Below are 70668 nucleotides of genomic sequence, written 5' to 3' on the forward strand. Positions count from 1 at the left end.
CCAAGTTATCCGCTGGGGTCATTCTTCAAAGTTCTCTGGTCATCCTGGCTCTAGTCGCACAATCGCCCTTATCCGGCGGTATTACTGGTGGCCATCACTCAATAAAGATGTTTCTGAATTTGTTTCTGCCTGTCCTGTCTGTGCCAGAAATAAAGGCTCCAGCAAACCACCTACTGGTCTTCTCCAACCCTTACCCAGACCCAGCAGCCCCTGGTCTCACATTGCCTTAGATTTTATCACTGGTCTTCCTCCTTCCAACCACAAAACAGTTATCCTCTCCATCATTGACCGGTTCTCCAAGGCCTGCCACCTGGTGGCGCTGTCCGGACTCCCGTCTGCACATCAGACAGCCCGGCTTCTAATCAGCCACGTCTTCAGGCTTCATGGGCTCCCCACTGAGATTGTTTCTGACCGCGGTCCACAGTTCATCTCCAGAGTATGGCGTGACTTTTGTCAGAGTCTGGGAGCTAAGGTCTCGCTCTCTTCTGGATTTCACCCACAGTCCAATGGGCAATGCGAGCGGCTCAACCAGGAAATCGAGAACACCCTCCGCTGTCTCTGTTCCCAGAACCCCAACACCTGGAGTCAGCATCTCGCTTGGGTTGAATACGCCCATAATACCCACGTATCCGCGGCCACTGGTTTTTCCCCATTTGAAGCTTCTCTGGGTTACCAGCCATCTCTCCTCCCCACATCCTTCCCTGACTCTGTCCTCCCTTCCATCAGATCACACCTCTCCCGTTGCCGTAGAATCTGGGACCAGACCCGAGCAGCCCTGGAACGTGCCTCCATCCGTGTCAAGGCGTTTGCAGATCGCAAACGCCTTCCTGCACCTGCTTACTTGCCGGGACAGGAGGTTTGGCTCTCCTCTAAGGACTTCCCACTGAAGGCTGTTTCCAGAAAGATGGCTCCCCGGTTTCTCGGTCCATTTAAGATTGACCAGGTCATCAGCCCATCAGCAGTCCGTCTCAAACTCCCTCCACATCTTCGTGTACACCCCATCTTCCATGTTTCCCAGATTAAGCCTGTTTCCTCCAGCCGACTGTGCCCTCCTGCCGAGCCCCCTCCACCCGCCCGGGTTGTGGATGGTCACCCGGCCTTCACAGTCCGCAAGATTGTTGCCTCTAGACGCCGTGGTCGAGGCCACCAGTGTTGCTCCAGTGCTCCAGCGTTGGTACAACTGATCCAGAACCTAGCCTAGCATCTTAGCTTTGCCTGAATCTAACCCTGTCCTCTCTGCTCCCTTCTCCTAGAATCCAGGAATCCAAGCCTAGAAACCACTCCAGAGACCTCTGCGCTTTGGACCCCCGTTAGAGGCGTTTTCAGTCAGCCTCTAGGAACCAGTGAGGCTTCTGGCCTCAGAACCAAAGAAGCCCTCCTGCCTGAGCTCACCTGCCTGTCCACCCTCAGACACCACCATCTGGTCTCACCAATCGGACCTGCACCAATAGCCTGGACCACTGGACACCATCCTCCCAAACAGACGCCAAGCCTTCCTCTCTGTGAGTCTCACACATCCCTCACTCCTCTACCTGCACCGAACTGTTTCTCACCTGTCACCAAACCTCTTCCAGCAGTATCCTGACAGCCCTGCCTGCCGGACTCCTCTCTGTACACCACAAAACTTCAATAAAACCCTTAACTGATCATTGCCTCCGTGATTGCTCCTATTCAGAGTCTGAAAACCCAAACATGACACCAAGATAATGTGCAAGTTACTGACAATACGTGTCATGATCTTGGCAATGATTGCTGGCCTAATTGGTCATTTCATTCATCTGACTAACTCTACCCAGTATCCAACTACAGCTCATCTAATCCAGCTGCTGCTGCTTCTATTTATATGGCTCAGTCCAAGCATTCGGGGCCAGATAATTTGCTTTTGCTCCTCTTCAAGTACTTGTTCTCGAGGGCCAGTGGAGAGAGGGTTTTTAGCGTTTCTGATTTCCTGATACTGATCTGCCTCTTATACACTGAATGCACCTTTTCCTGTCTGATCTCAATGGAGAGGGTGTTTATTAGCATTCCGTAGTGTTCCTGATACCCTGACCTGTTCTACCTATCAATCACTGGGCCTGCTGTCTTTGTCTAAATGTTCAGCCTGAACTCTCTGTGGACTCCTGGAAGCCTGAACCAGCCTGTTCCTGTTGTGATCTGTATCCCTGACCATGCTCGGACTCCTGCTTGCTCTCCGGGGCCGCAGCATCTGGGACACTTTGGGCGGTGCCCATTGCATCTCGTTGGATCCTACCTTGTTCTATGGAGCTGGACTAACTCTCTAAACCATACCATGGATCGAGTTACAAAAACCCCACTTTGAATTATCCCACTGTGTATCACCTTGAATGAAGAGAGCACATCCAGTTAGTCACAGTCAGAGAAACAGGACTACAGGCCAAGCTCCAACATCTATAAACAAGGGTGTTGATGGCAGCAGCACAGCTGATATTTCTCTCCAGGATGGAGTCACAGCCAAACAGGAACAGACCAGATGAAGCTACTATGAGAAAAAGCAGAGAAATTAGAGAGCAGAGTTATAGATTGAACTACAAATACTTCAGAATGGGAGAGTAGAGATAGAATGAAGCAGAATGATGAAAAGGGGTCCCTATGTACTGAGTCATGACAATACCTGTTGGATGTTCATTGGTTTAAATGATTGCCAATGAACATCCAACAGGTGTTGTCATGACAATAAAATTTGGTTATTCCCAAGAAAAAAACACTTCAATTCATCAAGGACATACATTTTAGAACAGATAAACATTCACAACAGGTCCTCCTGTCCACAGCATTAAGGGGGCTGTGTGAACTCATTCTTATCTCTCATGGCATCCCCTTCACCAGGGGTGGGCAATTCCAGTTCCTGGGGGCCGGTATCCTGCAACTTTTAGATCCATCCTTGCTCCAACACACCTGAATTAAATGGCTTGGTTACCTCCTTAGTATGCAGTCACTTTCTCCAGAGTCCTCTCAAACATCTAATTATTTGATTCAGGTGTGCTGAACCAAAGAAACATCTAAAAGTTGCAGGACAGCGGCCCTCAGGAACTGGAATTGCCCACCGCTGCCCTTCACCCTTCTCTAGCGTAGGGAGGCATCTGCTTTCTGTCCCACCCTACCTTAAACATTACAGCATAGAGACTGGTACAGGATTTTATCTCAGAATTAGGCCAAGGAAAAATATGGTTCCACACTGTTCAGGCCATCTCCATCTCAAATAGGTTTTTTTCTGTGATATCTCTGTATCTAAATAACTAACTTTCCAGAAGGACTAAAAACAGCATCTTCTACTACACTTCTCTACTGAACACTTGTCACTTTCACACGGTTTTATTTCTGGTAGTAAGGGGTAGCTAGCCTAGGCTAGCGCTAGCTTAGGGTGACCAAACGTCCGTATTTCCCGGGACATATCCGTATTTCACGTCCAGTCCCGGGCGTCCCGGGTTGTTTTTAGAAAGTGAGGAAATGTCCTGATTTCACTGCGCACGATGCTCCGTGTGACGTAATCCCTGAGCCGCGTCAGTGCGGGCAGCCCTGTTCTTAATCAGAGGCTCTGTTCAAAAACCTGGGCTGCATCCTCCAAGGACGCGGTCTACCTAGACTGGATCCTTCGAAGTCCTTGAAAATAAGGAGGCCAGAAGAGTTTTGTCTGTAAATTCGAACAGGTCTACCCTTCGGCGGGTTTTACCGGCGTATGCTCTGTTGCTTAGCAACCGTGAAAGTTGACACACAAAGTAGGAAAAGAATGAATACCGAGGTTTTCAAAACTGTTTGTTTATTTATTTATTTTTTAAAAAGTTAAAGCGAACAAAGACTACACTCACAAGAATCCAGAGTGGAATAAAGGTTCCAACCACCGGGAGCAGGAACAAATCAAATCAAATGTAATGATAGAAACCTTAGTCAGTTAAATAACCTGCTGCTGTCATTCTGCACATCTCTGATGTTGCTGCTATTTTCAAATATCCATTATTGTAAAAATGTCCATAGCTGCATATTGGTTATTAATTCTCCAGTTTTATATTGTTAAAACACTTTACAGTATTTTATTGTTTATATTTTAACTCTTCCCTATTATGTTATTCTTATACATTTTTCTAAGGTCCTCATTTGTGTGACTATTTTCAATAATCTTTCTGCTGCTGTAAATCTGCCCATTGTGGGACAATAAAGAGATTTTCTATACTATAAAAGGGTTAGAAATACGTAAGTAAATCTAAACAATGTATGTATAAAAGTATATCTCCAAAATTTCTAATATTCAACAACAAAAAATACTTAGTTAAGCATATTGTGCAAAACAACAATACAAAAATTAAACTCCACATATCTGACTCAATAACCATTAAAACAACTATTTTTCATTAATGTCAGACAGAACTATTCACAGAGTTGTATTATATTAAACTGAACTTCCAATTTGCACCATTGTTCTACGCCAAGTAACATTTCCTCTGATCACGGAGCAAATCCCGATGATGAGACATTTGTCCCCCCCCCGCCCCCGGTTCCAAGGTGTCCTGGTTTTCCCAAATGAAAATATGGTCACCCTACGCTAGCTTAGCATAGCTATTGTGGTGTATCTGAATACAGTACATCAAGGGTTACTGCTTTAAGCAGGTACCTACAGGAAGTACAGTAGACCAATACGATTGTGTGTGGGGGATCACAGGGTGTGGGATGTCTTACGTCTGGGGAAGTTGGTTGTTCAATAAAGTTTGGAGTAAGGTCAAGACACAGTTGGTCCGCGCTGATTTATTCTCCTAAAAATAGGAGATACGACAGCTATGGCTTCTCTTTCTCCCTCCCCTGACTCTTTTTCAACTCTTCCTTCTTCCTCTCCTCTCTCCTGCTCTCTGTGTCAGATGTACAGTAAGTTATTCCTCTACCTCCTTTGGTGATAATGGGATCTGTAATAAATGTAGTGCTTTTGTCAGAGTTAGTATCCAGGCTTCAGGCTGTTGAACATCCAGGAGTTAAAGTAGGCCCTCCACATAAATGTCATCCAGGAGTGGCTGAGCGGCCAGGCGATTGGGTACGCAGAAAGCGTAGTCGTGGATCTCGGCCCACTGGTCACCACCAAGCCGTTCATGTTTCTAACCAGTTTTCCCCACTCAGTGACACACCCACTGAGAAGCCCACTCTGGTGATTGGCAGCTCCATAGTCAGAAACGTGGCATTAGAGACACCAGGGACCATAGTCAAATGTTTGCCGGGGGCCAGAACGGGCGACATCAAATCCTACCTGACAGAGGCGTGCACAGACATTTTGGGGGGCGGGTGCTCAGGAGGGGGGGGGGAGGGCACTTTTTAGCGCACGTCGAACAATTGATTATAAAAAAAAAAATACACACGCATGTTGAATGAAATTTGACTTTTATTTGTAACATTCTCTAAACGTGAGTTTTCAATGGAAAAAAGTCACATCACCAACAGAACAGACTAAAGCATACTTCTTTCATCTGGCTCATCTCCCTGTTTTCTCTCACCCATCTGTTCTCCCTCATCCTGGTGGTCTCCCTCATCCTGGTCTTTTTCTGTCTTTGTGTCTTCCCTGAACTCTTCCTCCTCTCCTGTCCTGGTAGATGTTGATGGTATAGAGCTTCCCTGCTGTGACTGGCTACAATATAATAATAGTAACCATCATGACAATAATAGGTAATAGCTTTAACAAATATGCCACATTAGTTTAAATAATTAGGGCAACATGACTAGAAGTTTTGTCACGTGGATATGACTTACGGTAGCCTACAAAATAATAGCTATTTTAATACCTGCTGATTTTGTACAAACCACTTAAAAATAAAATGTGAACAGCTTTTAAGATTTTTCAATACGATTAACCCTCCTTTCTTGGCATCGTGCTGCAATTACTAAATCAATATACAATTAAGACAATAAAGAGACCAAAATGTGTTAATTTCTGTTGCCTAACAAAACCTATACAACAGAAAACGTTTGTCTTAACACATAGATTTGTACGGAAGAGGATTAGGGCCACTAAAAAAAAAAAAAGTTAACTGATTTTTAAATTTTATTTCAGTTTAACATGGGAAAAATTCTTACTTTAATCTCAGAATTCTGACTTTTTTATTGTCAGAATTCAGTCAGAATTCTGAGATTAAAGTCAGAATACTGAGCAAAAAGTCAGAATTCTGAGATTAAAGTCAGAATTCTCAGCAAAAAGTCAGAATTCTGAGATTAAAGTCAGAATTCTGACTTTTTTCCCATTCTAAACTGAAATAAAATTTAAAAATCAGTTAACTTATTTTTTTTTTCAGTGGCCCTAATCCTCTTCCGTAGATTTGCAATCGCAAACTCTACCGAAATTATTTGTAGCCTATGTGGTCGTCCTCACATTATCTGTCATTGACTTTGTACAATCGTGCAACATGAAACATATAATATGGAATAGGTAAATAAAATTATAAAAATATCTAAAAACTGTGGGTATACAGCATGCAATAAAATAGACTAATATATACACTTAAGATAAAAATATGGATATTAAATATAAAAAGTAAAATAGCATCTTACAAGGAGACAACTACCGTAGTTTATCAGGTGACCAGTCGGCAAAAATGCTTGTTTGGTGCTGCTGAATGAGACATTTTAATGCACAACAAAATGATTTTGCTTGATCTGTATATTACCTGGCTAACGGGGCACAGGAGAAGCAGCCTGTCAGCGACCGTTCCTGCTATCTGAAGACGCTTACTGAACTGCTATGATGCTGCACATCTGGCATGCCCTGCGGGCGACTGCAAGAGTTCACGTGACAAAGGAAGAGAGAGAGGCTGGTCGGGTGAGGTGGCTCATTTCGGGGCATTGTTTCAGTCGTTTTTAATGGCTCAGGTTTTCAAAAGATCATTTCAAAACTGACCTCAGTAAAATTTTAATAATATTAATAATAATAATAATAAAAAAAAATAAACGAGTTTCAAAAGGGCATTTTCTTTGATAAAGGGCAAAGTTCCTAGTGCTTTAGCACCACCTAGTGTCTATGTATGCACGCCCCTGCTACCTGAAACTACTGGCTAAGGATAAGGTTAAATACAGTAAGATTGTTATTCACACTGGTGGTAATGACACCCAGTTACGCCGATCGGAGGTCACTAAAATTAGTGTTGCTTCGGTGTGTAAGTTTGCCAAAACAATGCGGGACTCTGTAATTTTTTCTGGTCCCCTCCCTGATCTGACCAGTGATGACATGTTTAGCTGCATGTCGTCATTCAACCGCTGGTTGTCTAGGTGGTGTCCTGAAAACAACGTGGGCTACATTAATAATTGGCAATCCTTTTGGGGAAAGCCTGGTCTGATTCGGAGAGACGACATCCATCCCACTTTGGATGGTGCAGCTCTTCTTTCTAGGAATCTGGCCACATTTATTAGTCCTCCAAAACCCTGACCACCCAGGGTGCAGACCAGGAAGCAGAGTTGTAGTTTAACACACATCTCTGCAGCTTCTCTACTGTTACCCACTCTTTACTCCATCCAGACAGTGTCTTGCCCACGAACAAAATCTAATAAATTAGCAAATATTCACAAAGGAGTAAATCATGATAATTTAATTAAAATTAGAATAACTCAATTGGGAAAACAGTAAAGGAATGAGGTTGTGGTTTATTTATCATAAGATCTATTTCCTCTAAAAGTCTGCTAGTTAATGACTTGATTTGTGATAATCACATTGACATGTTTTGCCTTACAGAAACCTGGCTGCAGCAAGAGGATTATGTGAGCATAAATGAGGCAAATCCTTCAAGCTACTTAAATTTTCACATACCCAGAAGTTCTGGGCGAGGAGGAGTAGCAACAATCTTTCAGTCTGACTTACTGATTACTCCCAAAACAGTTAATACCTACAACTCTTTTGAACATTTAACCCTTAATTTCCCTGATCCAAATTTCAAGGCAAGAAAACCTCTTCTTTTTGTAACTTTGTATCGCCCACCAGGTCCTTACTCTGAATTTTAAGACGAGTTTTCAGAGTTCCTTTCTGATTTGGTATTAAATACTGACAGGGTCATCATAGTGGGAGATTTTTACATCCATGCTGACATTGGAAGCGATAGCTTAATAGCAACTTTGAATGCTATCTTAGACACTATTGGCTTTGTTCAAAATGTTAATAGTCCGACACATTCTCATCTTCATACTTTGGATCTTGTGCTGACATACGGCATAGAATGTGAAGAAATAACAGTAGTTCCTCACAACCCTGTCCTCTCTGACCACTTTCTAATAACCTTCAGGATTACTTTAACAGAGTTCTCCTCCCCCAAAAGAAGGTTCCACTTTAGCAGACCATTATCAGATAGTGCAGTTATAAATTTTGTAGAATCTATTTTACTTTCTCTCTCCTCTGTGTCGATGAGCAGTGCTGAAGAGTGGAAAATCTTAGTTTATTCTCCTTCACAAGTTGATGATTTTGTTGATGGGGTTGCTAGTTCTCTGCCTTAGACAACGCAGCTCCTTTGAAAATGAAAACCGTTAAAAATAGAAAGCTTGCTCCTTGGTTTAATGCAGAGCTGCGTACTTTGAAGCAAAGTGGTAGGAAACTGGAGAGAAATCGCACTCCACAGGCCTACGGGAGTCCTTCCTAGTCTGGAAAAATAGTTTACTGCTGTATAAGAGGACCCTTTGTAAAGCAAGAGAAGCATATTTCTCCTCATTAATAGAGGATAGTAAGTTAGCAAAACTATGGTTTTAGTATAAGCCTTGAACTTGTATGTTAGATCCAGTTCCAACCAGGTTATTTAAGGAGGTATTCCCTTTGATCTCCTCCTCCATTTTAGATGTGATTAATCTATCTCTGTTACAGGGATATGTACCAAAGGCTTTTAAGGTTGCTGTAATTAAAAATTTTAAGAAACCGTCTCTTGACCCAGATGACTTGGTCAATTATAGACCTATATCCAATCTTCCTTTCTTATCTAAAATTATTGAAAAAGTAGTTGCCAAACAAGTGTGCGATCACTTACACCTTAATGAACTTTTTGAAAAGTTTCAGTCTGACTTTAGAGCTCATCATAGCACTGAAACAACTCTAGTGAAGGTTGTTGCCTAAAGTTATCCAAATCCAATTTTTTTGCCCATATGCGACCTGGATCTGATCTTTTCATGGCAGTCTGAACAACACAGATCCAATTTTTTCCAATCTGACCCAGGCCACTTGGCTATGTGGTCCTGAATCCGATACGAATCTGATCTTTTCAAATGTGACCTGATCACACATCATCGACCTGATCATCATTAATACCCGACAAAGGTCACTGTTCTGCGTCTTGCTACACAGAAGCGGCAAGAAAAACAACAACCATGGCAGATGATGATGCGGAGAGCAGTATTTATGTTTAACCATATTGAAAAGATTGAGTTTTTATGGTTGAAAAAGATCAGTAGATGCGCACCGGCACTACCATCCATGTGTACTGCCACAGAACACAGAGCATGCTGGCGTGTGACGTCATTGCGTCTTCTACTGTGCATGCGGGAAACTTGAGTTGTATGACTGCAGTTTACACAGGAGATCACATAGAAGTCACATATATTTGGAAATATGAACGTTCAGTTTGTTCATGTTAATGACAGATCTTCAACACGCTCAAAGGTTACCTGTGGAGTAACACAGGGATCAGTGCTAGGACCAATTCTCTTTACTTTATACATGCTCCCAATCGGTAGAGTTATTAGACAGCATGGGAATAATGTTCACTGTTATGCTGATGATACTCAGCTATATCTGTCTATAATCCAGATGAAGCTAACCCATTACATAGATTACAGGCATGTCTTGAAGACATAAAAACCTGGATGACTCTTAACTTTCTGTTAGTCTTTGGACCAGAGTCTCTGAAAAAGAAACTGATTAGCCAGTCACTTCATTTGGATGGGATTAAACTGATTTCAGATAATAAAGTAAAAAATCTTGGTGTTATTTTTGATCAGGACCTGTCATTTAAATCCCATATCAAAGAGGTTTCTAGAATTTCCTTCTTTTATCTTTGTAAATTGCAAAAATGATAAATCTCCTGTCCAGGGGTAATGCTGAGAAACTAGTCCATGCATTTGTTAATTCAAGGCTGGACTATTGTAATTCTTTACTATCAGGAAGTCCACAAACTGTAGTTAAAAGCCTTCAGCTGATCCAAAATGCTGCAGCCAGAGTTCTGATGAAAATGAAAAAGAGAGATCATATCTCGCCTATCCTGGCTTCTCTTCATTGTCTTCCTGTTAAATCCAGAATAGAATTTAAAATCCTCCTTCTCACATATAAAGCCTTAAATGGCCAAGCTCCATCTTATATCAGAGATCTGATTGTTCCTTATGTTCCTAACAGAGCACTTCGCTCTCAATCTGCAGGTTTACTAGTGGTTCCTAGAATTTCTAAAAGTAGAATGGGAGGCAGATCTTTTAGTTATCAGGCTCCTCTCCTGTGGAGGAGTGGTTCAGGTTATCCAGACCTATCTCTGCAGTTATGTAAAGGCCATGTTTTGATGACAGACTGATGTCTCGTGGTTTCCTCTGTCACATTAGACGACAGCTGAAATTTTACTACAACTAACTTTACCTTTTATTTCTCCCTGTGAAATCATCCTGGATATGGTTCCTAGAATTTCTTAAAGTAGAATGGTAGGCAGATCTTTTACTTATCAGGCTCCTCTCCTGTGGAACCAACTACCAGTTTAGGCTTAAAATGTCCTTTTTGATAAAGCTTATAGTCAGAGTGGCTCAGGTTATCCTGAGCTATCTCTATAGTTATGCTGCTATAGGCTTAGACTGCTGGAAGACATAGGGACCACTTTTTCATCATTCTGCTTCAGGATGGGGCCGCTTTTACAGTTGTTTTTTCTGTGTCTGCTTCTGTCTCCTTGAATCCCAGTCGGCTCAATAGAAATAAACTGAAATTAATTGACTTGAAAATTCAAAAATCGGTTTTCTTTGGACACGGAAGAGGCATATATTTCTTCATAGCTCACGGCTCTTAATGGACAAATGGAGAGCAGCTTAAAACAGGAAGGGCAATTAAATTCAGTTCAATTCAATTCTGTGTATTTCCATAGCGCCAATTCTTAACACATGTCAACTCAAGGCACTTTACAGTTCACCAGATCATCCAGTCAAATTGATTCGAAGTTTTCTACCTAAGGAAAACCAGTTGATTGCATTGACTCAAATCCAATCCCTCACGCTAAAACCCCATTTACACTACCCTTGAAAAAACGATCCATGCCGAGACCGGTCCGAGCTTGGATCAGTTAACCAGGCCGAGCTCAGTTCTGACGACCGTTTACACATCACGCTATCTCGATTTCTCGACTCCTCGCCTCCTAGTGACGATCTGAGGTTTTACTGCCAGTATTAAAGGAAGAAATCAAGCAGTTGGTGGTGGTAATGCACCAAAAGTTGTTTGTCAATCGCCATAAAACACAAGAAGAAGAAGACAAAGAAGGAGGGAATCAAGCAAATCAAAATAGCGGCGCCGGTCACATTCAAAAAGTTATGCTTGATTATTATTGCTGTACCTCGGTGTTATTGTTTAAAATGCCACTATTTAAAATGTTCCGTGGACAAGATTTCAGTTGTTGTTTATAGTTGAAGAAGAAGTTGTTCTTCTTCTTCTGTTTCCGGAGGAGCCTTACCGCCAACTACTGGAATAGAGTGTGAATCGGGATGTGCAGCCAGACGGAAATGACGCGTTCTGCTCATGCGCTCTTGTTATCAGAGAACCGAGCCAGGGAAAAACCGAGCCGAGCCCACCTCTGGAACTGGTCTGCAGTTAGCTCGGTTCGGTTGTGTCTAGCTCGGTTCAGTTCAGTTTGCTTTCCATTTACACACGATAAGTTATCTCAGTTATTGAGCCCGGACTGGTCTCGGCACAGTTTTTCAAGGGTAGTGTAAATGGGGTATATGCATGCTTGCAGCGACAGTGGAGAGGAAAAACTGCCCTTGAACATGAAGAAACCTCCAGCAGAACCAGGCTTAGTGTGAGCGGCCATCTGCTGAGGCCGACTGGGGCTCAAGGAGAATCTGAAGATATTTTTTCCCTCGACATACGGGATATTTTTGAGGCAGGCTTATATGGGGTTTGGCCGCAGTAGAGATGGGAACATAATATTTCCTTCCACATTTCAGAAATAATTTATTAATTTGCAATTACTGGCCTGTGTTATTGCTATTTTTTCTGTCTTTTTTGATTTTATGTTTTACATAACATGTCTGCAAGTCAGATTGCAGCTGGGGCAAAAAACTGTAGAGAAATCAAGCCAAGCACGTCCAGGATCATTGCAGACTGGACAGTAACCCTGAGAGGAATGTCTCTCTTTATTTGCAGATGGAGAAAAGCAATAATTGTATGCACATTTTGCACCAAGAAAATAGATCAAAGATTTGATTCTATAATAGTGTTATAGGGGGCTTGATCTGTCTGAAAAATCTGTTTCAAATTTAGAATATGGGCTTTGCTTTTCTTAATACATTACAATCTTTCTTTTTAATATGTATTTTTTTAATATTCTTACATTGGAAAAGGAAATCAGCGTTTGCTCAGAAAGTCATGCCTGCATTTGCCACGCTCTAGGCTGATGAGAGACCTCTATGAAGAAATGCTAAACAGGCTTAATTTTTTGCAAAGCAAAGCTTATCCTTCTTGTTCTCAATCACAATTAAATGTCTTCTCTTCCTTTTTATTAATTCTTGGTCTATTATGTTTTTAAGTTTTAGTCTGCCTCCCCATGAGGATTTCGAATTAGCTGGAGAATTAATTCTATGTTATTTTCTTCAGTTATTACAGAATTTGATTCTACCAAAGTATCCAAAAATGCTTCAAGTTCCTTCATGATATTTTCTCCATTATCATTTAAAGTAAAATTTGTGTGTTGACACTGGTCGTTGGTTACTACTTCCAGTTGTAGAACATCATTCCTTCGAGCAATCAGTCTTATTCTATCAACCAGATTGGATAGACGAATAGTCATGGTAGTGAAAAGTTCTGCTAAATCTCCCTTCGAACCATTCAGATTTAGTGAGAGCCGTTCCCTAATTTTCACATTACTGAAATTTTCTCCGTTTACGGTTCGTGGTCCTTCCCCACCACCAGATTGAGGAATATTTATAGGAGGATGGATTGGGTTGGATTTTCCTCTAAAGAAGTTCTTTCTGTCTTGTTTTGTCTAGATAAGTCCCCCAGTAGTTGTTACAATTTAATTGATCTACATGATTGCTTGCTGTGGAGGCTGGACAAAGATTTGCATTCCGTATGTCGGATTTTAAAGGAGAAAGAACATCATTTCGCTGACCTTATTTCGCAAATTCTGTAAAAAGTCTTCAGAGACATTTTCATCTAAAAAAAGTTCTTATATTTCATATATTTTTAAAAGTACCTGGTTGTGCTGCATTTTGATTTCCACCAGAAATATTCTGGGTTGTGTATGACTGAGATAAATGCGGGTCAGACATGTTTATTCACTAATACTTTCATAAAAAAATATCGCACCACATATTACACTAAAATTTGTATGACGGAGTAGAGGTTAGAGAGGCCAGAGATTTTCTCTAAGATGTTCTTCTATTTCGAGAATAAAGTCGTAACGTTACGAAAATAAAATAAAATAAAATTTATTTGTATAGACCTTTACAATAGCCAAATGGTACCCAAAGTGCTTTACAACAAAGCCATAAAACAATACATAACACATATAAAACATACAAGATACAATTAAAAGTGCTGTAGTGGTGCAGCGCTGCAGGACATTAAAAGCCTTCCAGAGGTGCATAAAAAGGAGCACACAGAAAGATGACATCTAAGAGACAGTATTATAGTCAGAATTAAAAGCTAAATTAAAAAAGTGGGTTTTAAGCTTTTTTTTTTTTTTTAAAAAGGCTGAGGTCAGTAATGGTGCGGATGTCAGGGGGTAGTTTGTTCCACAGTCTGGAAGCAGCGACGGCAAAAGAACGATCGCCCCACTGTTTGAGTCTTGACCTAAGGACCTCTAACAGAAGCTGACCCGAGGAGCGTAAAGCTCTGCCACAATTGCGGAAAGTTAAAATCTCAGACAAGTAAGAGGGGGCAAAGCCATGAATGGCGTTAAAAACAAACAGCAGAAGTTTAAAATCAATTCTAAAACGGACTGGAAGCCAGTGGAGTGACGACAGCACAGGAGTAATGTGTTCATGTCTGGAAGTGTTTGTTAAAAATTGGGCAGCAGCGTTCTGCACAAGTTGGAGACGAGAAATTGTTGAGTGACTGAGGTGACGTAAAGGGCATTGCAGTAGTCCAGTCTTGAACTAATGAAAGCATGGATTGCCTTCTCAAGATCCTGCTGACTGAGAAAGGACTTGACTTTGGCCAAAAGACGGAGCTGGAAAAAGCTTGAGCTGACAACGGAGATAATCTGTTTGTCAAATTTGAGCCCATTATCAAATGTTACCCCGAGATTATAATGGAAGAGATTATAGAGAAAATAAAGTCAGAAAATCAAACATTTGATTTTCTCAAGACCATCGTGGGCAAATCGCTCAGTGTGCAAACAAGGATTCTTCTTCTTCCTCTGAGAGGAAAACCCAGAAGCATGGCGGGGATGCAATGATTGAAATGGAGTTTTGTCTGCAAATTGACAGACCGTAGTAGCCACATTTGCTCAGCCATGTCTTTGTCCAAATACGTCGTCGCCTTTTGAGTTTACGACGAAACTCTGCAGTTTAGTCGTATAGTGTGAGCAGTAGCTGCGTGCAACGATTGAAAAAATCGCACAGTGTACGCCCGGCTTAAAAAGTTATAAACAGTATCCATTAAACCCAACATTTGATACTGGGTCTTTATTCAGCGTATTATTCCATCTGATGACATTTCGGGGCTATCCATAAGTTGTAAAATGTATCCACATCCTTTCACTTTGAGACAGTTGTCCATGTTTTGTACATGTATAACAAAAAAAGCCATGCATTCATATGAAAATTACAGTCTTTGTTTAAGTGTATCTTGTGTTGTCTGATCAAACCCAACTTTAACATCATGCCACATTTCTACAAGCTGAAAACAACGCTGCCCCATACAGACTGAACCCATTATGCTCTGGTGTGGCTCTCCTCAGATGGATTCAGAGATGTAGTCAAGTGAATAAAAGTAAAAACAGGTGAAAACCAATATGGTACATTTTCAAGACAGAGAAATCAAACATTTTCCTCATGTTGGAAATATTATTCGTCTAGAGGTGCACACAAAAGCTGGTACATTTTCCTTCTAACATATTTGCTTGTGTTTAATTTAATTGAGAACTATTATATCATTTTCAGAAATAGTTTTTATAAGACTATTCATGGTGTAATTTGATTTACATGGAATCCTGACATTTTATCAGTGGTGTAGCCTTCACAGCTTTACTTCCATTAGATAACATCACTGTGCAGCTGCCAGGAAGTTTTTAATCTTTACATACTTGAACAGAGAGACTTAAATTATTTTTTACATTCTCACATTTAATAAAATGAATATTTAAGTAATAAATTTTGTTCTTAAGCATTCACTATAAGCATGCACTAAAATTCAGATCCCTCCCACAGAAATATTAATAACATAACTGGCATTTAATGTTGGTCAAACAAATACTTTGATTTTATTGAGTCATTGAAACAGGGCAGATGACCAATGGGGCTCCATTCCTTCCTGACTTATTGGTGCAGGGACTGAAGAATGGATGGATGGTGTCAGGAAAACTATCTGTAAAGGAATAGATGAGCAGCTTGGCCTCCACGTTGTAGAAGGACAGCAATCCTTTATCATAGTCTATATAGATTCCAACTCGTGAGGGTCTGACAGTGACTGTCAGGGGGGTGGAGGGATCCGTTCTGAAGGCGTAGTCCGTCTGATCCCGCAGGCTGAGGAACCAGTAGCCATGGGCCGGGCTCACTGAGATTTTCCCCTTTCGAATGACAGACCGACTTGCTACTCCAAGGTCCCAGTCAGTCTTATTACCGACATCCACCTGGAAGACGACAGAGAGGAACACATTACTGCATTTCAGGTCATCCATAGTTCATATTTACCTGCAGAATGTCTAAAGTGTTTAGACATTCTGCAGCAGAGTTTACAACACAGTGGCGCCTTCCACTGTCCCCTCCAGAAAGGACAATGGTGGCCTCTTTAGTGACCCCTCTAGCCTGACACTCCCTGGAGTTCAGATCTGCACCCAGACACGTCAGACTTCATTTCTCTAACTGTGCCCGTTTTGTAGTGTTGATGGAGATGCTTTAAAGTGGGCAGCTTTCATCATGGCCGACACAAACTGATGTCCCTCTCCAGAGAGAGCCTGTCTGTAAGGCTGGAGCTCAGCTGGACTGCCTCAGACAAATATGGAAGAGGGAGAGAGAGACCCTGCATGGTCTTTCTTCAGATGCAGAGTTTATATCTGTGTGTCAGAAATGGTTGTGATATGAAATGTAGGAGTGGAGCCGATACTCTGATCTGACTGGATGATGTGATTGAACTGTCTCTGTAAATCACTTGGAGATTAAACGTGTTGACAGTGGCTCCATAGAAATAAACTGACCTCAATTAAATCTCATAATTAAGGAACTTCACCGTACTTTATTTCAACTACAAACTCGTACTCCAAACTAAATATTTAGTTTGCAAATTAAATATTTAGTTTTTGAATAAAGATTCAGCTCCAACCTAAATATTACATTTTTTTTTAAATAAATGTTTAACTCCAAACAAAATATTTAGCTAGCAAATTAAATATTTAGTTTTTTAACAAATATTTAGCTCCAAATTAAGTATTTAGTTTCTTAATGAAATATTTAGCTCCAAATAAAATTTTTATTTAAAAAACTTTATATTGGGCTAGCTTAGAGCTAGCCCAATATAAAGCGAAAATGCAAAAATTGTTAAAGGCTGGGAATCTCTATACAGCTCCTAAGGCATCTTAGTCACACCTACAGAAAACCACAAGTCAGTTTATGAAAAAATGTGATTAATTCAAAATTAGAACGTCTCTGAAATAGTTTTATTTATACATTTGTTTTTACAGAAATGGGCAAATGTTAAATGTTATGTTAACCTTCGCCATAGAGTTACAGCCACACATGGGGTGTCACTGTGTTGCCATAGCAACAACTGCTTTCCTTTCTGCTGGGATGGACGAAGAAGCCCTCCCATTCCGTTCATTGCACTAAATAGCCATAAATATTGCTCGTAATTTTTGATGTTTAACTTTACAAATGTTTCAGCTAAATCCACAACATGCTGAAAGAAAAGGTGAACTCAAACTCACAGTTGTTTTTAATAAAAGTGTGTTTTTCTCCTACCTCCCAGTAATGGCGCCCTGATGTGAATCCCTGATGGGCCATCACACACACTACCCGGTCAAAACGCTGTGGGTGGTCTAGGACCAGCTGGTAACGGTCGCCACATTGCACCTGCTTTCCATCAGGGGAGATGATGAGGCGAGGATGAGCTGTACTGGGGTCCAGGGTGATTTCCTCTGATAGATAAACAGCTGATCAGTTTTTATTAGAAACTAGCAAACATGAAGCACAGAGGGCAGCAGGTCCTCCTTACCTGCATATTCCTGAACTCTTCTTACTTCTGTAAAGAAAAAAAAAGATTTTATTGACTTAGCTTGGAGTTCAGAATTTAACCATCTGTCCGTTATCTGATTGAATCAACCCTGTGGAGAATCTTAAGATGACATGTTGTAACATAAATAAGCTTTTAAAGGCCTACTTAGGCTGGGCCGAGGGACGGGCGAAGCTGATGACGACTGCTGGCCTGCAGAGGAAAATTCAGATAGTATGCTAAGGACCAAATTCTGTTATATGCAGAATGCAACACAGACATTTAAACCTACAGAGCTGAGGTAGTTTTTGGATCTCCAGCTGGAGGCATTCCACCGTTTGATTGACAGTCCTGAGAATCCCTTCAGAGGTCGTCTGAGATGGCAATGAGACATTGGACCAGTCCTTAGCCTGCGGGGGTGTGGACACGGCAGGGAATGTCTGGAAAAATAAAACATCCAAGAGTTTTAGATGGTCAGTCAACTCTGTGAAGCAAAACATCAGAACCAGCTGGTCTGTAAAGACCCACATTTTCAAACAAAAACTATTCTATTGCAAATCGTGAATCCTGAGAGCCTGAAGGTTACGCCCCATCCATGGCTCTAGACTGGACACCATGGCAGCAGCTTCAGAGGAAGTATGCGGGAATAATATAATATTGATTTAAAAAAGCACAGCTCTGTCAGTTACAGACAGTGATGTGGCTGCAGCCGCCAACCAGTCTGTCTGCTTAAACCACTGGGTGGGCTCAGCAGAAGCCGCTCACACTGAGCCTGGTTCTGATTCTCCAGCAGGTTTCCTCTTATTGAAAAGATTTTTTTCTCTCCACTGTCGCTGCATGCATGCTCAGTGTGAGGGATTTCTGTAGCGTCAACGACACAATGCAAGTGAACGTCTACTGTCTCTAGCTGCTCATCCAGGAGGAGAGAATTCTGAATTCTGATAGAAACTTTCAATTGATCTGGTGTAATTGGCTGCTGATGGTTGAGACTCTGAGCATGTTAATGAGGCACTGCAGCAAACAAACATCCAGCCTCAGCCAGCTATCCTGGCTGTTTCTGCATTCACAAAAAAAACAAAACATAAGATGACGGCAGATAACAGAAAGTAAAAAAAATATTTCTCATAAATGCTGCACCTAAATAATTGAATTCTCTCTCCAAAGTGGGGTTACTGTCAAACTACGACAATAAATCATCAATAATAAAAAAATATATATTTAAACTGCTCAACAAAAACTGTTTCTCCACCTTCTCTACCTTGGTAACTGTGCGGCTCTACTACACATCATCCGAAATACTTAGGTTATCCTGAGCTATGTTCTGCATTTGTGCTGCTATAAGTTTAGACTGCTGGAGGACATAGGGACCCCTTTATCTTTTCTCCCACTCTGCAGAATCTGTTAGTTCAATCTCTAACGTTCTGCTCTCTCATAGTAGCTTCATCTGGTCTGTTCCTGTTTGGCTGTGACTCCATCCTGGAGAGAAATATCAGCTGTGCTGCTGCCATCAACACCTTTGTTTATAGATGTTGGAGATCGGCCTGTTTTTCAGTGTAGTCCTGTTTCTCTGACTGTGACTGGCTGGATGTGCTCTCTTCATCCTCTGACATGGGAGCTGGCTCGGAGCTCGTCTGCCTGGCTGTGTGTTTCCTGGACGGAGCCGTCTGTGGAGCTGGTTGACAGTTGCCTTTTGCATCTCTGCTTCTTTTTCTATGTCTGCTTCTGTCTCCTTGAACCCCAGTCGGCCTCAGCAGATGGCCGCTCACACTGAGCCTGGTTCTGCTGGAGGTTTCTTCCTGTTCAAAGAGAGTTTTTCCTCTCCACTGTCGCTACAAGCATGCTTAGTGTGAGGGATTGCTGAAGAGTCAATGAGTCGATGCAATCAGCTGGTTTTCCTTAGATAGAAAAATTCGAAACAGTCTGACTTAATGATCTCTATAAAGACCCTTGAGATCACATGTGTTAGTTTATTAGGAAATAAACTGAATTGAATTGAACTAATTAAGCTTTCTCCTTCTGTTTTTCCGCCCCTTCATGTTAAGCATCCTTACTACTCAACAGAACCTCATTCAGCTGTTTGGAGCTGCTCCTGGTTTTAGTGGCATTCTGAGCCCATTTTTGGCCTTATGGTGTGATACAATGATATGCAGTTCGTCACACCTTACTTTTTATCCAGCGTATACCTGACCTCCCAGAAACTCCTAAGGCTGGCATATGCTGAACTTTCTATGTATTTTTCTATTCTGGCCGTATACATAGAGTATTCATAACAAGTCCAGATCTTCTGAGCAACAACAGCCTAACTTATGCATAAAGCACGGGAGCGTAATGCCCATGAAATGATGCACAACCCAGTGTCCTGAGGGGGGCAGCGATGCTCCTGGAGGCGCATAAAAAGATGTCTTTGATTGCAGGATTAACCTAGCTGCTGTTTACCACCTACCAAAAAAAAGAAGAAAGAAAAAGAAAGAAAGAAGATTTGCAGTGACAGCAGATTGAGCGTCATGTCTGCTAGGAAGTGTGTTGGTGGTGGGCGTGAACGCAGGGAGGATCCATCACCCTCACCTTCTGGCTCACCCTATGATGGGGATGAAGTCTGGAGGAGAACTGACGGTTTCCTCCTGTGAACCCCCTTTATACCAAAACGCTGCCAATACGCCATTATACAGTAGCTGGAAGTTAGAAACATGTTCAGCGCTCGTCTGGAACACGTCAGATACCTTGATATGCGTTGGAGAGAAGTTCTGGATAAGTTACGCAGAAGTTATGGTGTCAAGTAAGGAAGTACAAATACTTTGTTACTGTACTTAAGTACACTTTTTAGGTATCTCTACTTTACTCCATTACTTATTTTTCTTCCTGCTTCTGACTTCTACTCATTACATTTTCACACAAGTATCTGTACTTTTTATTCTGTACTTTTTATTCCTTACATTTTTAAATCAAACGTTACTCGTTACTCTTGGCTTCACTTTAATCTTTATAAATATTTATTTCCCGTCATGTGCTCCATCCAATGCAGATGATTGGCTCCACCCACATCTAGTGAAAACTAGAGTCATTGGATGAGTCATAGAACGCAAACACTCATTGGTTAGCTAAAGGAAATCTTCAGAAGCAAGCAGGTGTTCTTCAAACTGCTAACGTGAATTGTCTATGCCATGCTACAATGTTGGATTCAGAAAAAGATGTTGAAATGTCTGAAAGGTCAGACACAGGCGAGAGCGTATCGGGAGACGGAGACCAACAAGACCTCCCTCATCCTTGGTCCTATCTCAGAGAATTATTAGAAATAGTTGAAAAATTGAGCTTTCATTCATATAGTGGCATCTGGCTGTTTTTTTAAAGGTTACTTTATACTTTTATATTTTAAGTAGTTTTTGGAGCACATACTTTTTCACTTTTACTTGAGTAAAGAGGTCAAGTTGATACTTCAACTTTTAAACTGCAGTATCTATACTTCTACTTAAGTAACAACTGTGTGAACTTTTGACATCACTGGTTTAGGATAAGATAGATGCTACAACTTATGAGTAACTTACACTTAACGTATGTCAACCGTCTGATAAGCAGAGGTGTCAAGTAACAAAGTACAAATACTTTGTTACTGTACTTAAGTACACTTTTTAGGTATCTCTACTTTACTCCATTACTTATTTTTGTTCCTACTTCTGACTTCTACTCATTACATTTTCACACAAGTATCTGTACTTTCTATTCCTTACATTTTTAAATCAAACGTTACTCGTTACTCTTGGCTTTGGTTTAATGTTTATAAATATTTATTTCCCGTCATGTGCTCCATCCAATGCAGATCATTGGCTCCATCCATATCTAGTGAAAACTAGTGTGATTGGATGAGTCATAGAACGCAAACACTCATTGGTTAGCTAAAGGAAATCATCAGGAGCAAGCAGGTGTTCTTCAAACTGCTAACGTGAATTGTCTATGCCATGCTACAATGTTGGATTCAGAAAAAGATGTTGAAATGTCTGAAAGGTCAGACACAGGCGAGAGCGTATCGGGAGACGGAGACCAACAAGACCTCCCTCATCCTTGGTCCTATCTCAGAGAATTATTAGAAATAGTTGAAAAATTGAGCTTTCATTCATATAGTGGCATCTGGCTGTTTTTTTAAAGGTTACTTTATACTTTTATACTTTAAGTAGTTTTTGGAGCACATACTTTTTCACTTTTACTTGAGTAAAGAGGTCAAGTTGATACTTCAACTTTTAAACTGCAGTATCTATACTTCTACTTAAGTAACAACTGTGTGAACTTTTGACATCACTGGTTTAGGATAAGATAGATGCTACAACTTATGAGTAACTTACACTTAACGTATGTCAACCGTCTGATAAGCAGAGGTGTCAAGTAACAAAGTACAAATACTTTGTTACTGTACTTAAGTACACTTTTTAGGTATCTCTACTTTACTCCATTACTTATTTTTGTTCCTACTTCTGACTTCTACTCATTACATTTTCACACAAGTATCTGTACTTTCTATTCCTTACATTTTTAAATCAAACGTTACTCGTTACTCTTGGCTTTGGTTTAATGTTTATAAATATTTATTTCCCGTCATGTGCTCCATCCAATGCAGATCATTGGCTCCATCCATATCTAGTGAAAACTAGTGTGATTGGATGAGTCATAGAACGCAAACACTCATTGGTTAGCTAAAGGAAATCATCAGGAGCAAGCAGGTGTTCTTCAAACTGCTAACGTGAATTGTCTATGCCATGCTACAATGTGGGATTCAGAAAAAGATGTTGAAATGTCTGAAAGGTCGGACACAGGCGAGAGCGTATCGGGAGACGGAGACCAACAAGACCTCCCTCATCCTTGGCCCTATCTCAGAGAATTTATAGAAATAGTCGAAAAATTGAGTTTTCAGTTCATATAGTGGCATCTGGGTGTTTTTTTTTTTGTTTTTTTTAAAGGTTACTTTATACTTTTATACTTTAAGTAGTTTTTGGAGCGCATACTTTTTCACTTTTACTTGAGTAAAGAGGTCAAGTTGATACTTCAACTTTTACCAGAGTGTTTTTAAACTGCAGTATCTATACTTCTACTTAGGTAACAAATGTGTGAACTTTGACACCACTGCTGATAAGTGACCTGGAACTGGCCCACATATGGCAGACGCAGGCATATGTCAACATACTTGCTGTATGTCAACATGTGCCAGTGTGCTTCAACGTGCTCATAACTAATACGAAATGTACCCATTACTTATCCAAGGTGTTCCAGCGTTTAGCCAGAGTTTTTGTATGTCAGGCTTTCGCTGATCTAAATCATCAAGCTGTGACAGGGGCTTATCCTTCCTGCAGCATCACTCTGAAACCTGAGATGAAGCTGCCTTTTATGGGGTTGGGGGGTGTAGGTTAAAAGAGCATTTCACATGAATCAGGAACGCAAGCTTCCCTTCAGATCATATTTGATCAAATCATGATAAACAGATGTGGTTTTTGGTTAGAAGAAGATCTAAGTAAAGCATCTTCACACCTTGAAAAAATGCACATAGTCTTCAGACGCAGCCAGCTGGCTCAGTGTGGAGCTCCTCTTCCTCAGTGCAGCTATCTCCTCCTCCAGCTCTGTCAGCAAACTCTGAGCTCTGCTCTCTGCTATCTGAACAGCCGTCTCTATCGTCTGGTGGGAAAAACCAAAAGGCTAAAAACAGGCAGTGCTTTTATTTTGATAAATCTGTCTGGTTATTTACCTCCAAGATTTTAGACTGGCAGTGCTCCACTGTAGAGATCAGCTTGGTCAAAGCACAAACGACTCCATCTGTCTCCAGCTCTGCAGCAGCCTGAGACAATCAGAACCAGCAAGGCAGTGGCAGAAGAGGAAAATTCATGGTTACATTAAAAAAACGGTTATTTGCATTTGGTTGTTCTGTTTAAAGGTGGATACTCTCAAACAGCATTTAGCATAGTGTGTAACTACAATCCTGTTAGTCTCAACATAATTATAACTATATGTATATACATATATAATGCAGCTATATATATGTATACACCTTCTTTTTAAAAGGGTTTTCTTTATTTTATGACTATGCAAATTTAGGATTCACACTGAAGGCATCAAAACTATGAATTAAAACATGTGGAATTATACACTTAACAAAAAAGTCTGAAACAAGTTAAAATATGTCTTATATTCTAGGTTCTTCAAAGTAGCCGTCTTTTGCTTTGATTACTGCTTTGCTCACTCTTGGTATTGTCTTGATGAGCTTCCAGAGGCCGTCACCTGAAATGGTTTTCATGTCAAAGGTGTCCCCCGTCAGGTTTAATAAGTGGGATTTATTGCCCTATAAATGGGATTGGGACCATCAGTTGTGTTGTGCAGAAGTCAGGTGGACACACAGTCCTACTGAATAGACTGTTAGAATATGAATTATGGCAAGAAAAAAACAGCTAAGTAAAGAAAAAACATCATTACTTTAAGAAATGGAGGTCAGTTATTCTGAAAAATTGGCAAAACTTTGAAAGCGTCCAAAAATTGCAGTCGCAAAAATCATCAAGAGCTACAAAGAACCTGGCTGACATGAGGACCGCCCAGGAAAAGAAGACCAAGAGTCCCTCTGCTGCAGAGGAGAAGTTCATCCGAGTCACCAGCCTCAGAAATCGCAGGTTAGCAGCATCTCAGATTAGAGAGCAGATCAATGCCACACAGAGTTCTAGCAGCAGACACATCTCTAGAACAACTGCTAAGACGAGACTGTGTTAATCAAGCCTTTATGCTAGGAAACCACTGCTAAGGACAGACAACAAGCAGAAGAGAAGAACACAAGGAATGGACATTAGACCACAAATTTGAGATCTATGGTTCCAACTATCATGTCTTTGTGCGACGCAGAAAAGGTGAACGGATGGACTCTACATGCCTGGTTCCCACCGTGATGCATGCAGGAGGAGGTGTAATGGTGGGGATTTATGATACTGTTGGGGATTTATTCAAAATTGAAGGCATACTGAACCAGCATAGCAACCACAGCATCCTGCAGCGGCATTCTATTCCATCCGGTTTGTGTTTAGCTGGACCATCATTTATATTTCAACAAGACAATGACCCCAAACACTCCACCAGGCTGTGGAAGAGCTATTTGACCAAGAAGGAGAGTGATAGGGTGCTGCGCCAGATGACCTGGCCTCCACAAGCACGGGACTTGAACTCAATCCAGATGGTTTGGGGTGAGCTGGACCACAGAGTGAAGGCAAAAGGACCAACACATGCTGAGCATCTCTGGGAACTCCTTCAAGACTGTTGGAAAACCATTTCAGGTGACGGCCTCTGGAAGCTCATCAAGAGAATACCAAGAGTGAGCGAAGCAGTAATCAAAGCAAAAGGCGACTACTTTGAAGAACCTAGAATATAAGACATATTTTCAGTTGTTTTACACTTTTTGGCTAAGTATATAATTCCACATGTGTTAATTCATAGTTTTGATGCCTCAGTGGGAATCCACAATTTTCATAGTCATGAAAATAAAGAAACATCTATGAATGAGAAGGTGTGTCCAAACCTTTGGTCTGTACTGTATATATGTGTAAGTGTGTATATATATATAGACGTGTCTGACACTCCTCAGGACATGTTTATCATTTAATCCTTTCTTTTCTCCTGACTTTATACACGTATTTATTGTGACATACCCCCTGGCATATTTACCGCATATATTGTTGTTTAACTTGTTTTTTCTTCTTTAGTCTTTTATTAAAATAAATAATTAGAAAAAAAAAATAGCAGGTTATTTTTCAGTGGGAAAGAGGAGACGAATGGAAGACCTGAGGGAGTGAGGGGACGTCTGACTGTGGAGAAGCTCAGAAAACAGGCAGGGGCAAAGGTCATGGAGAGCTTTAGCAGTCAGGAAAAAAATATTTACATAGGATTCAGAATCTGATGGGGAGCCAATGTAGCCAATGAGCAGCTAAGCTCTGAGCTATTTGAGAATTAATGGGAAGGATGGAGGTAGAGAGAGATGAACAGACCTAATGATGCTGGAAAAGAAAGGAGAGGATGAAGAGAAGGAGAGACAGAGGAATAATCCACAGGGAAGGAGGACTTATTGGTTTTAGAGAGAAGAGAATTGGTACCAATTATAAAGATTTCTGTTTTATCCGAATAGTTTGAGAAGGATGGAGGGTGAGATGGTGCCATAGGCATGAGGAGAGAGAATCAGCCGTTATGAGATGAGGTCATTGGCGATCAGGGCTGTTTCAGAGCTATGGGAGGATTTAAAACCACACTGGAACCACTCATAGAAACTGCAGATGGAGTTAGCTCAAAACTGTTTTTAACAGATATTGGAGATAAATAGAAGGTTTGATGTGCGGCAAAGTTACTGAAATCACTGGGATCAGAACCAGAAATGATCGGACATGTTGGACCTGGAATCATTAGGCTCATTTAAAACTGAGGGAGACGGTTTGTTGACAGAGTCATGGGGAAGAAGGAGGCAGCAGAGAGAAGATATCAGACGACTGATGCAGCATCAACAGTCAACAAAGCTGTGATGTTAAAAGTCATTAGTTATGTCATTTATGCATGGATGAATGAAGTGAGCTCAGTGTCTGACCTTCATTCTTTTGACTTTTACTGCAGCCACAGAGCAGCCAATTATGCCCCCTAGTGGCTGTTGATGAAAACAACACATGAACCAAACCAGCATTCAGTCTGACATTTAAACGTCTTTCTCCATGTAGCCCTTATTATTTTATCCAGTCAGGTTTTATGACTAAATGTCACCATAATGTCGCCCTCTGACTCCAGCTGCAGCCTCCAGCAGGGAACCTCGGCCCACATATGGTTCATATGCAGAAAGCTGAGTTCCTCAGAGGACGGTCTAATTATAATTATTAATTAGTAATTATATGTCCACCTGTTACCCTGCATACACTGAGCAGAACATAACTGAAATAAATAAATCAAAACAAGCATCCATTTTATAAATAGAGCTCTCGTTCTGTTGAAGGTCTCCTTTAGAGAAGCATCCGCATTCAGATATGATGAGGACACTGACTTCTATCCAGGATTTTTCTGTTTTACTTTTAAAGGAGCCGGGTCCGGTTTCTGTTCCACACAGAATCACACTGCAATACTTTAGGCTCAGAACCAGTACAAACCAGGACCACATGCCCAGCTCAGGCTTAAGCAGCTCTGGGTTTATATCTCTGCTTCTATTTCTATGTCTTCTTCTGTTTCCTTGAACCCCAGTCGGCCTCAGCAGATGGCCGCTCACACTGAGCCTGGTTCTGCTGGAGGTTTCTTCCTGTTCAAAGGGAGTTTTTCCTCTCCACTGTCGCTACAAGCATGCTTAGTGTGAGGGATTGCTGAAGAGTCAATGATTCGATGCAATCAGCTGGTTTTCCTTAGATAGAAAACTTTGAATCAATCTGACTGGATGATCTGGTGAACTGGAAAGTGACCTGGGATGAGATGTCCTGTGAAATGGCGCTATAGAAATAAACTGAATTTAATTTAATTGAACTTGTTTGTTTTTTTCATTTCTCTGTGTTTTACTGTGTTCTCTGTGTTACTCCTGGTCTCTTACTGTGAGATTTCCTCTCATCCATGGATTTAATGTTTTATGTGTCAGAAAACTAAAACCAGACAGAAACTCTGATGCTTTTACTCCTAAAACACCACAGGGCTGCTTTTCTGCTTTGATTAGATCCTTATTCTGTTTCCACAGCTGACCAAAGCTTCATTGGATGACTGTGGTGCTGGTGTTTATTTATCTCTCTGCTCCAGTTAGAAAGCAGGGAATTTATTAGCTGCAGCTGCATTTAGACCAACCTACTCTTCCATCTAGGATCAGTGAACTTCCTCTTTATTTAATTTCCACGCAGACTCTGACATGTTAGCTCCTGATTGTCTTTCGAAAAAATAAATCCAGAGGTTTGAGTCTCCTGGTTTCTGTTGGTCATCAATAACAACTTTCTAGTGAAAGAGTTGCTCAGTTTTTAGGACTGGAAAGAATTCAGCTTAGTACTTGGATAAATACTCATATGTTTCTGAAAATAGTGACGGGATTAAACTGATTGAGTCAAGGGTCACAGTAACAGTATTATAAGGCCTCCATATACAGGGATCAGTGATAACCAATGATCCAGGGGTTGGTAATCAAGTCCTCCTTTTTAAGATCCCTAAAAAGGTTTTTTCCTTTTTGGACTCATAAAGCATGTTCAGTCAATAACAGTTACTTTTCCTTTACTTTTTTAAATTTACCAATTTATTCAATTGACCAGTTTAATAATACATCCGAAAATATCTTAATATTTTAGTATAAAACTGTGACTAAATCAATTCTGCATTTTCCATCAGAGCACTGTGACTGATGTTGTTGGAGTTAAAAAAAAACATTTAGGATTAAATGCAGAGGTAAATTTCTCCGATCTAAAATCAATAAAGTTAATTTATTAAGAGTTTTCTCTTGACATAATGTTACAATCTGTCAGGTTCCAGTTCTTAGATATTTCCTTCAGTGTTTATTTTGTTTTGTTCATATTCTTAGTTAATCCTCTCAGATTAGATCCTGTGTTTCTCCTTGGTTTAATTAGTGGCTCTCCTCACCTGTTTGCATGCATATTGTCTGCACAGGCTTTAGGCTCCCACCATCCAGCAGTCATTCCTGGTTCTCAGCTTGTTCCGTCTCATTCAGTTCATTCCCTCATGTTCTGCCTTGTAATCTGCTGCTTTGTGTCTCAGCCTCCTCCCCTCCATAATCCTAATTTCTCTAAGGTCCTTTAACAAACTACCAGAGCTCTTAAGGTGTAAAGACACCTGAGGTATTATTAGTAAGCACAGCATTAGCATGTCGCTCCTTCCTAGTTTTTTGCACTTTAAATTCACCACAACAAAAACACAAGGAAGACAGGTAAAGGTCCTTTATGCAGGTTTGTCCAGAGGCCTGATCTGTCCACCGATGCTCTGGAGGAGCAGCTGTGAGAAGATGGCCGACGCTGCAGATGCTAGATGTGACCTGCGGAACCTGCTGTTTCTACCGATAATAAACTGTGTTTCACATTTCTACAGGGACAGGAACCCAGAGCTGCTATTCCCTCCATTTAGATCATTTTGGGCCGTGGTTACTTCCTGGATCTGTTACCCACTGCCTTCATTCCTGTTTGGTTTTCAGACTCTAGGTTCTTCCCTGTTTTCTGTTTTGGTTGGATTCTGGTTCCAGTGTTTGTCTCTCTTGGTTCAGGAAGTTTCTGCTGGTTTCTGCTTGTTCTGTGTCCATCAGTCATCAGTCTGTTCCCTTCAGCTGGTTATTCTACCAGATTCACTTTTGTTATGTGTAGTATCCAGGACGAGGTAGGCAAAGAACTTTTAACAGCTTTATTTAAGAACTCGTTCGGCAAACAGTAACATCAGATCTTCTCTTCTTCTCTATTACTTCTTCTACCCCTCCTTTTATTCTCTACTCGTACACCACCTAGTGGTAGACACAACATTCCCCCCTTACTTGAAAAGCTTGCATGTACCCGTGTAGCATAACACTAAACATTAACCTCATTTAACAGTTTTTATGTAGTAGGTATAACTTTAGCTGAAATCAAAGTAGGTGGTTACTTAACTAAGCAACAAAACCAATCAAATATATTAGGCAACCCTGTACTTTAACATTTGGAGTTACTAAGAAACAGAATTACCAATGTAACCATTGAAAAATAAAATCCAAGTATTTGAACATTTTATACCATGAGAATTAGTCCACCTGTACCCAAAACATGTAACACACTCATTTATGTATCCATTTAGTTTTTTTTTAGCCTGTTTGAAAGTCCTTGAGCCATACTGGTTGAGCAGCAGTTCTAACACTTTTCCTTTGAACCAATAGGTCACTTTCCTCTGGTTCTGTTGTTTTACATGGAATACCTGCAGAGTATCGTGAAAGTCTGGCAGCATTCCACCTTTTATTGTCACTGAGTACATACGTACTTTCTCCAATCTGCTTTTCAATACACAGCGGTGGAGTAAATCTAGATGAGCCTTTGCGAACATGATGGGGTCTTTTTACCCTCACCATATCTCCAGGTTTGAATGTTGGTGTCTTGGCTCCACGGCGCTTGTCAGTGTATTGTTTAGACTTTTCTTGTTTCTGTTTAACTGTTTCTCGTACTGTAGTGCCAATCCTGCTTTTTTCTGAATCTGGAAAGACATTCACTTTTGTTTTCATCCTCCTGTTGTGCAGTAGTTCTGATGGAGATACTCCAGTTGTGTTATGTGGTGTTGCTCTGTAGTTCTGTGAGAAATCAGTCACTGTGGTTTTCCAGTCTTTCTGCATGTGTTCCGCGGTTAGTATTGTCTCCTTAAGAACTCTGTTCCATCTTTCAACAGCACCATTGCACTGTGGATGGTACACACTTGTACGAAGATGAGATATTCCCCTCTCTTTGAGAAAATCTGCAAAAGAGCTGGAAAGAAACTGTGGCCCATTATCAGTGACTATGTAATCAGGGTTCCCCTCTCTGCTGAAAATAGAGCGCAGGAATGTGATAACAACATCAGTCGTTACAGCATGAGCAAATGCTACTTCTGGCCATTTACTGTAATAGTCCACTAATGTTATAGCGAATCTACATGAAGAAGCAGCAGTTTCGAAGGGACCCACAATGTCCAGAGCAACTTTCTCCCATGGTCTGTTCGGCAGTTCAATAGGTTGTAGAGGAGCAGGAGCAGTCTGAGCAGATTTGTCGTTCATTTGGCACGTCGTACATGTAGAAATAACTGACTGAACCATCTTGTCCATCTGGGGCCACCAGTAGAGATCACGAAGTCTTTGTTTTGTGCGTACAACGCCTTGATGTGTTTCATGTGCCAGGTGAATGACAGTAGCACGTAAAGAAACAGGAACAACGTATCGATGTTCACCTCTCATGACCAGATCCTGAGATGCAGAAAGCTCATTCCTGATGTGGAAGTATGGCATTAAGACAGGGTCCACATCCTTCTTGCATTTTGGCCAGCCTTTCTCTATCTGTCCACGGAGAAGTGTGAGTTCAGGGCATTGAGAGGAAGCAGAAGTGAACTCAGCAACAGACAGAGCTGACACCACGGCTGCAACCATGTCAGGTTCATCAATAAGGGTGGAGTCCATAGGAAGTGGTAGCCGTGACAAACAGTCTGCAGCCTGATTTTGTGATCCAGGCCTGTACTCCATATCATAGGTGAAGCACAGCAAACGCACAGACCAGCGTGCGACCCTCATTCCAGCACGCCCAATGCCTTTAGTAGCAAGTAGTGTCGTCAGTGCTTGATGATCAGTCCTTAGCGTGAAACGTCGGCCCCAGAGATAAGACCTCCACTTTTCCACGGCCCACACACAAGCAAGAGCCTCCTTTTCAACTGTGGAGTATTTCCGTTCTGCAGAGCTCAGCGTACGAGATGCAAATGCTACAGTTCGTTCAACATCATCTGGGTGTATTTGGGTCAACACACCACCCAGGCCATAATCTGAAGCGTCTGTGGTGACAATGGTTGGGAGGGATGGGTCAAAAAGAGCCAGAACCGGACTGTTCAGTAAAAGATCCTTTAAGTCCCTAAAGCTTTGATCAGCCCTTTCAGTCCATACGAAACCAGAGTCAGCAGTTTCTCTTAGCACAGCCCGCATTGGTTCCACTAATGTGGCAAAATTAGGGAGAAACTTGCTGTACCAGGAGATCAAACCAAGGAAGGAGCGCAGAGACTGTAGGTCATGCGGTGGTGGTGCATCACGTACAGCTGCACTATGAGCTGGATCAGGAAGGATGCCATCTTTGGAAATGATGTGACCAAGAAACTTGAGGCTGGACTGTCTAAATGCACATTTTTGCACGTTAAGTGTTAGGCCTGCCTCCATAAGACGCTGGAGCACAGCATGCAGTCGTTTGTCATGTTCTTGTAAGGAAGATCCAGAAACAATTACATCATCCAAGTAATTGTGCACACCAGGCAGTCCTTTAAGCACAGTTTCCATCATTTTTTGGAATGCAGATGGAGCAGAGGCCAACCCGTAGGGAACACGACAGTAACGGAAAAGCCCCTTGTGCGTAATAAAAGCTGTGAGATCCCTACTGTTCTCATGTAGCAGGAGCTGATGGTATGCAGATGCCAGGTCTATGGTGGAGAAAAAACTGGCACCCCTGAGCTCACTTAAAAGCTCATCCATGTGGGGCAAAGGGTGACTGTCAGCAACTATAGCTTTATTAGGTTCCCTTAAGTCAACGCACAATCTTGGTCTGCCCTCTTTCCTCGTTGTGACCACAATAGGTGAAATCCAGGGGGAAGCATCAATGCGTTCGATAATTCCTTCCTTTAACAGCAAATCTAGTTCCTCCGACACTGCGTCTCGTACTGCAAATGGAAGGCGGCGAAGTTTTTGCCGAACTGGAACTGCATCCTCACGTACTTTAACTTTGTGCACAAACCCGGCAACACAGCCAATAGAAGCAGAGTTCGTTTTTGTCAGTAACACAGGTGCAGCAGAAGAAGCATGTTCAGGGGTTGGAGCATGGATTGAATCGGAGCTAAATGTCCATTTTAGTGCTTTTATCAGATCCATTCCGAGTAATGCAGATCCGCCTTTAACTACATACAAAGAAGCAGGAGCAGCGTTGTCATGAAGGGTAACTGTTGCTTCCAAACATCCTATTACAGGAATATCCTCTTTCAAGTAAGTAACTAATTTCACCTGAGGTGCGGTGAGAGTACACTCAAAAAAATGTCTGTTGTACAGAGTCTCTGGTATGATAGAAACTGAGGATCCCGTATCAATCAGTAATTCACAATCAGCTGACTCGCCAGACGCAGCTTTAATGTTCACATTGCAAAACAGTCTATCAGTAGTGTTAACTTCATTTGCAGTTAACATGAGCACAACCACTTCAGGAATTACTTCCCCAACTTGTTTAGCTGAGCGGCAAACTTTAGAAAAGTGTCCAGTCTTACCACAGCTGTTGCATTTTGCCGCGGCTGCAGGACAGTTTCTTGCATTCGCCAGGTGATTTGTAGATCCACAGCGATAACAGGTGCACGCTGTTTGCCGCGCGGGGCGCGTGTGGTTATTTTTAGAAGCAGCTTGGCGGTTTTTTTCCTTGCGTTGAGTAGGTCCGCGCTGGGCAACGGTGTGAACAGCTGTAGCTCAACTGAGGAGTTTGGACGACTGAAGAGCGTGTTCCACTTGACATGCCAGCGTGACAGCGCTGTCCAGCGTTAAAGAGCCTTCCAGTAAAAGCCTGTTTCTCACCTCCGGTGCATACGCCTTCTCAATCAGCTGATCCCGCAGCATCTCGTCCTCCATGGTTCCATAAGCACATGGGATAGCCAACTCACGTAAAGCAGCCACGTATTGAGGCACAGTCTCATCCGCCCTCTGCATTCTCTGTCGGAATTGGTGTCTCGCCACGACAACGTTCACCTTCGGTGTAAACTGTAGTTCCAACGCCGTCATAGCGTCATTATATGAAGTGCCGGCATTAGGCAAGGTGTAAAATAAACGTTGTCCTTCAAAGCCAAGTGCATGAATTAGCAGAGCACGACATCTAGCATCGGACCAGGAATTGCCAGTAGCATGAATAGCCGTTAAGTAGTTCTCAAACATTTTCCGCCACATGGAAAACGGGACCGCAGGTTCTCCACTGCAGGGTAGGAACGGCGCAGGCATGGGTACAGACGTCATCGTCGCCAATTGTTATGTGTAGTATCCAGGACGAGGTAGGCAAAGAACTTTTAACAGCTTTATTTAAGAACTCGTTCGGCAAACAGTAACATCAGATCTTCTCTTCTTCTCTATCACTTCTTCTACCCCTCCTTTTATTCTCTACTCGTACACCACCTAGTGGTAGACACAACAACTTTCTTCCTTTCATCATTGTTTTCCTGTTGCATTTCCTCCCATTTTGAACGGTTTTGAGTTCTTTTTAGTAATAAAATCTCTTTTTGACATCCCAACCCGTCACTAATTTGGGTTCCTTTGTGTCCTCAGAACCTGATGCTGTGTGCAATTATTTTCCTCACCGTGACCTAAGTATGAAGTTTCCTTCTAAGTAATATGAACCTGTGGAAGAATTCCTCTATGAACTGTAGTTCAGACAAACTCTTTCAGATGTAAATTTCCAAATATTTCATTAGTTAAATCGCTGCTACATGCCTTTTTTTTACTTCCATCTAAGTCCTTTCTGAAACTTTACATTGTGAATCTGTCTCAGTCAGCATACTAAGGTAGAATTTATCCAGGAGGTTAATGCTGATTACAGCAGCTTCATTAAAGACTGCTGTCATCAGACTGATCAGAGGCCATTGTTGTTGGCAGAGAAAAACCATCTAGAATTCATTCTTATCAGAGGTTTCTATGTTTAATGAGTCTCACCTAAACTCACCTTCATTTCCCGAACAGACTTGTGGATTTCTTCCACTTTCCTTTCTCTCTCAGAGATGAGCTCCTTTAACTCCACCTCATGGATCCCCAGCTGTGACTGCAGATAAACAGGATAAATCAAATCAAAAAGTTTGATCAGTAATAACAGCATCAGCCAGACAGACTGCAAACTGAGATTTTACAATTTGAACTCATATAGAGTGAACCTGGGACAGTTTCACGAAAAAGGTTTACAGAAAACTCTAAGCTTTCTAAACCTGAAAACAAGGAAACTCTGAGTTTTCTGTTTCCCAAGAGCTAAGCTGGTCATCTGAGGGTTTTCTTTAGTAAACTCAAAGTGTCCTCTGTCTCTGCTCTCCTTACAGCCATAATTCATTAGGTTAGTTAGACACATTAGGATTTAAAAACAGACATTGCATGTCCGTTTGACAAGGGTCTTATTAAAGAATGTGTTAGGAATCCAGTTTGTGTGGGTTGTACTTTTGTTTGTCTTCCCTCCACCACCAGGTGGCGCCTGGTTCTCGTTGGCCTTCTCGCACACCTGTGGAGGGTTACCTCATTACCGGAGGACTCTTAAGCTGCTGACTGCCACTACCTCGACACCAGAGTGTTTGCCAGTTTTGGGTACTCTAGCCATGCTGAGTTTTGTCACCTGAGTCTTAATCTTGTTGTTTTTGTCTTTGCCTCTCGGCAGGAAGTTATCCTGCTAACTAGATGTTTTGGACCTTCTCCCCCCTGGAAGGATCGTCTGACCACCAAATTGAGCTGGAATTCAAGTTTGTGGTTTGGATCTACTTTTCCCCAAGGATTGTTTTGCCGTCTCTCTGAGCAGGGGATTCATCTCCACAAGAAAGCGTTCAAGTACCACAGGAAAGCTCCAGCTCCACTGTTCCTCAAGGAAACACCTCAACCTGGTTAAACCCTGTCCGCCCTCCAACAAACAAGTCTATTACTGGGACAACCCACACCGACTGGATTCAACGAAACACACCTTTTTCTGGAAACGGGAGTCCTGTTGCCTTTATTCCCTTCTTCAAATCAAAGACACAAATTTCCGACTGTCCCTGAACTAACCGCAGAATCTTCCCCTTCACTTTTCAGTCCCGTTTCACAGTGTTCAGAGCAGCACTGGAATCTTCTCTACCTACTCACAATAAAACCTGTTAAACTTTCCCCTGGTCTCTCTGTTTGGTCTTCTGGATGTGGGTCAGATCTTTGGATAAATCATGACAGAATGATCGGCATTTTTTCACAGAGAATTAAATATTTAGAGGGAGAGGAAGCTACAACCCAGTGACAGGATGTGAGATTATTTGTTTTTGGTTTGTTTTATATGAGTGAGATGCAGATCTTTTTTTTTTTTTTTTTGGTTATATTTACAGTACATGAAGAACTACTGATATTATTTTCAGATTACACGTTAATAGAGTCTTTCATTCCACGGGGGGAAAGGAACTACCTTAGGGTTAGGATTAGGATTCACTCTATGATAACAACCTAGCGAGCCTACTGGCACAATCTGAAGCCATTCTATGGGTTATCATCCCAATAAATGGCCGCTAATCACAGCCATTTATTGGGATGATAACCCATGATGATAACATCCGAAGCACGACTGCAAACAGCCATTTAGTATTTACCGTGTAAAAGAAGACTGAATCAACATGAGGAGGAACCCATGAGATGATGCACAGGTTCTATATATTAGAACAACATTTTTATTCTTCATCTTCACCTGCTAAATAGATACATTGATCTACTACCATTCAAGAAATAACCCCATAATATTTTCACAGCATCAACCCCTATGGAAAGCCATTTTAATATGTACTAGTTTTACTGAATATGTATTAAGTATTACTTTTTTCTTTATCTAAATGCCCATTTTAAGCAATATGTCATCCTCCACATCTAGAAAAAACATTCTGGATGTCTAGAAATTAATTTCAGATCTCCGTATTCCTAATATTACTGGTCAGGATTTGTATCATTTTAACTGTGCAAAAATGTATTTGAGAAATCATAAATATATATTCATTCAAGCTGATAAATGTCAGAATGGCCACTTAAAATGTGTAAACATTTCTAGATTTAAAAATCTTCGCTCTTACCAGTATAATTTTGTCTTCTTTCTAAAATTTTACAAAGAATCTTATTTTAGTGATCTATAAATGGAACAACAGAGAGGAGAGTGCTTTTAATCAATGTAAAAATGACAAATGTAGTAAACGATAAACGTAGCTCCCTTCATATAAACGTACGCATTAACTCAAGAAACAATTTTATCCTTCTGAATCTTCCTCTCCTTTGTAGCTGTAGCACTATTTATCTGTCCTTTAAGCACATTCTGCCTTTTTTTTGGTAATTTCTGCATTCAAATTTCTAGTTCCAGTGGGGTGAAACAGGCACTTCCTGTTGCCTGTTGTCATGGTGACTTGTCAAATCGGAGCTCCACTGATAGTGGCTTTTCATACTTGTTGCACATAGGTTTAACTGTGAGTGGACCAAGTTAAAATTGATTGAACTAATTGATAGCAGCCGTTATGAAACCTAAAACACAGAGTTCCTGATTTTAGGCTAGATTAATTTAGAGTTGAGGATCTGAATTTGTCAAAAATGCTGTGTGAAAAATATGTGATGCTGCCGCAGGGACGTGACACTATGGAACATCTCAGCCTGTTTTATTTGATGAGAAGTTTAAACCCCCACCTTCTTAATGTTCCACTCTCTCTGAGCAGGGATGACGCTGTGTCCTCGGTGTTCTCCTGTCTCTGCACACACACTGCACACACACACGTTGTCCGTACGGCAGAACATGTCCAGGCCTCTCAGGTGGACGGGACACAGCGGCATGTTGGAGGGGAAGTCAGAGAAGGAGCCCCCACTGTAGCTGCATTAAAGATGAAGGCATTAATTTAGTAAACATGAGCCACAAATCCTTTAGAGATAAAACAATAGATAAAACAATAGATGTTTATTTTCCTGTTTTTGGTAAATGGTATCATTGCTGAGTTCACTAAAAGGTCAGAGAAGTTACACTTAAAGTCATTTAAATAGCATCCTCCAAAGTATTCATGACCGCGGCTGGGATCTCAGTAAGTGAAACAGGACTAAACACTGAAAAATAGACCAAACTCCAACATCAGTATATCTCTCCAGGATGGAGTCACAGCCAAACAGGTTCAGACCAGATGAAGCTACTATGAGAAAAAGCAGAGAGAGCAGAATGTTTCCTGTTTAGCTGTGACTCCATCCTGGAGAGAAATATCAGCTGTGCTGCTGCCATCAACACCTTTGTTTATAGATGTTGGAGCTTGGCCTGTTTTTCAGTGTAGTCCTGTTTCTCTGACTGTGACTAACTGGATGTGCTCTCTTCATCCTCTGACATGGGAGCTGGCTCAGAGCTCGTCTGCCTGGCTGTGTGTTTCCTGGACGGGGCCGCCTGTGGAGCTGGTTGACAGTTGCCTTTTGTATCTATGCTTCTTTTTCTATGTCTGCTTCTGTCTCCTTGAACCCCAGTCGGCCTCAGCAGATGGCCGCTCACACTGAGCCTGGTTCTGCTGGAGGTTTCTTCCTGTTCAGCTCCAAAAGTTATGAAAACCAGATCTAATTAGAGGCTGTGACGTATGGCAGGTCTAGTTTTTAATGAATGGAAGATAGTCATTTTCATTTTATAGAATCTGGCATTATGCCAATACAGCCGCATACAGTGTAATTGCCGCTCAGACTGAGCCTGGTTCTGCTGGAGGTTTCTTCCTGTTCAAAGGGAGTTTTTCCTCTCCACTGTCGGTGCAAGCATGCTTAGTGTGAGGGATTGCTGAAGAGTCAATGAGTCGATGCAATCAACTGGTTTTCCTTAGATAGAAAACTTTTAATCAACCTGACTGGATGATCTGGTGAACTGGAAAGTGCATTGAGATGACATGTGTTTTGAATTGGTGCTATAGGAATAAACTCAATTGAATTGAACGTTAGAGATTGAACTAACAGAGTCTGCAGAGTGGGAGAATAGAGACAGAATGGAGCAGATCTGATGAAAAAGGGGTGCCTATGTCCTCCAGCAGTCTAAGCCTATAGCAGCATAACTATAGAGATAGCTCACAGATGAGCTCACGGACTAAAACTGGTAGTTGGTTCCCCAGGAGAGAAAACTGATAAGTAAAAGATCTGCCTCCCATTCTACTTTTAGAAATTCTAGGAACCATACCCAGGATGGTTACACAGGGAGAAATAAAAGGTAAAGTTAGTTGTAGTAAAAGTTCAACTGTTGCCTAATGTGACAGAGGAAACCACGAGACATCAGTCTGTCATCAAAACATGGCCTTTACATAACTGTAAAGAGATTGGTCTGGATAACCTGAACCACTCCTCCACAGGAGAGGAGCCTGATAACTAAAAGATCTGCCTCCCATTCTACTTTTAGAAATTCTAGGAACCACTAGTAAACCTGCAGATTGAGAGCGAAGTGCTCTGTTAGGAACATAAGGAACAATCAGATCTCTGATATCAGATGGAGCTTGGCCATTTAAGGCTTTATATGTGAGAAGGAGGATTTTAAATTCTATTCTGGATTTAACAGGAAGCCAATGAAGAGAAGCCAGGATAGGAGAGATATGATCTCTCTTTTTCATTTTCATCAGAACTCTGGCTGCAGCATTTTGGATCAGCTGAAGGCTTTTAACTACAGTTTGTGGACTTCCTGATAGTAAAGAATTACAATAGTCCAGCCTTGAAGTAACAAATGCATGGACTAGTTTCTCAGCATCACCCCTGGACAGGATATTTCTAATTTTTGCAATGTTCCTCAGATGAAAGAAGGAAATTCTAGAAACCTCTTTGATGTGGGATTTAAATGACAGGTCCTGATCAAAAATAACACCAAGATTTTTTACTTTATTATCTGAAATCAGTTTAATCCCATCCAAATGAAGTGACTGGCTAATCAGCTTCTTTTTCAGAGACTCTGGTCCAAAGACTATAACTTCTGTTTTGTCTGCATTCAGAAGCAGAAAGTTAAGAGTCATCCAGGTTTTTATGTCTTCAGACATGCCTGTAATCTATGTAATGGGTTAGCTTCATCTGGATTTATAGACAGATATAGCTGGGTATCATCAGCATAACAGTGGAAATTAATCCCATGCTGTCTAATAACTCTACCGATTGGGAGCATGTATAAAGTAAAGAGAATTGGTCCTAGCACTGATCCCTGTGGTACTCCACAGGTAACACAGTTGTTACTTTGTCATTAAGTTTAGATAAGAAAAGAAGATTGGATATAGGTCTATAGTGGACCAAGTTATCTGGGTTCTAGAGACTGTTTATGAGTAAAGTTTTATTACAGTTAATTTAAAAACATTTGGTGCATATGTAATGGCCCATTTTATTGTCCAACAATGGGTAAATTTGTTCTCTGAATTTTGACCCATCCCCGTGGGGAGCAATGGGCCGCCATCGTGTTTTGCCTGGGGAGCAATCAGGGGTTAAAGGTTTTGCTCTTTGAGTGGAGGCTGTGGGGATCAAACAGATATTTGCAACCTTCTCAGAGTGCAAGGGCACCTTGTCAGTATTCAACACCAAATCAGATACGAACTCTGAAAACGTGTCTAAAAATTCAGAGTAAGGACCTGGTGGTTAAAGAAAGAAGAGGTTTTGTTGCTTTCAATTTGGATGAGGGAAACTAAGGGTTAAATGTTGAAAAGGGTTGTAACTATTAACTGCCTTAGTCAGTAAGACCAACTGAAAGATTGTCTAGAATTTCTGGGTATGTAAAAACCCTCTTGCTGCAGCCAAGTTTCTTTAAGGCAACATAAATCAATATGAATATCAAAAATCTAGTCATAAACTGCCTTTTTGAAGAGGGAGATCTTATGATAAATAAACAGCATTTAGTAGTTTTATATTTCCCCCCATTTGGAGTTATTTTTATTTTTGTTAGATTGATCTAGTCCTTTAGGATTCTTTTCTAATTTATTTGATTTTAGTTGTTGGCAATACACTGTGTACATGAAGTGGGAAGCAGTAAAAAAGCTGCAGAGGTGTGTTAAACTATGACTGCTTCCTGGTCTGGTCTGCACCCTGAGTAGTCAGGGTTTTGGAGGACTAATGCATTTGGTCAGATTCCTCCAAAGAAGAGATGCACCATCCATAGTGGGGTGGATGGTGTCTAGGTGCTGTTTTCAGCATCTGGTACTCGGACCTGTAGGACTCCATGTAAGAAGTGTGGATGCCTACCTGAGAGGAGGGGAGTAAGGAGGCGGTGGGTCATGGCTGTCCTGTGTCTGGGAGGCCTGTAAAGGCTGAGGGAAGCGCTGATGGGGCGTCCCAGGAGATGTCAACCCCTGAAAACGGGCCACCATTTCCGCAAGCAGGACCTCTGGCATCTCCCCTGGTCTTACTGGTGGAGACATGGCTGGATGTTGGCCAGCCAAGCTGGGATGTTCCCCTCCGCCGGTCATCTGCTTGAAGTGTTCTGTGATTTCCTTTAAGGTTCGGTTAATGTGGAGCTCTGGCCGCTTGTTGAAGGAGTCTTTGCACATCGGGCACTGGTAAGTCTTGGCGCCACGCCCTCTTCCTCCACTGTTCCAGTAGGACGTCAGGCAGGACTGGCAGAAACTGTGTCCACATGGTGTTGAGACTGGATTGGTGAATATTTCCAGACAAATGGAGCAGGTGAACTGGTCTTCAGAGAGAAAGGCAGTGGGCAGAGACATGGTCCTCAGGGTCTAGCTGTGTGACAAACAAAGCAGCAGAAATGAGACAAACACTCCTTCACTGTTTAAAGGCTGCAGTGATGAAAATTAATCCAGTGAAGGTTTAGAGATAATTAAAACGCTTCCTTGTAATATCTGAACCATTCTTTTATCTATTATACCTTTTTGTCTAAACTTAATGTTTCAGATTTTCACTGAAAAATATCCCCAGTCCCTCTGCCTCCCAGTCACACCCACACCTGAGCTCCTGCTGCACCAGCAGAGACTGGATTCTGTCCATCTAAAAGTAAACCTGTGTGTTTGTGAAAACACTCCCCCCTCCAACAGGAACTGACATTCTAACCAGTAAGACCAGCTGCTCTACAGGTAGCACCAGTTGGAAGCACAGCTAAGGCTTCAGGTATGAAGCTCACAGACTGATCTGGGATCAAAACTAAGATGTTCTTTGTTTTCCTTTATTCCTCTAACATGATTCAGCACTTTGAGCCAAAGACATGCGGTGGATAGACAGACATTTCCCTCACTGCAAAAACACTTCAGAGCTGATGGTTGAAGGAGTTAAAAACGCTTTTCTTCTGAAGGCTCTAACTCCGACCGTGTTTCAAATTGTCCCTGAGACCACCCTTGAAAATCCATCTACCTCCTGATGTCCACCTGCAGCCGTGACTCCAACTAATAAAAAGTGTCGACATGAAGGCCCTCAGCTGCTATGAGCTACAGAAAACCATTTTCACAGTAAAATGCAGGATGTTCAGTCAGAGTAGGGTGTTCAGTCAGAGCAGGGTGTTCGATCAGAGCAGGGTGTTCAATCACAGCAGGGTGTTCAATCAGAGCGGGGCGTTCAGTCAGAGCAGGGTGTTCAATCAGAGCGGGGTGTTCAATCAGAGCAGGGCGTTCAGTCAGAGCAGGGTGTTCAGTCAGAGCGGGGCGTTCAGTCAGAGCAGGGTGTTCAATCAGAGCAGGGTGTTCAATCAGAGCAGGGCGTTCAGTCAGAGCAGGGTGTTCAATCAGAGCGGGGTGTTCAGTCAGAGCAGGGTGTTCAATCAGAGCAGGGTGTTCAGTCAGAGCAGGGTGTTCAATCAGAGCGGGGTTTTCAATCAGAGCGGGGTGTTCAATCAGAGCGGGGTGTTCAGTCAGAGCGGGGTGTTCAGTCAGAGCGGGGTGTTCAGCCAGAGCAGGGTGTTCAATCAGAGCGGGGTGTTCAATCAGAGCGGGGTGTTCAGTCAGAGCGGGGTGTTCAATCAGAGCGGGGTGTTCAGTCAGAGCAGGGTGTTCAGTCAGAGCGGGGTGTTCAGTCAGAGCGGGGTGTTCAGCCAGAGCAGGGTGTTCAATCAGAGCGGGGTGTTCAATCAGAGCAGGGTGTTCAATGAGAGCGGGATTCAGTCAGAACAGGGTGTTCAATCAGAGCAGGGTGTTCAGTCAGAGCGGGGTGTTCAATCAGAGCGGGGCGTTCAGTCAGAGCAGGGTGTTCAATCAGAGCGGGGTGTTCAGTCAGAGCGGGGTGTTCAATCAGAGCAGGGTGTTCAGTCAGAGCGGGGCATTCAGTCAGAGCAGGGTGTTCAATCAGAGCTGGGTGTTCAATCAGAGCAGGGTGTTCAGTCAGAGCGGGGCGTTCAGTCAGAGCAGGGTGTTCAATCAGAGCAGGGTGTTCAATCAGAGCAGGGCGTTCAGTCAGAGCAGGGTGTTCAATCAGAGCGGGGTGTTCAATCAGAGCAGGGTGTTCAATCAGAGCAGGGTGTTCAATCAGAGCGGGGTTTTCAATCAGAGCGGGGTGTTCAGTCAGAGCGGGGTGTTCAATCAGAGCGGGGTGTTCAGTCAGAGCAGGGTGTTCAGTCAGAGAAGGGTGTTCAGTCAGAGCAGGGTGTTCAATCAGAGCGGGGTTTTCAATCAGAGCGGGGTGTTCAATCAGAGCGGGGTGTTCAGTCAGAGCGGGGTGTTCAATCAGAGCGGGGTGTTCAATCAGAGGGGGGTGTTCAGTCAGAGCGGGGTGTTCAATCAGAGCGGGGTGTTCAGTCAGAGCAGGGTGTTCAGTCAGAGCGGGGTGTTCAGTCAGAGCGGGGTGTTCAGCCAGAGCAGGGTGTTCAATCAGAGCGGGGTGTTCAATCAGAGCAGGGTGTTCAGTCAGAGCAGGGTGTTCAATCAGAGCAGGGTGTTCAATCAGAGCGGGGTGTTCAGTCAGAGCGGGGTGTTTAGCCAGAGCAGGGTGTTCAATCAGAGCAGGGTGTTCAGTCAGAGCAGGGTGTTCAATCAGAGCAGGATGTTCAATCAGAGAGGGGTGTTCAGTCAGAGGAGGGTGTTCAATCAGAGCAGGGTCTTCAATCAGAGCAGGGTGTTCAGTCAGAGTGGGCTGTTCAGTCAGAGGAGGGTGTTCAATCAGAGCAGGGTGTTCAGTCAGAGCAGGGTGTTCAATCAGAGCAGGATGTTCAATCAGAGCGGGGTGTTCAATCAGAGCAGGGTGTTCAATCAGAGCGGGGTGTTCAATCAGAGCGGGGTGTTCAGTCAGAGCGGGGTGTTCAATCAGAGCGGGGTGTTCAGTCAGAGCAGGGTGTTCAGTCAGAGCGGGGTGTTCAGTCAGAGCGGGGTGTTCAGCCAGAGCAGGGTGTTCAATCAGAGCGGGGTGTTCAATCAGAGCAGGGTGTTCAATCAGAGCGGGATTCAGTCAGAACAGGGTGTTCAATCAGAGCAGGGTGTTCAGTCAGAGCGGGGTGTTCAATCAGAGCGGGGCGTTCAGTCAGAGCAGGGTGTTCAATCAGAGCGGGGTGTTCAGTCAGAGCGGGGTGTTCAATCAGAGCAGGGTGTTCAGTCAGAGCGGGGCATTCAGTCAGAGCAGGGTGTTCAATCAGAGCTGGGTGTTCAATCAGAGCAGGGTGTTCAGTCAGAGCGGGGCGTTCAGTCAGAGCAGGGTGTTCAATCAGAGCAGGGTGTTCAATCAGAGCAGGGCGTTCAGTCAGAGCAGGGTGTTCAATCAGAGCGGGGTGTTCAATCAGAGCAGGGTGTTCAATCAGAGCAGCGTGTTCAATCAGAGCGGGGTTTTCAATCAGAGCGGGGTGTTCAGTCAGAGCGGGGTGTTCAATCAGAGCGGGGTGTTCAGTCAGAGCAGGGTGTTCAGTCAGAGAAGGGTGTTCAGTCAGAGCAGGGTGTTCAATCAGAGCGGGGTTTTCAATCAGAGCGGGGTGTTCAATCAGAGCGGGGTGTTCAGTCAGAGCGGGGTGTTCAATCAGAGCGGGGTGTTCAATCAGAGCGGGGTGTTCAGTCAGAGCGGGGTGTTCAATCAGAGCGGGGTGTTCAGTCAGAGCAGGGTGTTCAGTCAGAGCGGGGTGTTCAGTCAGAGCGGGGTGTTCAGCCAGAGCAGGGTGTTCAATCAGAGCGGGGTGTTCAATCAGAGCGGGGTGTTCAGTCAGAGCGGGGTGTTCAATCAGAGTGGGGTGTTCAGTCAGAGCAGGGTGTTCAGTCAGAGCGGGGTGTTCAGTCAGAGCGGGGTGTTCAGCCAGAGCAGGGTGTTCAATCAGAGCGGGGTGTTCAATCAGAGCAGGGTGTTCAATCAGAGCAGGGTGTTCAATCAGAGCGGGGTGTTCAGTCAGAGCAGGGTGTTCAATCAGAGCAGGGTGTTCAATCAGAGCGGGGTGTTCAGTCAGAGCGGGGTGTTTAGCCAGAGCAGGGTGTTCAATCAGAGCAGGGTGTTCAGTCAGAGCAGGGTGTTCAATCAGAGCAGGATGTTCAATCAGAGAGGGGTGTTCAGTCAGAGGAGGGTGTTCAATCAGAGCAGGGTGTTCAGTCAGAGCAGGGTGTTCAATCAGAGCAGGATGTTCAATCAGAGCGGGGTGTTCAATCAGAGCAGGGTGTTCAATCAGAGCGGGGTGTTCAATCAGAGCGGGGTGTTCAGTCAGAGCGGGGTGTTCAATCAGAGCGGGGTGTTCAGTCAGAGCAGGGTGTTCAGTCAGAGCGGGGTGTTCAGTCAGAGCGGGGTGTTCAGCCAGAGCAGGGTGTTCAATCAGAGCGGGGTGTTCAATCAGAGCAGGGTGTTCAATCAGAGCGGGATTCAGTCAGAACAGGGTGTTCAATCAGAGCAGGGTGTTCAGTCAGAGCGGGGTGTTCAATCAGAGCGGGGCGTTCAGTCAGAGCAGGGTGTTCAATCAGAGCGGGGTGTTCAGTCAGAGCGGGGTGTTCAATCAGAGCAGGGTGTTCAGTCAGAGCGGGGCATTCAGTCAGAGCAGGGTGTTCAATCAGAGCTGGGTGTTCAATCAGAGCAGGGTGTTCAGTCAGAGCGGGGTGTTCAATCAGAGCAGGGTGTTCAATCAGAGCAGGGCGTTCTGTCAGAGCAGGGTGTTCAATCAGAGCGGGGTGTTCAATCAGAGCAGGGTGTTCAATCAGAGCAGGGTGTTCAATCAGAGCGGGGTTTTCAATCAGAGCGGGGTGTTCAGTCAGAGCGGGGTGTTCAATCAGAGCGGGGTGTTCAGTCAGAGCAGGGTGTTCAGTCAGAGAAGGGTGTTCAGTCAGAGCAGGGTGTTCAATCAGAGCGGGGTTTTCAATCAGAGCGGGGTGTTCAATCAGAGCGGGGTGTTCAGTCAGAGCGGGGTGTTCAATCAGAGCGGGGTGTTCAATCAGAGCGGGGTGTTCAGTCAGAGCGGGGTGTTCAATCAGAGCGGGGTGTTCAGTCAGAGCAGGGTGTTCAGTCAGAGCGGGGTGTTCAGTCAGAGCGGGGTGTTCAGCCAGAGCAGGGTGTTCAATCAGAGCGGGGTGTTCAATCAGAGCAGGGTGTTCAGTCAGAGCAGGGTGTTCAATCAGAGCAGGGTGTTCAATCAGAGCGGGGTGTTCAGTCAGAGCGGGGTGTTTAGCCAGAGCAGGGTGTTCAATCAGAGCAGGGTGTTCAGTCAGAGCAGGGTGTTCAATCAGAGCAGGATGTTCAATCAGAGAGGGGTGTTCAGTCAGAGGAGGGTGTTCAATCAGAGCAGGGTCTTCAATCAGAGCAGGGTGTTCAGTCAGAGTGGGCTGTTCAGTCAGAGGAGGGTGTTCAATCAGAGCAGGGTGTTCAGTCAGAGCAGGGTGTTCAATCAGAGCAGGGTGTTCAATCAGAGAGGGGTGTTCAATCAGAGGAGGGTGTTCAATCAGAGCGGGGTGTTCAATCAGAGCAGGGTGTTCAATCAGAGCAGCGTGTTCAATCAGAGCGGGGTTTTCAATCAGAGCGGGGTGTTCAGTCAGAGCGGGGTGTTCAATCAGAGCGGGGTGTTCAGTCAGAGCAGGGTGTTCAGTCAGAGAAGGGTGTTCAGTCAGAGCAGGGTGTTCAATCAGAGCGGGGTTTTCAATCAGAGCGGGGTGTTCAATCAGAGCGGGGTGTTCAGTCAGAGCGGGGTGTTCAATCAGAGCGGGGTGTTCAATCAGAGCGGGGTGTTCAGTCAGAGCGGGGTGTTCAATCAGAGCGGGGTGTTCAGTCAGAGCAGGGTGTTCAGTCAGAGCGGGGTGTTCAGTCAGAGCGGGGTGTTCAGCCAGAGCAGGGTGTTCAATCAGAGCGGGGTGTTCAATCAGAGCGGGGTGTTCAGTCAGAGCGGGGTGTTCAATCAGAGTGGGGTGTTCAGTCAGAGCAGGGTGTTCAGTCAGAGCGGGGTGTTCAGTCAGAGCGGGGTGTTCAGCCAGAGCAGGGTGTTCAATCAGAGCGGGGTGTTCAATCAGAGCAGGGTGTTCAGTCAGAGCAGGGTGTTCAATCAGAGCAGGGTGTTCAATCAGAGCGGGGTGTTCAGTCAGAGCGGGGTGTTTAGCCAGAGCAGGGTGTTCAATCAGAGCAGGGTGTTCAGTCAGAGCAGGGTGTTCAATCAGAGCAGGATGTTCAATCAGAGAGGGGTGTTCAGTCAGAGGAGGGTGTTCAATCAGAGCAGGGTGTTCAGTCAGAGCAGGGTGTTCAATCAGAGCAGGATGTTCAATCAGAGCGGGGTGTTCAATCAGAGCAGGGTGTTCAATCAGAGCGGGGTGTTCAATCAGAGCGGGGTGTTCAGTCAGAGCGGGGTGTTCAATCAGAGCGGGGTGTTCAGTCAGAGCAGGGTGTTCAGTCAGAGCGGGGTGTTCAGTCAGAGCGGGGTGTTCAGCCAGAGCAGGGTGTTCAATCAGAGCGGGGTGTTCAATCAGAGCAGGGTGTTCAATCAGAGCGGGATTCAGTCAGAACAGGGTGTTCAATCAGAGCAGGGTGTTCAGTCAGAGCGGGGTGTTCAATCAGAGCGGGGCGTTCAGTCAGAGCAGGGTGTTCAATCAGAGCGGGGTGTTCAGTCAGAGCGGGGTGTTCAATCAGAGCAGGGTGTTCAGTCAGAGCGGGGCATTCAGTCAGAGCAGGGTGTTCAATCAGAGCTGGGTGTTCAATCAGAGCAGGGTGTTCAGTCAGAGCGGGGTGTTCAATCAGAGCAGGGTGTTCAATCAGAGCAGGGCGTTCTGTCAGAGCAGGGTGTTCAATCAGAGCGGGGTGTTCAATCAGAGCAGGGTGTTCAATCAGAGCAGGGTGTTCAATCAGAGCGGGGTTTTCAATCAGAGCGGGGTGTTCAGTCAGAGCGGGGTGTTCAATCAGAGCGGGGTGTTCAGTCAGAGCAGGGTGTTCAGTCAGAGAAGGGTGTTCAGTCAGAGCAGGGTGTTCAATCAGAGCGGGGTTTTCAATCAGAGCGGGGTGTTCAATCAGAGCGGGGTGTTCAGTCAGAGCGGGGTGTTCAATCAGAGCGGGGTGTTCAATCAGAGCGGGGTGTTCAGTCAGAGCGGGGTGTTCAATCAGAGCGGGGTGTTCAGTCAGAGCAGGGTGTTCAGTCAGAGCGGGGTGTTCAGTCAGAGCGGGGTGTTCAGCCAGAGCAGGGTGTTCAATCAGAGCGGGGTGTTCAATCAGAGCAGGGTGTTCAGTCAGAGCAGGGTGTTCAATCAGAGCAGGGTGTTCAATCAGAGCAGGGTGTTCAGTCAGAGCAGGGTGTTCAATCAGAGCAGGATGTTCAATCAGAGAGGGGTGTTCAGTCAGAGGAGGGTGTTCAATCAGAGCAGGGTCTTCAATCAGAGCAGGGTGTTCAGTCAGAGTGGGCTGTTCAGTCAGAGGAGGGTGTTCAATCAGAGCAGGGTGTTCAGTCAGAGCAGGGTGTTCAATCAGAGCAGGGTGTTCAATCAGAGAGGGGTGTTCAATCAGAGGAGGGTGTTCAATCAGAGCAGGGTGTTCAACTCTGTTGTCAGTCTGTTTTAGGTCTGCTGTGGGTCTGTTTCTGTCTGCTGTCTGTCTGCTGTCAGTCTGCTACCAGTCTGCAGTCAGTCTGCTGTCAGTCCGCTGTCAGTCTGTTGTCTGTCTGCTGTCGGTCTGCTGTCTGTCGGCTGTCAGTCTGTTGTCGGTCTGCTATCAGTCTGCTTTCAGTCTGCTATCAGTCTGCTGTCAGTCTGATATCAGTCCGCTGTCAGTCTGCTGTCAGTCTGCTGTCTGTCGGCTATCAGGCTGCTGTCAGTCTGCTATCGGTCCGCTGTCAGTCTGCTGTCTGTCGGCTATCAGGCTGCTGTCAGTCTGCTATCAGTCCGCTGTCAGTCTGTTGTCAGTCTGTTGTCTGTCTGCTGTCGGTCTGCTGTCTGTCGGCTGTCAGTATGTTGTCGGTCTGCTATCAGTCTGCTGTCAGTCTGCTATCAGTCCGCAGTCAGTCTGTTGTCAGTCTGCTGTCGGTCTGCTGTCTGTCGGCTATCAGGCTGCTGTCAGTCTGCTATCAGTCGGCTGTGAGTCTGCTGTCAGTCAGCTGTCAGTCTGCTGTCAGTCTGTTGTCGGTCTACTGTCAGTCGGCTGTCAGTCTGCTATTAGTCGGCTGTCAGTCTGCAGTCAGTCTGCTGTCAGTCTGCTATCAGTCAGCTGTCAGTCTGCTGTCAGTCTGTTGTCGGTCTACTGTCAGTCGGCTGTCAGTCTGCTATTAGTCGGCTGTCAGTCTGCTATCAGTCGGCTGTCAGTCTGCTATCAGTCAGCTGTCAGTCTGCTGTCAGTCTGTTGTCGGTCTACTGTCAGTCGGCTGTCAGTCTGCTATTAGTTGGCTGTCAATCTGCAGTCAGTCTGCTGTCAGTCTGCTATCAGTCAGCTGTCAGTCTGCAGTCAGTCCGCAGTCAGCCTGCTATCACTCTGCTGTCAGTCTTCTATCAGTCGGCTGTCAGTCTGCTATCAGTCGGCTGTCAGTCTGCTTTCAGTCTGTTGTCGGTCTACTGTCAGTCAGCTGTCAGTCTGCTATCAGTCAGCTGTCAGTCTGCAGTCAGTCTGCTATCACTCTGCTGTGAGTCTGTTGTCGGTCTGCTGTCAGTCTGCTATTAGTCGGCTGTCAGTCTGCAGTCAGTCCGCAGTCAGTCTGCTATCACTCTGCTGTCAGTCTGCAGTCAGTCTGCTGTCAGTCTGCTATCAGTCAGCTGTCAGTCTGCAGTCAGTCCGCAGTCAGTCTGCTATCACTCTGCTGTCAGTCTGTTGTCGGTCTGCTGTCGGTCTTCTGCCAGTCTGCTGTCAGTCTCCTCCCATGTCTAAATGTCAGACGTTTTGCTGCTCTGCTTGTTTTCTGTCACCCTCCTTCACTCTAACAGCTTAATCCGCACAGAGAGGCTCTGAGAAAGTGAATAAAATCTTTTTAATTTCTTACCTTTTCCTCAGGACTTAAAATATAATCTGGAGGAGATTCTTTCTTTGTATGTCCAGACTGTAAATGAAAACTTCACCTTGGTGTCTGCCAGCCTTTATTAGTCCTCCTGTCGTTCTCCTCCAGCACGCCTCTAACCCCTCCCTGCCTACTTTCCCCAGGTGACTGTATCTGACCCAACCTGCTGGACAGGTGCGGCATCTTGCTGCAGGTCCGCCTTTTTCCAAACGCTCTCTTATCTGCCTTCATCATCTGCATGGGAGCAGGTGAAACTCACCGTTCAGAGCAACAGTCATGTGTCGGGGAAGATCAACACAACCTGAACAGACCTCACAGGTTTGATGAGCCCCGGTTTGGACCTGCTGCTGGCCCACAGGCTGCAGAGATTATTAATCCCACTAAAGCCAACTGAACCAGTTCCACTGACAACTTAACAACAACCATCAAATGAAAAAGATGCTATTTAAATTGAACTGAGTTCTAATGTTAAAAGTGTTGTTATCTATCTGAACAAAGAAACATCCGGTTTGGACCGGATCAGACTAAACATTAAGAATGTCAAACAAACAGGTTTGTTTTATGCTGAAAGTCAGTTGATCTGTAGTCTCCTCACCTCTACGTCAGCTTTGCATACCTCTGCTTGTTTTGTTTCTCTCCTTACGTAATGTGTTAGTTAATTGTTTGTGACGTAAACTGTATTTGTCATCTCACATCACCCAGAATGGAATTTAAAATCCTCCTTCTCACATATAAAGCCTTAAATGGCCAAGCTCCATCTGATATCAGAGATCTGATTGTTCCTTATGTTCCTAACAGAGCACTTTGCTCTCAATCTGCAGGTTTACTAGTGGTTCCTAGAATTTCTTAAAGTAGAATGGGAGGCAGATCTTTTAGTTATCAGGCTCCTCTCCTGGGGAGGAGTGGTTCAGGTTATCCAGACCAATCTATTTACAGTTATGTAAAGGCATGTTTTGATGACAGACTGTTGTCTCTGGGTTTCCTCTGTCACATTAGGCAACAGTTGAACTTTTACTGAACTAACTTTACCTTTTATTTCTCCCTGTGAAATCATCCTGTGTATTTTAAGCCAGCAAACAGGACGGTTTCTGTCCTTGAGCTGCTGAAGGAGCTGCTGCAGCTGATAGTTGGCTCTGCTTCACATTCCACTCAGCGCTGAGGAGATTTCTGTTGCAGTTCACCATTTTTTACCACATTCCTCCCTCTCAACCAACCATTAATGACGACCGTTGGCTCAACTTCCTTGTGCAGAGTGTCAACAGACTTAGACAAAGTTTATTGTCATTCTTAGCAATGAAAAGAAGCATTTCCATTCATAAAGAGCAGCAGTGATCAAATGTAAACAGTGTGGGAGAAAAATATGGTGCAAAAGGCCTTGATATGGAAGGTTCAGAGCAGTGCAAAAATAAACAAATATACATGGTGCAAAAATGCAGTAGAAAAACAGGAGTTGAGTTTCTATTAGGGTTGATGTCATCAGTGTGATGCAGAGTCTCGATTTGCAAAAGTGTCAAGTAACTATTTGTACTTCGTTACATGACACCTCTGCAAATTGTAAATCCCCTACGTCTACTTAAGTTCATTTTTTAGGTATCTATACTTTACTCCATTACTTATTTTTCTTCCTAATCTGACTTCTACTCATTACATTTTCACACAAGTATCTGTACTTTTTATTCCTTACATTTTTAAATCAAACTTGTTACTCTTGGCTTCGGTTTAATGTTTATAAATATTTATTTCCCATCATGTGCTCCATCCAATGCAGATGATTGGCTCCACCCACATCTAGTGAAAACTAGAGTCATTGGATGAGTCATATAACGCAAACACTCATTGGTTAGCTAAAGGAAATCATCAGAAGCAAGCAGGTGTTCTTCAAACTGCTAACGTGAATTGTCTATGCCATGCTACAATGTTGGATTCAGAAAAAGATGTTGGAATGTCTGAAAGGTCGGACACAGGCGAGAGCGTATCGGGAGACGGAGACCAACAAGACCTCCCTCATCCTTGGCCCTATCTCAGAGAATTATTAGAAATAGTCGAAAAATTGAGCTTTATTTTAAAGGTTACTTTATACTTTTATACTTTAAGTAGTTTTCTGAACACATACTTTTTCACTTTTACTTGAGTAAAGAGGTCAAGTTGATACTTCAACTTTTACCAGAGTGTTTTCAAACTGCAGTATCTATACTTCTACTTAGGTAACAAATATGTGAACTTTTGACACCACTGTTGATTTGCTAATTGATATAGATTTTGTTTTTTCTTGACAGTTCAGCAGTGTGATGGCAGCGGGGGAAAAGCTGTTGCAGAACCTGCAGCTGCTCAATGTGTCGGCATTCTCTCTAATGAGTGTTTAGGAGGTTAATAAGCCACATTTCCCTCGCTGTGGCCAAATGGCCGATATAGACGAGGAGTTTGGTGGAAAAAATTATTTCCTATTAATTCCCATTTAGATATATATTTAATGCAATTCAGTTTATTTCTATAGCTTCAATTCACATCATATCATCTCAGGTTACTTTACAGTTCACCAGATCATCCAGTCAGATTCATTTAACGTTTTCTGTCTATGGAAAACCAGCTGATTGCATCGACTCATTGACTCTTCAGCAATCCCTCACACTAAGCATGATGGTATACATTGTAATATATATTGATTATGAGTGCTGAGTTTCATTCTTTCAGACCTCGGAGCTGCAAGGCTTCGACGAGGGGTTGTTTATTGTTTTAGGGAGTGTTTGGGATAAAAATATTGGTTCTCATAACAAGCTAGACTGTTTCTGATGGATTAGTTTACAACATTATGTGTTATTTCCAACTGTCTGATTTTGTTTGGGTTAGAAAATGTGGAGACCTTCACAGCCTTTCTGCAGGGTTTTAATTAGGGAGAGACGGACGGTGTGCAGATCAGAGCAGGGCTGAACATCACGCTGTGAGGGCTGTTGGTGTCTGCTTCTCTTTTTACTTGAAAAACTAAAGCAAAGTGCAGACTGAGTGAAATCTGGAGCAAATACTTGAATACCTTTTTCCCACAACAGGAGCGTCTCATGCTGCGCTCTGAGCTGCAGGCAGCTAATCTGTGAACCTCTGACTGTTAAAGGTAGCTGCAGAGGAAAGGTTACCAATCAGAATCTGATTCTGCCACAGTTTTAATGCACACTGGTTCGCCGTGTGCCCACATGACTAGAAGTACTGTTGATGTTTTTAATGTAAATACAGGTAAAACAGGGAGGTAGGGAAAATGAAGGTGAGACACTTGTTTGGCAATCAGACAAGGTTTGATGAAACATCTTCCTTTTTACAATAATTTTATTGATCATAATAGGAGAGCTGATGGCTCTGATGCTGCTAGGCTTTAATCCAGCTCAAATCTGAGCTTTGAACGCCTCCATTGGGACACATTTAAAAGTAGAGAATAACAGCAACAACATTAGAGATTAGGATTACTTTCCTAATTGGTTTGATGTGAAATCCTATTTTATTGCTTAGAAATTATTGTTCATGTTTATGTATTTAGCAGAAGCTTTTATCCAAAGTGACCCATAAAGTAGAAACAATGTTATAGTAATCAACTCAACTCAACTCAACTTTATTGTCAAATGTGCTACATGTAAACATACAACACAGATGAAATTTCCATCCCCTCAACCCCACGGTGCATAATAAAATATAAAAATATATATATATAAAATGAGCCATAGCACAAAAATAAAAACCTAAGATATAAAATAAATATTAACAGTAGTGTGAATGGTGCAAATAGTGCAAATAGTGTCATCAATGTGACAATAAGCTGGTGAAGATTCTCAGCCATCCAGGTCAGAGTCATTCCAAAAAAGTTCAAACCAATCCAATGGACTTGGTTTCCAAGTTTGAAGACATTTTGCTTCCCATCCAGGTCAACCAGTGAGGGACGATTCAAACCAGGAGCGTGCTCTCCCTGTGATGCTCATGCTGGAGAGTTCAGACAGAAAGCTGTCGTGGTTGATTGTCAAATGCAGCTGATAGTCATGCAGGATAAGAACCGAGGACTTCCCTGTTGCTCTCGCCTGTTTTAAGGCTTCCGTCACAGATTCAGAGCCGTTTCAGTGGAGCTTGGTTTGGATCAAAGGGATTGTTTTGAGAGAGGTGTTAAGTGACCTGCTTAAATTCTGCCCTTTCAATGTAGACAGAGATGGTATTAGAGTGTTTCAGTGTTTCTTGACCTGCGTTCTAACCAGAGCGTGCTTGTGTGTATTAGGTAATATGGCTGATGTGAGGGATTGATGACATGTGTAACTGCTGCAGTTACCGTGGGAACTAAGGAATGGGGTAAATTTGCAGTAAATTTGACCAGTAATGATTTTCTGGGATTCTTTATAAATAAGATTGATCTTATTAAAAATAAGATCATAAGCACTCCTCTATCCGCGATTGTACCTGAGGTAGTCATGGAATCTGAACCGGGTTTAGACTGCTTTGATCCAGTTGAACTTTCTGAATTAGCAAAATTATTGTCTTCATCTAAGCCTTCAACTTGTATGTTAGATCCAGTTCCAACCAGGTTATTTAAGGAGGTATTCCCTTTGATCTCCTCCTCCATTTTAGATGTGATTAATCTATCTCTGTTACAGGGATATTTACCAAAGGCTTTTAAGGTTGCTGGAATTAAACCTTTGCTTAAGAAACCGTCTCTTGACCCAGATGACTTGGTCAATTATAGACCTATATCCAATCTTCCTTTAACTAAAATTCTTGAGAAAGTAGTTGCCAAACAAGTGTGCAGCAACTTACATCTGCAGATCTTTTAGTTATCAGGCTCCTCTCCTGTGGAACCAACTACCAGTTTTAGTCCGTGAGGCAGACACCCTGTCTACTTTTAAGGCTAGACTTAAAACTTTCCTTTTTGATAAAGCTTCTAGTTAGAGTGGCTCAGGTTATCCTGAGCTATCTCTATAGTTATGCTGCTATAGGCTTAGGCTGCTGGAGGACATAGGGACCCCCTTTTTCATCATTCTGCTTCATTCTATCTCTATTCTCCCACTCTGCAGAATCTGTTAGTTCAATCTCTAACGTTCTGCTCTCTCTGCTTTTTCTCATAGTAGCTTCATCTGGTCTGTTCCTGTTTGGCTGTGACTCCATCCTGGAGAGAAATATCAGCTGTGCTGCTGCCATCAACACCTTTGTTTCTAGATGTTGGAGCTTGGCCTGTTTTCCAGTGTAGTCCTGTTTCTCTGACCGTGACTAACTGGATGTGCTCTCTTCATCCTCTGACATGGGAGCTGGCTCGGAGCTCGTCTGCCTGGCTGTGTGTTTCCTGGACGGGGCCGCCTGTGGAGCTGGTTGGCAGTTGCCTTTTGTATCTATGCTTCTTTTTCTATGTCTGCTTCTGTCTCCTTGAACCTCAGTCGGCCTAAGCAGATGGCCGCTCACACTGAGCCTGGTTCTGCTGGAGGTTTCTTCCTGTTCAGCTCTGAACGTTATGTAAAGCAGATCTAATTAGAGGCTGTGAGGTATGGCAGGTCTAGTTTTTAATGAATGGAAGATAGTCATTTTCATTTGATAGAATCTGGCATTATGCTAATACAGCCAAAATAACAATGATCAGACCTGAAACAGAAGCAGCACACGAGTCAAGGTTCACTATTTGGAACTATATGAAAACATTTGATGACTCTAGAAATCTTTCAATTTTTTTAATTTTGGTTCCGTTACAAACTCTTTAAAAGATTAATTCAACCAGAGGGAAAAAACCAACACAAAGCTGTTTGATTTTTCATAATTTATTAATAAAAGCCTGTGGGATTTCTAACACATTAATAAATTGCTAAAAAGATCACAAGAAAATATAAAAGACAAACAAAAAAGAACTGGAAATAAACCCTTTGTGCCTGTTAATAAAAACAACTTCAATCTGACTAATGGTTTGTAAAGATTAGTTTGGTTCAAGTTGGAGTTAAACTGACTCTTTGCTGCCATCTGCTGGTCATTTGTAGGGGTAGAAAAATCTGTTTCTGCACCTGTTAGAAACCAGTCTGTGGTTCTGGACCTTTATCCGATCAGAACCAGAAGCACAAACAGAACAAATAATTGGCACCAACCCACTAACAGCTTATCAAACATTTTAAAACTGTTAAATGATTTGGAGAACCCCAGACTAAGAATGTTTCTAGTTCAGCAGCTAACTTAGCCTAAAAATAAAATAAAATAAAAAAATCAGCCTTTTGTTCCAGTGAAAACGGCGCTTAAAGCCAAACATGTAGTTCAGTCATGGTGGTTGATGTGTTGTGAACTGGAGCTACAGAACTAAACTGAATCAGCTTTGCTGCAACATCTCTAGTTTAGAGTCTATATCTTTTAGGGAACCTGATGATCAACCAAGGCTGTTAGCCGCCTTTGAAGGATCTGACCATGAAAGAACTGGAGGAGAAACAGGTTAGAAAACCAAACTATTTTATTATTGCAGCAGGTTTTGTTCCTTCCTCCTGGAAGCAACAAAACAATCAACAAAAATCTGCCTTCAAAGAACAAAATGGAACTACGCTATGGAACCATGGAAATGTGGACCCTAAGAGTGAAATGAAAGCAGACTGCATGACAAACGAGGAAAGTTCAGCTGGAGTTCTTCTTCACAGCTGTGGTTGAAGATTCTGGATTCTGCAGGAATTTCTGAAAAGAAGCAGAAGTTGAAATCAGTTGGTCTGGTTATGAAATGAACTCTGACCCTCATCTGGAGCTTCCACTGATGGATTCTTTAAAACATAACTGGATCTTTAAATCTTTGCTCCATTCAATAAAACTCTTGACAGGAAGCAGTGTTAGAGCTTTTTTTGGGCATTTTAGGTCCAGTTTAAAGTCGTAGGGAAGCGGCTGTTCCAATGTTGCATTTCTTTATTCTCCCGAGTGGTGCACGACTTTACACTTTACACTTTACAGTTGAATAAATTGAATGTGATTGGTTGTTTATCAAGGAGGTGGGATTGTTGTGGAAGGTTCGCAAGCAAGTTTGGTTGTGGCTGGTTTGTGGGAAGCATCTTGCTAACCAGTTAGCATCTTAGTGCTAGCAGGTTCCCAATGGGAAATTCCATTGGGAACCTGCTAGCACTAAGATGCTAACTGGTTAGCATCTTAGTGCTAGCAGGTTCCCAATGGGAAATTCCATTGGGACCAAGTAGCACTAAATTGGTGACTTAGAAACGACACTGTCAAGAAACGCTATGGACAGAGGAAACATGCAAGAAGAGGAGAGTTTAGTGTCGGAGGTCGTGGATGAGTCTCCTCCGTCATCCATTTTTTATTTAGAGGAGGAAAGCGGGGACGAAGATGTTGTGGAAGAGGACGCCAGGGCGGCAGAAGCTTGGTTTGGTGTAGAAGGCTTCCAGCCGTACATGTTTGAGCCCTTGCCTCGCAACGCTGCCAGTTCTGTTAGCTCTACGCCTGCTGAAGACACAGACGTCCATCCCCGTGAACACTGGAAGGAACTCAATGGGAAAGGAAAGGATTCTGATTTCAACCGTTGCGTATATTAGCTGCGACATGTATATAAAGATGCTATGACCGGAAAAATCTGATTGACAGATGACCTTTGCTATATGATTGGCCGAATTTAAGTGTTCAGACTGATGTATAACTAACTGGCCTGGATAATATAATGACGAAAAAAAAAATGATTTTAATACAGGATTTTTTTAATATAGAAGTTTTAAACATTTTGAGATAATACGTTCTGATAAAGAGTAGATTTATATGCATGTTTGAGCGAGAATGATTTGACATTAAATATGATTTCCCTACGACTTTAGCTCAGTTAGTAGAAACCAGACAGGTTCTGGAAAGGTCCATTTCACTTTATAAATGTGGATTAAAACCGCATTAGTTTAACCCTGAAATAAAAATAAAGGATTGTTTCTGTTTCTACTGAGTCAGAAATAATGAAGCTTCTGGACATTAGAACCCTTTATGTTAATATAAATCAATCCAGAAACGGACTTTAAACGCTTCCATAAAGCGCATCCTTCCAATTAGTCCAACAGTCCACTCAGGGCTGTTCGTCTCTCTAAGATGAGGACTGTGATCTTCCCCGTGTTCCCCTGCTGGCAGTCGGCTCTGACCGACCCACAGACCGTCTCCACTCACCTGCAGGTTCTCATAGTGCTTCAGGGTTCTGCAGTGGTTGATCTCGGCCACCTTGGTTCCAGTGAAGAATCGGCTGCAGACCTTACAGAAGAAGCCCGTCTTAGGGACCAAATACTCCATACCTGCAGACAGACGGAGGGTCAAAGTTCAGCAGCAGCTGGAAACCTGTGAACAGGGTCAGGGTGAGGGTGTCGTACCAACAGCCGTCATGGGGTCGTAGGGAGGCAGGGCCGTCTTCACACTCTCCTTTGTGGGGTCGTCTTTGGCAGTTTCAGGATTTTCTGTGTGAAAAATGACAAATAAACATGGAGGAGCAGAACTGACCCGACCCGACCCGGAGCTGATGAGAGGTTCTACCTGTCTGCAGGACGGCCGGCTGCTCCCCCACTGCTGGAGGCTCTGGATCTCCCTCCCTTTGCTCAGATTCCTCCATCGGCTCGCCGCCCTGAGCCTCGTCCTGCTTAACAGACCCGCCCCCATCCTCCGCTCCAGCTGGGCTGTTTGGGTCGGACTGAGCTGGAGCTGGAGCTGCAGGAGCAGAGCTGGAAGCGGGCTCAGCATGGAGGCTTGAGGCCGCCGTGGTTCCTAAGGAGCAGCAGCAGAGGTGAGGAAGGCCTACAGAGCTGAACACAGACGCCGCCTGCTGGACTCTGGCTGTACCTGGATCACCGGGGGGCCCTGGTTGGCCCTCGGTTTCACCGGGGGGAGGTTCTACAGTAGGCGGGTCCGAACCAGACTCCAGACTGTCAGCGGCTGATGGCTCGCTCACAGCTTGGGATTCTGGGAGTTTCTCATCAGGCTGTGCCTCCTGGGCCACGCTGGTCTCCATGGATACGGCCTGCAGGAAGAACAGGAAGGTTTATTTCTACAGCAGTAACATCATTCACTGTGCTGGATGTGAGAGAAAAGAAAAGAGACTCTGATCAAAGAATAAATGAGAATCATCAAAACAAGATAATGATCTAATGATGATGCTTAAAAGCTGAGGGTTTGGTTCCAGATTAAACTGGCTGCTGGTCTCCATGGAGACCAGCAGGGGGAGCTGTACCTCTTCAGGTGGCGTTTCATCCGCTCCCTCTAAGGTTTCTATGACAACAGTAGGGTCAGGGAGGTCAGTCACATCTCCCAGTTCATCCACTGTAACAAAGTCCGTCAGGTTGAAGGGGAACTCCTCCTCCTCCTCCTCCTCCTCCTCCTTCTTCTTCTTCTCCTGGTCCGGCTGGAACAGAGCAGACGGCCGTTAGCGATCAGACTGAGCTCTGAGCGTAGATCTGTGACTCCTCCTCACCTTCCTCCTCTCAGCCTCCTCCCTGTAGCGCTGCTCCCTCAACCTCTGCCTGCTGGTGGACCTGGACCCAGACGGCTTCTCCTCGTGGCTTCTCCTCCTCTCCCTCCTGTCCCGTTCTTTCCTCTCCCATTCCCTCCTATCAAAGTCCTTCCTGATCTTCTCCCCCCTCTCCCTGTCTCTGTCCCTCCTCTCCTTCCTCTCCCTCCTCTCCTTCTCTCTCTCCCTCCTCTCCTTCTCTTTCTTCGCCTCCCTCTCTTTTCTCTCCAGGTCCGTTTTTTTCGCCTCCTCGTCTCTTTCCTCTGTCATCTTCTTGGTCTGGTCTTTTGTGTCGTCCTTGTCCTGTTTTGCTGCCCCCTGGTCTCCAGCGGGGGGCGCTGCTTTCCTGTTGAGGCTGTTAGCGATTCTGTTTCTGCACTCCACCAGCAGGGCGTTAACCATGGCCTGAGTCATCTGTGTGAAACAAAGAGGAGCGCGTTAAAGCTCCTTTCCTCCAGCGGAGCAGCTGCAGCTTCAGGAAGGTCTTACCTTGGGCAGGTCAGGCATGGCCGTCTCCACGGAGAAGGAAGGTGCATGGGCAGGAGGAGCTTCTTTGTCTACGACATCCAACTCTGATGCGCCTTTGCTAACGTTTCCATCGTCAGCGTCGCTTTTGTCCGGCTTAGATCCGGACTCAGACACAAGAACGCTCGACTCCGCCTCCTCGTCTCTACTCTCCTTCACCGTCGGATTTCCTTCCTCAGTTTTTGTCTCCTCAGCCCTCTCCTCGCCCTTCTCCTCATGCTTCTCCTCGACCTTCTCCTCATGCTTCTCCTCGCCCTTCTCCTCATGCTTCTCCTCGCCCTTCTCCTCATGCTTCTCCTCGCCCTTCTCCTCATGCTTCTCCTCGCCCTTCTCCTCATGCTTCTCCTCGCCCTTCTCCTCATGCTTTTCCTCGCCCTTCTCCTCATGCTTCTCCTCGCCCTTCTCCTCATGCTTCTCCTCGCCCTTCTCCTCATGCTTCTCCTTGCCCCTCTCCTCATGCTTCTCCTCGCCCTTCTCCTCATGCTTCTCCTCGCCCTTCTCCTCATGCTTTTCCTCGCCCTTCTCCTCATGCTTCTCCTCGCCCTTCTCCTCATGCTTCTCCTCGCCCTTCTCCTCATGCTTCTCCTTGCCCCTCTCCTCATGCTTCTCCTCGCCCTTCTCCTCATGCTTCTCCTCGCCCTTCTCCTCATGCTTTTCCTCGCCCTTCTCCTCATGCTTCTCCTCGCCCTTCTCCTCATGCTTCTCCTCACCCTTCTCCTCATGCTTTTCCTCGCCCCTCTCAGGTGGAGCTTCATCCTGCTCGCCCTCCTGTAGAGCTTCTGCTGCTGCTTGGCTGTTATCTGCAGGTTTCTCCTGCGACACACAGAGGAAACCACATCAAACAGCCGTTCCCACGTGTTCACCAGGAAGCGTTCCTCTCCTCCTGCGGCGGCTGACCTCAGGCGTGTCGCAGTAAGCGGGGATGACCTTGCTCTGAGCTTTGGGGTCCGGTTTGCGGTGGAAGAACAGGGGGTTGCTCTGGATGATGCAGGGGAACATCAGGAAGCGTTTGTAGACGGACAGCGCCATGGAGATGGTGGCGATCTCACAGATGATCTGATCGGAACAAAGCGGCTGTTATACATATGAAGAGATGAGGTCCAGCAGCACAGAGTCCAGGATCAGGACCTGAAGGCTGGGACCGTGGGTCCAAACCAGCGCCTCACCATGTTGCTGACAACCAGAGACTTGATGACCGTCCCAAAGCGCCGCATCAGCCTCAGAACCTCCCTGGATCCAGCAGGTGAGTCAGGAACATTTCTGATCGCCACCAGATGCTTCCAGCCAACCAGAGCCGGACTCTCCTGTGGGACAGAGAGCGGGTTCAGAACACCTCCAGACCCTGTAAAGCTGAGAATACCGGGCTGCCAGAACTCACCGACGGTTCTGATGATTGCATCAGAAGGTTGTAAAGAGCCACCTGCAGAGAGGAGGAGCTCGTTAGTTTGGCTTTGCTGCTGAACACAGAGATCTGCATCAAATCAACAAACAACAGTACCGGAGTGGTGAGTCCGATGGGCTGTTTGACCACGCTCATCTTCACCTCTGTGTCCAGAAACACGCCAGGTTTAAAGCTGTGGACCTTCACCATCTCCTCAGCAACCTCCTGGTCAGGAAACGACACCAGAGCCTGATGGACAGAGACAAGATGGTGAACAGAGGAGCAGGGAACCAACGTCCTTTACCAGGGGGAGATTTACCTTTAGGCCAGTTCCTGGGGGCCCCTTAAACTCCGTTTACATGTATGGTTAATTCAACTATTACCTATTTGTGCACATTAATGATGTTTTTGATAAAAATCCTTTGGCTAAAACGCCATCAGAACGCTGATAATATTAAGTGTATATCTAGAGGCAGCGAACTCTGCTCTCCAGAGCGAGTAGATTGGTAACCCCGCCTCCTGCTCTCCTCTATCTTGTCTGCTGTCATGATTCATGCAGCTATTATTTCATCCAAATGAAAAATGGAGAACAGAGAAGCAGATCATGGCTTGTCTACAGTGAAAAGAAGGACTGGGTTATTTACTTTGGCCTTTTTGGAAACACAGGAAGGAGCAATCAGCTAAGTGAGCTTAGTGCTTGGAAAAAATCTTTCATTCCTTTAGAGACAGCATGAAAAGTCAGCTGAGTACAAAACATAGAGAGGAAAACAAGAAGAAAAGGGACAAGAAGAGAGGGACACAACCTAGAACAGATAATGGATGTCTATTCTATTAACATTTCTCTATCTGAGCTGAGAAGACAACACATAAAACAGACCTATTCTCCAGAGGGGCCCCTGCCTGCCTTTGCCTAGGGCCCCACATTTCCTAAATCCTCCCCTCCCTTTCCATCAACAGACGCTGGAAACAGAAACTCGTCCCACAATCAGCTGGTTCAGGTTTAACATTCCAACCAAACCAACATTGATGTTAGCTTGAAGCAGCAGACAGAACGGCCGTGTCTCTCATAGTAAAGGACTTCGGGAGGGAAAGAATCAATGTTGGAATCCATTCAGAGGATGAATCCAGACATTGATCAGACCCTAAATACCTTTACAGAGTTAAAACCCAGCGTGCTCACCTTTCCAACGTCCATCGCCAGGATGAGGTCAGAGGGCGTCCCAAAGGGCTGGACAAACTGAACGATGTCAGCCTTTGACCAGCCGCTGTGAGGAAGGCCGCTGATCAGCACCTTCCAGCCCTGCAGACAGAACCAGCACCAAGGTCAGATCAGGACTTCTGTTTAACATTAGACTCCAACAGTCAGCAAATCATCTGGACTCATGTCCATCAAGAAACAGTGTCTGGCTAGGTCACCTGATCAGAGGCGGCATGGTCTGTTTCACCTGCAGACATGGAGGAGGGGAAACGGTCAGGCTGCTCTGAGCAGCAGATGGAAAGCAGTTCTGACTGAGAGGTTCCTACCTGAGACGTTCCCAGCAGACTCCTGCTCAGATGCTGCTTCAGGCTTACTGTGAGGAGAAGGAAGAGCTCAGTGGAGCAGCATGTTCAGGATCAAACATTCACACTAAGACCAGAACCCACCTGTTAGCCTCAGAGAGCAGACTGTCTGCAGGAACCTGGAAGGAGAGCTAAACATTAATCAGTGCCCTGCCCAGGAGCAGGGCTGGATTCAAACCCACAGCCTTCCAGCTAACAGAGGAGCATTCAATAAATAAATAAATCAAGGAACTTAAAATCTGGTGATAAAAAGAGGAAGAGCACACAGAGAACCACAGCAGAGGGGGCGGGGCCAACAGAACCAGAGCTGCAGCGTTAGCTAACAGCTAACACTCTCCAAGCAGAACATCTGCAGCCCCAAGCAAGGTCAAAGGTCAACATTATTAGCGGCACCCAACTGCCTGTTGGGACAGGAGGCCCTTCTGCACCAGGACCTCCTCCTACCCTTACCTTGGCCATGGAGGCGGTGATCTCCTTCTCTCTGATGCAGAGCTTGGCAGCAGAGGCCAGAGCCTTGGCGTCCTCTGCCTTCATCATACAAACAGACGCCTGCAACAGACAGCACCATCAGAATGATGTTTGGACTCAGAAACCAACCCTTCAGCTTTCTGGCTGCTGACCTTCTGCTCCTTCTCGGCGTCGTCCTCGAAGCACGGCAGGAGAATCACGTTATTGATCTTTCCAAAAGATCCAACCAGGTCCGTCACTTCCTGCTCTGTTGCATCGGCAGGAATGCCCGTCAGGTAAACCAAGCGATCTGCAAAGCTCAGGCCCTGGGAGAACGGAGCCGCCACCTTCTTCTTCTTCTTCTTCACTGGTTGACTTTTAACAGCCTGGAGACAAAGAGGACTCCAGTCACATTTATTCCATCCTCACTAGCAGAGCTGGACGATTAACAGCGTTTGCAATTTAATCACAGTTTAACAAAGCAGACTTTTAAAATCACAGACGCACTCAGTGTAAGTCATGTTACATTGAACATTAAGTAGCAACATTTCTCCCTCCCGCCCTGTAGGGGGCTTACAGTGGGTTAAGAACCACACAAAGGGAAGAGAGGTGCAGCTAGCATACAGAGCCATGCATGCAAGTAGAACTTAGCACAATGGAGTCGGGAGTGGAGGTCATGAAAACAGAGAAATAATCTTTGAAGGCAGGATGGTAATCTGGATGAACTGACAGGAGGGGGACTTTCTCACTTCATAATATGTTAAAACTACTTTTTAACCACTGATCAGCAAAATCTCTCTGTGCAGCAGAAGCATCAGATGCATCTGGACACACTTTACTGGACGTCTGACCTTAACGTGAACAATCATCAAACATAAAGCAGCAGGAGCTTTTTTGCTGCTCAAATCGCATTACTCTTTGATTGTTTGCATTAACCTATGAGACATGCTGGTGAAGATCAGACCCTTATTTTTAACTCATACACGGTCAGTTATTGGTAAACCAGCTGTTGCCTTAGCTCCCGGCTAACCAACAGCAGCTTGATGACCAGGGTCTAACTCATGTTTGCTGGACGCCTAAACAAGCTTCCCACTCCATGCAATTCCATTCTCTCTATCGTGCTTCTCTCCAAACACAAAGTTTCATTTCATTTATGACTTTCGGACTCGGACTGGTAATCTGATACCGGGCATTTGGGGTTGGACCTCCCGTCATGAGAGGGTAGGAGGCGGAGCCAGCCGCTATATTAGAAATCCCTCTGAATGGTTCTAGGAATGCCATGTTCTGAGGAAGGTCAAGTGTTTAATGTATGGACTGATGGCAGATTTCAAAGGCACAGCAACATCCACCAACTGTTTAATTTCCCAATCATCAATCATTTCGATGCAGAGAAAGTGGAACAGAAACGTACCATCTTGGCTGCTTTGACTGCAGGTCTGGTGCTTTTAGCCGCAGACTTCGGGGCGCCATGCCTGGATCCGTGGCCCGCCTCAGCATAGCTTTTGGATAGATCTTCATGAGGACGCTTCAGCCCGCAGTGAGAGCGGTCGCCTGGAGTTAACAGCCAAAGGAGCGGGTCAGTGATGGAATCAAAGCACGAAAGGTAGAGTCAATGCAAGCAGCTGGTTTCCTAGGAGACACCTGATCTGGACGGGTTTATATGAATGACAGCAGTGATGGAGACCAAGCTAACCTGATTTCATCTACGCCTTCTTTACATACACACAGTTCTAAGGGTTCCTTCTCCTGAGCCATAGGAGGATGGATGTTATGCTTGTTTTTCATCAGTAAGGTGAACTTTACAAAAACAAAGTGCTTTTATTTTGGAATGCTACAGCTAGCTTAACAGTGAGTTTTTAAGGTTTTGTTGATTTGATTCTGAACCGAGCCAGAACAGCCTGCAGAACCATTCATGAAGTGGAACTGTGAGGCTACGGCTAACATGAGCGGGTGGTTAGATGTCCTGACCCAGACCTGAAGGCTCCCGCCGTCTCCTGTCAGACAAAGAGTCTCTGTAGGGGAAAGCTGTCCTCTGGGAATAATGAGGGCCAGAGAGGTGCCGTTCAAAGCGAAGGCTGTGTTCTGAGGGACAAGCAGACAGATGGATCAGACCACAACAGTCCGCTCCTTTGGTGGGTTCATACATGGCGAGCGGCAGCGGTACCTGAGTGGAGGTGGGGCCGTGAAGGCCGGTCTGGAGAGCGCGTCCTGCCATGCGGCCGGTGGACATAGGGCTCTCTTCGGTATCTGCCCTGAGAAGCTGGAGAGCGAGAGCGGGAGCGAGACAGAGAGCCATCCTTGGGATCCCACAGAGCACGGCTGCCGTATCGCCCGCTGCGACTGGAACGACAACAACCTTCAGATCGCTGAAAGCCTCAAAGCCCCAAGGCCTCATTCATAGTCTGGGTTCAGATCCATTCATTCCGATTAAACACAGCAGAACTTTCCTATGCTGACAGAAACAGCCGGACAGTCATGGAGATTATCTGACTGCTTCAGGCATCATATGACCTCATCTTGGTTCAACCATATTCCAACAGTTCGCTCAAAACGCTAACTGGTCCTGCAGGAGTTCTGAAATGGAGGAACTGGTTTCCTCCTGGTTTTCCCAGCAGTCAAAAAGCTTCTATAAACCATCTGATATCCAATAACATCGGGGTGTCTTCCCATTTAACAGTTTGGTTTGCTAGTCTTAATAAAGTCGTCAGTAAATGATTCATATAAACACTGCAAACATTTAAATCTAAAGGTCGTTTTTTTTCTTAAAACAAGTGCATTATTTCCTGAATTCAGGAGTTAAGTGAAACAATTTGCCAATAGAACAAGAGAATTTACAGATAAACTAAGAAAAAACAACTATTATTCCAAGTGCATATTATCCAATATCTTTTTTAAGAGTGAAAATACTCCTTCAATTGGCAGAGCTTCTTATTTTCCTGCTCAAATTAAGAGGAAATACACGTCCTGTTAAAAGGGAGTTTTTCCTCTCCACTGTCGCTACAAGCATGCTTAGTCTGAGGAATTGCCTTCAAGTCAATGAGTCGATGCAATCAACTGGTTTTAAGTAGAAAACTTTGAATCAATCTGACTGGATGATCTGGTGAACTGTAAAGTGCCTTTAGATGGCATGTTGTGAATTGAAGCTATAGAAATAAACTGATTTTTTTGCAGTGAAAAGGCTTAGTCCTGTTTTTGTTCCAGAAGTGAAGAAGCTGTTATTCTGTGTAACCATGACTGTCTGCAGCCTTTACCACCGTTCTGGACGGTGACCCTAAGAGGCTGTGTGCTGTGGAGGATGAACTGACCTCGGCAGATTTGGTTTCCATTCAGGGTACCTTTGAACAAACAAACAGGCTCAGTTAGTTGGGATTTTGGAGCAAAGCTGAACCAAGGTGCAGAAGAAGAATGAAGGAATGCTAACAGATTAGCTAAACATTCAGCTGGTTCCCACTGTGAGCTCACCTGTTCCGCAGGTCCCTGCAGGCGGCCGTGTGATCGACTGTGTTAATGTGGGACACCCAGTCCTGGAGTCAGAAAACAAGGCAGAGAGGATGTGACCGACACAGACAGAGGAGGCAGCAACCACCAGTCGCAGACATGGACACACGACCTGACAGACACGGTCAGCGCGGCTCTGTCAGGGCCTGAGGGTGGATCCTGTCCAGACAGACTGTTAGGACGGGATTACTGTACTGGTCTCTTTACTCCCTGCAGTTAGCTCTGACATTCAGTCTGTTTTCACCTTCACTCCGATCTAATCGATACACAGAACACCGTCTCCATGGAACATAGCAGGTCTACCACCGACAGGAACCACTGGGGTCATCCTAATGGTCCAGTTCATATTTCAGACAGATAAAGGTCAGCTAGACTGGGGCAAACGTGGAGCCCACTCACAGAGAGATGCTTGACTTTCTGAGCTAACAATGCAACAGAGATCTGCTCTACAGCCGACCTTATCTGGATGTTCAGAAAATGATCAACAACCAGCCTTCTGCTTGATTTAAACTGTCCCTCTCTTCAAGCAGCTCAAACTGATGCAGAACTTCAGCAGGAGCGCACCTCGTTTAATACAACAGGGCACGGCAGCCAGGAGCCGAGGCCCAGAGAAGCTTTGAGCTCATCGTCATGTGGAGGAAGCGAACCGGCATCCCAGAACCTCCAACAAACACCAAAAATGGAAAGAGGCCCGGTTAAATGCTGTTATCCTGTTAGGCTGATAGACGTCTCCACAGAGCTGCATAATTAGTACTGATCCTGAGGAAACCCCATTTACACCAACCCTCTAAAACCGACGGCAGAAAGAAAGTTGTGGATAAAAGTGCAACAGTGTGCAAGCACTGTGCAACACGTTTTGTTTATGCTAACAGCAACACAACCAACATGTCATCCTAATCCCGAAATCCCTCATACTCCATCAGCGCTCCGCTCCGCCCCGCTGCGCTCCAGACCGCCTGCTCAAAGCAAAGCCTACAGCCTTCACTGTGGCACCCGTCCGCTCTGCTCTGAGTTCCTTGGAGATCGTAGAGGGCATGCGCCAGATGATTACATTCAAAGCAGCGGAAATGATCATGGTTTCCGCAGATCATTAAAAATAATTACAATTCATTAATTTTTTTGGATTTTTTCATTAATTCCATAAATTTTTATGGGATTTCGGGGTAACAATCAACATGTACCGAACCGAAAACCGTGACCAGAAACCATGAACCGAACCGTGGATTTTGTGAACCGTTCCACCCATGGTTTTTAGCGACTTTTCAGTCCCCTCCACTCTTTTTAAAAAAAAAAAGCGACTAGCGACACATCTAGCGACTTTTCTGGTGTCAGTGGCGGCTTTTGGAGACTCTTAGGTGAAAGCACGTATCGTTCCTACTCTTGTCCTGCAGCAGCATTTGCTGCCGTGGGGCGCCTTCCCCGTCCCAACCCCGTTCTCCCTCTCAGCGCTGCAGTCAGAGCCACAGCATGGTTACCCTCACGGTAAACATGCTGCATGCACTCTCGCGGAATGTAAATGTAAAATGTTATTTGGTCTAAAATAAATAACTGAAATGGAAATGTTTTATCTTAAATAACGGCAACAGTCACTTAATCAACTTGTCCATTGTGTTTTCCTTGCTAAGATAATGATTTGTAGGCTCCTTAGTGGACCGCAAGGCAAAAAAACTTAAAATTTTTTATTTTTATTTTTTACATTAGGCCCTTGATTTTACGTTATTACATCATGTTCTACTCACCCATATGAGTTTTGTGTCATTTGGAGCCGTTCTGAAGATATTCCGTTAGGAAGACGTTACTTGGATATAACCTAACGACTTGAAGGCACAAACTAAACTGTTCATCATTTATTCTTTATGGTACGCCAGCATTCAGAACATGTAGGCCAATCACTGTCCCCAGACATCCGCCGTTATATTTTTTATATCTATATCTTTTAAAAACAAAGCTGAGTGTGTATGACGTCATCCACGCGCGCCGGCTACCGTTCATTCATCCTGTCCGCTGAACTGCTGCCGGACTGGAGTCGTAACAGGCAGCCCGGGCCACAGGCGGCTACGCTCTACCCCTTCTATTCATTCTAGCTAATCTGAATCGTTCAATTCCATTTGGAGAGCGAGATTATCTGTGGTAGCAGCATGTGAATAAAACTTCTTTGACTTTATCAGAGTATAAAAATAAACAGCATTTAAAAAAGTAGGACGTGGTTATGCAGTTGGAATCACCCAATCTTAACAGCAAAAATGAACAGAAAAAAAAAAAAACATAAAATAAGATCTAGTAGAAACCGCAGGCAGCTAACCGTTTTAGAGTGAAACTTTACTGTGATTTTTGTACAGTATATTCAAAACAAAATTTCGATCCATTCAACGTTTCAACTGAGAATGAACCCAGGTTAGCAGTTAGCAAGGATTAAATACTCTCAAACCCAAACATGTGGCCAGAAACGACGTCACCCTTGCAACATAATGAAGCTGGAATCTTAAGCAGTAAAGTGAGCAGATTCTTCTCAATAAATGAAGCCTTTCCAGATAACTTCACTGTGTGGATTTAAGGTAAAACTTTTAATTAGAAGGAGATTCTACAGAAAAACATTGCATTCCTCATCCAGAGGGCTTCTACAGATCATTCAATTAACAGATTTAGAAGTTGTACCCAGAAGAACTACACTAATGAAGAAGCCAAGTCTCTTCAATGGGCGGATAAGGTCAAACCATTAAGGTCAGGGCTGCCCAGAGTCAGGCTGTTTCTCAATTCACTAGACCGTGAATGGAATCGCCAAGTACGCTCTGGACAAAAACACAGGAAAATACGACCCAGAACGGGAGCACGCAGCATAAATCTGGGTCAATCGGAACAGACTGATGACATCACCAAATTCAAAGCTACTCTAGAGCTGCATTTCACCTCCTGTTATTAATACTCTCTAGATAATAATAAATTCTGACTTTTTTCAATTAGTGAGGGAATAATAATGAACACAGTCAGATAAACACAAATCAAACCATCAGAGCCAACGGTACGCACAGTGCTATGCTGCAGATGGGCTGACGTTAGCCTTGGCCGACGCAGACGGGCCAGCGTCAGCCCTGGCTGCCAAAACCCTTGTATCGTCCTTTTATAGAACAACAGAAAATAGAACTTTTAACTTGATACTCTGAGCTTTGAGCGCTAAACTGGATCTACTGCTGCCGCAGTGCATGCTGGGACAGCTGTCAGTCTGCGCAAGTCTGCTCTGATGCATGCTGGGTAAAGAGGGAGGGGCGAGAACACCATCCGGAGACTTTGTTCGTTCTCGGTGCTGGGTGTGAGGCTGATGGCATTTCACGAGCACACGAACACGTAGAAGTTCACATATTGAGAAACGGCCTCGGTGTCCCTGCCTCAGCACAGCTGGTTTTCATTGATGGCTGATTAACGGGCTGCTGCTGAAGCAGGGAAAAAGCTGAAAACCTGCAGCACAGCGGTGCTGGAAGCTGACTCTGGGCAGGCCTGACTGAGGTCATTGAATGTGGGTGTTAAAGTAAAAAAACATAAATGTGGCCAATATAAGGAGATAGTAAATCTATAATGGATTATCTTAAATGAATACTGTGGAGATTAGAATGACGACATGGCAACACTCACCTTTTCCTGGTCACACTGAATGTGACACAGGGAGCAGGTATGGGGATACACCTTTGGAGACATCGCTGCGAAATCACTTATCATGGTAGGGGTGGGTAACTTCTTGCTACCGCCGTGTTGCCTTGAAGCAGAAGACGACGACGGAGAGCGTCTGGAGGACGCTTCACTCCTGGTTTCCGACGACGACCTTCGCCTAGACTCCACTCGCCGATAGTCTCTGTCTAAGTTGTGAGATTTAGGCAAAGGTGCGAAATCTCTTGCCGGCGATCGGCTACTCTTGCGTTTCTCGCAGTTTGCCCTGCGATAGTCCTGGTCTCCGTGTTTGCTTGGCTCTTTGGGGTCTAAACAGATTTGACGCCTTTCTGTTTTATCCACTTTAGAGAGTTGCTCTCTTTTAAAAGTCTCTCTAGTGCTGCCTTCCTCTGTACCACGGCTGGCATGTCCATAGTCAATAACTTTGCCTGCCGTCTGCGTAACAGTGAGGAGGCTGGGTACTTCGGCGGACTGTGAGGTATGAGGAGGAGGCATGTTGGGAGGATATGAAGAGGACGAAGCTGAAGATGACTTCTTGCCGGACTTGTTGAGCTGGATGTCACGGAGTATGAACGGTAATGTATCGGGGGTTAACTGATCGTCTGGGTAATGACTCAGCACTTCCAAGTCGTCATTAGAGAGTCCAAAGCTAGCCAAGATGCTCCCTGCGCTCTCCGGTGTGTACATCCCCTGACCTTCCGCCCTGCCTCCATCACCAAGCAACTGTCGAGGTTGAGGAGACTGGGAGTCGCAGATGGGAGGATTCCAGTTGGGTAGTCTGGTTCCCTCTTGGCTGCTCTGAGGCGGGTGCTGAGTCGGTGCGAACAGCGCGGATGGAGGTGGGTAGTTTGACCAGTCGACTCCTTGCTGGTGGCCAGGCTGATTATCAGCAGGA

General features: G+C 44.2%; 2 protein-coding genes across 5 annotated transcripts in view; both read right to left on the reverse strand.

Moving 5' to 3' along the window:
• Positions 1–14808: 14808 nt before the first annotated feature.
• LOC119795070 (E3 ubiquitin-protein ligase TRIM39-like) lies at positions 14809–49396 on the reverse strand. 2 transcript variants are annotated; one of them, XM_038302910.1, is made up of 11 exons: positions 49243–49396; positions 40164–40658; positions 36642–36822; positions 33934–34029; positions 23289–23378; positions 23075–23218; positions 17856–18003; positions 17732–17776; positions 17567–17593; positions 17314–17489; positions 14809–15989 (listed from the first exon to the last, which is right to left on the reverse strand). In XM_038302910.1, exons 2-11 carry the CDS (start codon positions 40640–40642, stop codon positions 15621–15623), a joined length of 1755 nt encoding a protein of 584 aa, XP_038158838.1. In that variant the 5' UTR covers positions 40643–40658; positions 49243–49396; the 3' UTR covers positions 14809–15620. The 2 variants fall into 2 exon arrangements, with proteins under 2 accessions (XP_038158838.1, XP_038158844.1); XM_038302916.1 differs by lacking the exon at positions 49243–49396 and adding an exon at positions 40804–40900.
• A 6282-nt stretch (positions 49397–55678) lies between these two features.
• LOC119795085 (zinc finger protein 638-like) overlaps positions 55679–70668 on the reverse strand; it is an 18978-nt gene continuing 3988 nt past the window's right edge. The window contains exons 2-25 of one of the 3 annotated variants that reach the window (XM_038302925.1): positions 69741–70668; positions 66078–66139; positions 65921–65950; positions 64780–64955; positions 64590–64697; positions 64027–64166; positions 62789–63001; positions 62619–62717; positions 62253–62287; positions 62133–62179; positions 62025–62053; positions 61789–61908; positions 60726–60857; positions 60606–60647; positions 60394–60531; positions 60125–60283; positions 59192–60040; positions 58667–59116; positions 58427–58597; positions 58039–58216; positions 57736–57963; positions 57576–57659; positions 57379–57500; positions 55679–55911 (exon numbers count right to left, since the gene is read on the reverse strand). The exon at positions 69741–70668 is cut by the window's right edge and continues 639 nt beyond it. In XM_038302925.1, coding sequence (XP_038158853.1) covers positions 55855–55911; positions 57379–57500; positions 57576–57659; positions 57736–57963; positions 58039–58216; positions 58427–58597; positions 58667–59116; positions 59192–60040; positions 60125–60283; positions 60394–60531; positions 60606–60647; positions 60726–60857; positions 61789–61908; positions 62025–62053; positions 62133–62179; positions 62253–62287; positions 62619–62717; positions 62789–63001; positions 64027–64166; positions 64590–64697; positions 64780–64955; positions 65921–65950; positions 66078–66139; positions 69741–70668 — 4597 coding nt within the window. In that variant the 3' untranslated portion in view covers positions 55679–55854. Of the gene's footprint in view, positions 55912–57248; positions 57287–57347; positions 57501–57575; positions 57660–57735; positions 57964–58038; positions 58217–58426; positions 58598–58666; positions 59117–59191; positions 60041–60124; positions 60284–60393; positions 60532–60605; positions 60648–60725; positions 60858–61788; positions 61909–62024; positions 62054–62132; positions 62180–62252; positions 62288–62618; positions 62718–62788; positions 63002–64026; positions 64167–64583; positions 64698–64779; positions 64956–65920; positions 65951–66077; positions 66140–69740 lie in introns of those variants that run through there. The other 2 variants (XM_038302918.1, XM_038302919.1) reach the window with 2 other exon arrangements.

Source organism: Cyprinodon tularosa, unplaced genomic scaffold (genome assembly GCF_016077235.1).
Source record: "Cyprinodon tularosa strain WSP-4 unplaced genomic scaffold, ASM1607723v1 ctg1132, whole genome shotgun sequence".
NCBI lineage: Eukaryota > Metazoa > Chordata > Actinopteri > Cyprinodontiformes > Cyprinodontidae > Cyprinodon > Cyprinodon tularosa.

Bases quoted from the DNA above. Each gene is read 5' to 3' on its own strand.
- LOC119795070 (XM_038302910.1), bottom strand. From the start codon at position 40,642: ATGTCTCTGCCCACTGCCTTTCTCTCTGAAGACCAGTTCACCTGCTCC. The intron at 18,004-23,074 runs GTGTGAAGATGC...TTATTTTTCCAG, and splicing joins ACTATGTGCATTTTTTCAAG to ACATTCCCTGCCGTGTCCAC. The intron at 17,777-17,855 runs GTAGGTTTAAAT...TTTCCTCTGCAG, and splicing joins CCAAAAACTACCTCAGCTCT to GCCAGCAGTCGTCATCAGCT.